Source organism: Sorex araneus, chromosome 5 (assembly GCF_027595985.1).
Source record: "Sorex araneus isolate mSorAra2 chromosome 5, mSorAra2.pri, whole genome shotgun sequence".
Taxonomy (NCBI): Eukaryota; Metazoa; Chordata; class Mammalia; order Eulipotyphla; family Soricidae; genus Sorex; species Sorex araneus.
In genome coordinates, this window is record NC_073306.1 from 16220025 (window position 1) to 16280995 (window position 60971).

General features: G+C 40.1%; 1 protein-coding gene across 1 annotated transcript; it reads left to right on the forward strand.

Moving 5' to 3' along the window:
- The first annotated feature begins 24162 nt into the window (after positions 1–24162).
- On the forward strand, positions 24163–44540 carry LOC101547409 (cytochrome P450 2J2-like). The gene is made up of 9 exons (XM_055140056.1): positions 24163–24360; positions 27679–27841; positions 28483–28632; positions 28969–29129; positions 29796–29972; positions 32033–32174; positions 35591–35778; positions 38186–38324; positions 44264–44540. The coding sequence occupies exons 1-9, from the start codon at positions 24163–24165 to the stop codon at positions 44440–44442; spliced, it is 1497 nt and encodes a 498-aa protein (XP_054996031.1). The 3' UTR covers positions 44443–44540.
- The last annotated feature ends 16431 nt before the right edge of the window (positions 44541–60971 follow it).

A 60971-nucleotide genomic window follows, 5' to 3' on the forward strand; every position in this document is an offset into this window, starting at 1 on the left:
AAAAACCTTATAATCATATCAATAGATACAGAGAAAGCATTTGACAAGATCCAGCACCCATTTATAATGAAATCTGCTGCCAAAATGGGTACAATAGGTACTTTCCTCAATATAGTCAGAGTCATCTACCACAAGCCTATGGCATGTATCATCCTCAATGGGGAAAAATTAAAAGCCTTCCCTCTAAGATCAAGAACGAGACAAAGATACCCACTCTCACCACTTCTGTTTAATATAGTACTGGAATTAATTGCAATATTGATTAGGCAAAAAAAAAGATGTTAAGGGCATTCAGTTAGGAAAGGAAGAAATCAAGCTCTCACTATTCGCATATGATATGAAACTATATTTAGAGAATCCTAAAACTTTTACCAAGAAACTCCTAAAAACAATAGACTTGTATAGCAAAGTTTCAGGCGAAAAATCAATACTCAAATGTCCATGGCCTTCTTATAAGCAAATAATAAGGGAGAAGAAAGTGACACGAGAAAAAGCAATTCCCTTCACAATTATGCCTCAGAAAATCAAGTACCTCAGAATCAGCTTAACTAAGGAGGTAAAGAACCTGTACAAAACAAAACAAACAAAAAAAAACTACAAAACGCTACTTCAAGAAATAAAAGAGGACATGAGGAAATGGAAACATATCACCTGTTCATGGACTGGGAGAATTAACATTGTCAAAATGGCAATTCTCTCCAAGGCATCATTAAATGCAATCCTTACAAGGATACCCATGACGTTCTTCAAAGAAATGGAACAAACACTCCTGAAATTCATATGGAACAATAAGCACCCACGAATAGCCAAAACAATTTCTTGGGAAAAATAAGAAGGGAGGCATCACCTACCCCAACCTCAAACTCTACTGCAAAGCTATAATGGTTAAAACAGCATGGTACTGGAATAAAAGAGCTACAGACCAATGGAACAGGGTTGAATACCTCGATACACACCCTCAATCATATGACCATCTAATCTTTGATAAGGGAGCAAAAAATGTGAAATGGAGCAAAGAAAGCCTCTTTAACAAATGGTGCGGGCACAACTGGACAGCTATATGCAAAAAATGGACTCAGACCTCCACCAAACACCATGCACAAAAGTCATATCAAAATGGATTAAAGGGGGCTGGAGTGATAGCACAGCGGGTAGGGCGTTTGCCTTGCACGCGGCCGACCCGGGTTCGATTCCCAGCATCCCATATGGTCCCCTGAGCACCGCCAGGGGTAATTCCTGAGTGCAGAGCCAGGAATGACCCCTGAGCATCGCTGGGTGTGACCCAAAAAGCAAAAAAAAAATGGATTAAAGACTTCAAAATCAGACCAGAATCCATCAGGTACATTGAAGACAAGGTCAGCAAAACCCTCCACTACATTGAAGCTAAAGATATCTTTAGAGGCGACACACCATTGGTCAAGCAAGTGGAAGCAGAGATAAACAAATGGGACTGCCTTAAACTGAGAAGCTTCTGCACCTCAAAAGATACAGTGACCAGAATACAAAGACAGTCTGCAGAATGGGAAAGAATTTTCACCCAATACCCATCTGATAACGGGTTGATATCAAGGATGTACAAGGCACTGGTTGAACTCTGCAAGAAGAAAACATCCAACCCCATCAGATAATGAGGGGTGGAAATGAACAGAAATTTTCTCAAAGAAGAAATGCGAATGGCTAAAAGACACATGAGAAAAGGCTCTACATCATTAATCATCAGGGAGGTTCATATTAAAAGAACAATGAGATATCATTTCACACCACAAAGACCTACCCACATCCAAAATAACAAAAGAAACCGGTGTTGGCATGAATGTGGGGAGAAAGGGACTCTCCTTCACTGCTGGTGGGAATGCCGACTGGTTCAGCCCTTTTGGAAAACAATATGGATGATTCTCAAAAAATTAGAAATTAAACTCTCATTTGACCCAGCAATACACTCCTGGGAATATATCCCAGAGAGGCAAAAAGGTATAGTAGAAATGACATCTGCATTTGTATCTTCATTGCAGCACTGTTTACAATAGTCAAATTCGGGAAAAAATTGGGGTGCCCAAAAACAGATCACTGGTGAAAGAAACTTTGATACATCTACACAATGGAATACTACGCAGCTATTAGGAAAAAATGAAGTCATGAAATTTACATATAAATGGATCAACATGGAAAGTATGTTAAGTGAAATGAGTCAGAAAGAGAGAGACAGACATAGAAAGATTGCACTCATCTGTGGAATATAAAGTAACAGAATGAGAGACTAACACCCAAAAGTAGTATAAATTGGACCAGGAGGTTTACCCCACATGTTGGAAACTGGCCTCACCTGCTGGGGAAAAGGCAGCTGAGATAGAGAAGGGAACACCAAGTAGAGGATGTTGGGAGAACCAATTCTGGTTGAAAGATGCGTGCCAAAAGTAGACTAGACACTGAACATGATGGCCACTCAATACCACTATTGCAAACTACAACCCCCAAAAGGAGAGAGAACAAAAGGGAATGCCCTGCCATAGAGGTAGGGTGAGATGGTGGGGGATCAGGTAGGGGTGGTGGGAGGGATAATGGGAACATTGGTGGAGGAGAATGGGCAGTGGTGGAGAGATGGGTAAACAATAACTGTGTGACTGAAATACAAACACTAAAGTTCATAAGTTTGTAACTGTACCTCATGGTGATTCACTAATAAAACATTGAAAATTTTTTTTAAAACTTACTTAAAATTTTTTTAATTATACAAAGACGGTAGGGCTAGATGGAGAAAGGGGCCTAGAGAAAGAAATGTTACGATATCAGGCCCCAAAGCTGAGACTTACAACACAGTTGTCCAGGAGAGAGCCATGTTGACATCCTCCCTTCATCAAGATCAAAGTGATTAGCTCTGCCTAGTAATCAAAATCATCCTAAAAGCTAGCTGTACCTACACTTACTAAACAGAACAGAGTCATTGTAAAATACAAACTAATATTTTTTCTTGACTTTTGGAGTTCATTCCAGCTACCATCTAACTTAGGTAAAAATTGTTTGCTGGGGCTGGAGCAATAGCACAGTGGGTAGGGCGTTTGCCTTGCACGAGGCAGACCCGGGTTCAATTCCTAACATCCCCATATGGTCCCCTGAGCACCGCAAGGAGTAATTCCTGAGGGCAGAGCAAGGAGTAATCTGTGCATCTCCGGGTGTGACAAAATTCCTCTGTGCATCGCCGGGTGTGACCCAAAAAGTAAAAAAAAAAAATTGCTCACTAACCACCTTAGAAACAGAAAAGACAGAGACGAATTACTCTCTGGCAGCATCCTGCTCAGAATAACTCTCCCTTGAAAGCTTTCTTGATTGCTTTAATTTTAAGTAAATGCTTTAAGTCACTGTTCCATCTCCTGCCTTCATTCTACAGGGGCTGGTGATAAGAGCTTGTCCACAGTGAAAGATCCATGATTTATGTTTGTAGTCCCTTATCTATGAGGCAAAAATTATTTCAGCAGAGTAAACTAACCTAGGCAAAGACTAGTCACTGCAAAAGTAATCGTTCCCCGTTTACTTGCATGGGGATAAACTACACCCTGTTCTTTCCCACAGTGATAAACTTTGAATATATGAGTCTTAAGTTAATTGGGTTCACAAATTAGAGTGTGGTATTTATTCTAAAAACCTGTATAAAGGCAGTGTTTGTGAAATAAAGATAGTGGGTTCTTAGAGATCAAGGGAGAAGAATCTTGTTGCAAGATTTGCCTTGGGACTGGTGAAACTGGCAGAAATGAAAGCACTGTGGGAAGAAATAGAAGAGTATCAGTAAGGGACACCTACAGGCAGGTGAACCAGGTGGAGGAGGTAGGCAAGATGAGGATCTGTTGCTTCCATAATTCGCAGCTTTGTAATTTAGAGTCCCATTATTTTGATCCAAGCCATCTTACTTGAATTCTGATTCTTTAATAGTGCTGTCTTCAGTGAGTTCCCAGTGGATGTCGCGCCTAAATTTTCCCTAATGTTAATTGATCCCCTATAGTAGTCTTCCTGTTTTCCTTATGGTAAATTACCACCAGCTTTAGATATGCACAGGACTATTAGCAAAATGCTTCATTGACTACCATCTATCATAAATTAGTTGTGGTCATATAGAAGTTTTGAAAAATAGCTACTTACCTTTAACTCCCATTCGAGAACTTCCTTTGTATGTAATTTAACATATTTTAAAAAATAATTTTAAAGCTTATTACATTACAATCCAAGTCTATAACGTGGCTATGAGTCTGTTCAATCAGACAACTTTAGGAACAGTTGCTATGCCATAGGGACTGGTGAGACAAGAAGACACGGGAAACTGGAAATCTCCACTGCTACAGTCATGAGTTAAAAGAGAGAGACCTCATCGATTCTAGTCTAGCCGCATATCCCTGGAATGTTCTGTGAGACAAAGGAAAGTTCAGTTCATCTGCCCATTGGTATGGTCCTGACAGTCTGGTACTTAGTCACGGTCTCCAAGGTGCTCAAGGGGCCTGGTAGAGTACTGCTGATGATCAGATTGGGGCTATGGAATGCTGTGGACCAAAACTCAGCATCTCACATATGTCACCCCTAAGCTTTGCCCTGTGGGTGAGCTCTGGCACTTAGGGTTATTGCTTTTTTTCTTTTGATGTATAGTAACAAACAAATTAATAATAATAATAATAATAATAATAATAATAATATGGGATGGAGCAATAGCACAGCAGATAGGGCATTTGCCTTGCATGCGGTCAACCCAGGTTCAATTCCCCCACCCCTCTAGGAGAGCCCAGCAAGCTACCAAGAGTCTCTCATCCATATGGCAGAGCCTGGCAAGCTACCCATGGTGTATTTGATATTCAAAAACAGTAACAACAAGTCTCACACTGGAGACATTACTGGTGCCCACTCGAGCAAATCAATGAGCAACAGGATGACAGTGACAGTGAGTAATAATGTAGAATCTACCCACTTTATAAAAATGCAAGTGTACAGTATTGTTGAATGTGGATGACTCCAGATTAGAGTGACTATCCAAGTGCTCACCACTCTTCATTCAAGATTTTTTTGGTATGGGGTAGGTGACATACCTGCCAGTGCTCAAGGGCTAATCCTGTGCGTCAGGACCAATCCATGCTCTCACCAACAAACCAGGAAGTGCTGTAAAGGGTTTTGTTCTTTTTTTTTCTCAATATGTAGTAGTTAATTTCAAATGTTACATAATAATCATTTATCCTATGTTTGGATTTTTTTTTTTTTGCTTTTTGGTTCACACCCTGCAATGCACAGAGGATACTCTACACTCAGGAATTACTCCTGGCAGTGCTCAGGGACAATATGGGATGCTGGGAATCAACCCTGGTCGGCCCCTTGCAAGGAAAACGCCCTACCTGCTGTGCTATTGCTCCAACTCCATGTTTGGATTTTTTGCACCTCTTCCTCTTTCATTGATGAGCAGAGATTTTTTTAAATTTTTATTTATTTATTTATTTTATTGAATCACCACGTGAAAAGTTACAAAGTTCTCAGGCTTATGTCTCAGTTATGCAATGTTCAAACACCCGTCCCTTCACCAGTGCCCATATTCCACCACCAAAAACCCCAGTATGCCTCCGACCCCCACCCCCCACCCCCGCCTGGGTTACTGATAAATGTCACTCTTCTCTTTACCTTGATTACATTCCATATTTCAACACAATACTCACTATTGTTGTTGGAGTTTCAACACAGACTCACTATTTTTGTTGGAATTTATCCCCCAAGAATACAGTCCCATTGACAAGGAAATATTTGATATTGAGTTTTCCACTGATGAGAATGAAGAGTTAAAAAGTCGCGCAGCTGCAGTAGCGGCCACGCAGTTTACAATTTCTGTATTTTAGTAATTAAATCCAGGGAGATTAAAGTTGGAAATTGAATCACTTCCCTCCCTGGAGCAGCATGGAGCAAGCAAAAGCTTAGTTCACAGTCTGGATACATGGTTGCAAGCACTCTCTGGAACCCCAAGTCTTATAACTGCCTCTGGTTCCTGCTCGTTCGGCATTCCCGCGGCTGTGCAGAGGCATGGCCACCCGGGTCGAATCTCGGCTGGAGCCCAAGCTCCAGCCCCGGCCCCGATGAGCAGAGATTTTTTAATAAGATACTTCTCATTAAATTTCTTGATAATTTGATAAAATAATCATTTCTCTGTAGCAGAAACTTTCAATGAGATATCTCTACTACTTAGTCTGTTTCTGTTTTCTGTGCTTCATTTTTGTTTTCTGTACTTTGGTAATCTATTAATAATATATTGGCAAGAGCAATTATATTGACCAAGAAAGACAAATCCAAACAAACCTTTGGCAGCTGACCTTTGATTCCAACTGTGGTTGCCAGAAATAGGAGAACAAAATGCAGAGGAAGTTCTGTGCATGGTAGATGTGAGATATTGGTATTTTGGTGTGTATGTATGGTGTAGTAAAACACAAATAGAGTATGACATTTTCCTAAGTGTATATATATGTACACATATATACAGTATTGTAAATGAACATTACCTTAATTTAAATAATAAGATTTTGTAAGCTTATGAAATAACGTTATGAATATTTTTTTTTTGCTTTATGCTCAGGGGACCATATGGGATGCTGGGAATCGAACCTGGGTCGGCTGCATGCAAGACAAACGCCCTATCAGCTGTGCTATCGCTCTATCCCCCTGCTATGAAAATTTTCATTTATGATTTCTTCTAGGAATATTATAGGTTCAATAATCTATTTTATATGTCATAATAATTTTGATTATATAATTATATTAAATTATATATTGTGTATGAAAGGTCTTCTTTAACACATTCACATGTGGATATTCAGTTTTCCTTGCAAGTTTGTTGAAGAGACTCTCCTGTCTTAATATTTAATTCTGGTACCTTTGCTGATATCATTTGCCATAATTAGTGGATTACTTCTGGGACCTCTTTTGTTCTCACAGTCTGTATACCTATGTTTATGCCAGTGCCACACTCTTTTGATTTCTGTAGCTTTTAAATGTATTTTAAAATCAGGAATCACTGGGAACATTGGTGGAGGAGAATGGGCGCTGGTGGAGGGATGTAAACAAAATGCAAACATGAGAGTTCATAAGTTTGTAACTGTACCTCACAGTAATTCACTAATAAAAATTTTTTTAAAAAAACAAATTATAGACACTTTGTTAACAGAAAAAAATCAGGAATCAGCTTTATTCTTCTTTCTCATGATTTCTATGTCTATTTGGAATACTTTGTGGATCAGCATAAATTTTAATAAATTTTTATTTGTTAAAATCAATGCATTGACATTCTGCTTACTTTGAGTAGAATGGGCATAGTAATAGTAGTTATTTGTGTGTTTACTAAAAATAAATTATGAAAGGGGCCTCGTGCCTCAGCGCTCTCTCTCTCCCAACACTTTCGGTAGTCTCCGGCCGCTTCCCCCACCCTGGGGAGGTCGATGGCGATGGGAAGTGAAGGAAGGAATGAGGGCCAGGCTGGTTGGTCTCAGTTGCAGTTTATTCCACTCCCATCTCCATTCTCCTCTGATTCTCCTCCTGCTTCTTCCTCCCCCATGCTACTTCCTTTTCCTTCTCAATCCCACTTCATTCTCCTTCTGCCTCTCCATTCTTCTCCTCTTGGCTCTGAATACCTCAGCCCCCTCTTTTTTTTTTTTTAACACATACTCTCATTTTCTTTTTTTTTATTCTCTGAAAAAATAGACACATTCATCTTTAGAAATAAACTTTTTCCTTGGACTAAATTTTATGAGAAATTTATCATGTGATTGCTTGTGTAAAAGGTAGTGAATAACATAATAGTGTCTGCAAGGAAAAAAATACTGTTCAAATGGACAATTCTGGTATTGATTCACTTTACTGGCTGAGAACATAACATTTAATTGTACTCAGTGAAGTCCTTTCTGCAGGAGATAAGAGGAAATGGCCAACGTATTCTACTTTCTGATGATTAAACTTGATAGTGAAGATAGCGCCTGGAGAGTAGAGGAAGGGATAGTAAACATGTCCATTATACTCACTCTAACACCATAAGCCTTACGAGAATCTTTGGCCTGTGTGGTGGCAGTTAACTCATGACTGAATTTTCTCAGATTTCTATATAACCTATGTTGACCCAATGTGAAAAACTTATAATTAAGAAATAAAAGTGGTTACAAAATTGAGAAAGCTTAAGAGAAAAACTACCATTTTTGCCAAGACCAAAGGTCAACCTGAATTCATCTTCAATTGTGGGAATAGTGTTGCCTAAAAGTGGTACCATCTCTTTCACTGAACGGAGTGTTTTTATCTTGTAAAGCTCAACCCCCTCTTACAGTCACAATCAATAGGGGTAAAGTTCTTTCCCTCAGAGGATGCCTCTTTTAGGACAGATTCTCTTTCAGCTGGACGACCCACCCAAGAGCAGAATCCCATGGGTGTGTTTCTCCTCTTTTTGTCCAACTAACATATAAGCATTCATAATATTAATTATTTTGTATGGACCCAATAAGAGATACATTAAGCTTATAGAATTGCTCTCCTGGGGTCATCTCTATCTCAGACTACAGTGCTCAGGCCAAATTAGTCTTTCCTATCCCTAGGAGGGTCCTAATCTCGTCCTTAATCTTGGATCACGACAGCATTTGTCCATGACCATGATCTCAGCATATAGTTGAGTATCGTGGCATTTTGGCCTGGCTCATTTAGATGCCAGGGTAGCTCACAGCTTGCCCTGGGTCTATTCAGTCCCTCGTCGGGACCCTGCTTTGGAGTGCTAAAGGCAACTGAGGCTTAAGTCAAGGAAGCAGATGTCCCAGAGTGCAGTGTTTGGAGACAATTTACTCCCAAGTTTCAAAAGCAAAATATTAACTGTTTTCCTGTGTCTATACAAAAAGGACATTGCTTTAAAGTAAATTATTCAAAAGACATAAGGAGAGGAGAAAGGCAATATTTTACTCATACATATAAAATCATTGACTTCTGAGGAATCTGCCTTATAAGTTAACAGAGTTTTATTAGGGGGAAAAAGCTGATCAACTGGTTGGTGAAGAGAGCACAGACAAGCGGTTACAGCCAAAAAAAAAGAATGGGAGTGACTCAGGAGCACTGTGATGGATGTAACCCCCCGCCCCAAAAAAGATCTCTGTAGCAAGGCAGAAAGGACAAACCAATGCTATCCTACAGTTATTGTCTAATAATTAATGTCATAAGTTTTTCTATTAATTTGTCTCTAATTTCATTTCTTTCAAACATAGTTATTTGTAATAAGGTCTTTTGTGTTTTTCAGTTTTTGTTCTGATATATTTTGTCTTTATATTGTGTAACTAGTTTTATTTTATTTTTTAAAAACAAAAGACTGGGGCTGGAGCGATAGCACAGCGGGTAGGGCGTTTGCCTTGCACGCGACAAACCCAGGTTCGAATCGCAGCATCCCTTATGGTCCCCTGAGCACCACCAGGAGTAATTCCTGAGTGCAGAGCCAGGAGTAACCCCTGTACACCGCCGGGTGTGACTTAAAAACCAAAGAAATAAAAAATAAAAAAAATAAAAATAAAAGACTATAAAACAAGTAAGATAAACAAAAAAATAAGAAACTATAAAACAAAGCTCCTTGAAGCCCGTGGCCGCATTTGTGGCTGTGCAAAGTCTTATAGTCTAGCCCACTGATGCACTCAGAGAGAAATAAATTACAGGAAATTGGAGGGGCCTATATCAGGGACTAGAGGAACCAATGTTTCAGATGATCAGACTTCCCAGAAGTACTGCAGTGCCCATGCTTTATACATGATTGAGAGAAACAGTTCTGGACCTCAGATTGGGCTTAGAATTCAAATATTGAATCCACTCCAAGTTTAACCTTTTTCACTTGTATGATAGCATAGCAGGTAAGCCATTTGCCTTGCACATGGCCTACCTGGGTTCAATTCCTTCGTCCCTGAATTAAATTTCTTACTGCTGAGTTTCCCTCTCGGAGAGCCCAGCAAGCTACCGAGGGTATCCCGCCTAAAGGCAGAGCCTGGGAAGCTCCCCGTGGCTCATTTGATATGCCAAAAACAGTAATAACAAGTCTCATAATGGAGATGTTACTAATGCCCACGAAAGCAAATTGGTGAACAACGAAATGACAGTGAGACAGTGCTTCAGTGCTATGTAGGTGGGATCTTAGGTATGTACTTAATAAATCTTTTCCCAGTGCTTTTGTATTTGTCCATTTTAATAACTTTTGAAAAATCTAGTTAGCACATATACATGATATACAAATTGAAATGAGCAAAAGACGATTCAGTGAAAACCCTCTGTCCTGTCTATAGACCAAAATAAAAGAATGGCTAAACTCAAAGTATTTGAAAATTTGTAGCAAAAATTTCATAGCAAAGTATGGCTACTTAGTTATGGATGCTGCACATGTTATTTCATGCAATTCCCTAATTCCTTGCTTTTACAAATATTTCCTGGGCATCTGTTATGTGCCAAAAAGTCAACTCTGAGATCTGACAATGGGTAAAATAAGAGGGAAATACCTGCTTTCATGAAGCATGTCTCACAAGGATCAAATTACTATCACTAAAAAGAAATCAACCACTGACAGTGATTAACTATATTAATGAAATCATGAAACTCATGTAGCAAAGTTAAATTCAGAGGTACCCAGACTTATCAAAAACAAAAGTCTGTGATTCCCTTAAGACTCTGTCCTAAAGTAGTATCACTGTATCACTGTCATCCCATTGTTCATCAATTTTCTCGAGGGGGCACCAGTAATGTCTCCATTCGTCCCTGTTGCATGCTAGTGTAGCCCGATGGTGTATTGGGGGCTCTTTCAGGGTCAGGGGAATGAGGATCATCATTGTTACTGTTTTTGCATATCAAGTATGCCATGGGTAGCTTGCCAGGCTCTGCTGTGTGGGTGGGATACTCTCAAGAGTTTGCTGGGCTCTCCAAGAGCGATAGAGGTTTTTGGAGTAGCCTCTAAACACCTTTACAGGTGTTCTCAGTCATAGATATATATATATACGCATATATATATATTTCCCTTATGATTTGTTGCCTACTATCTAAACCCCATCAAATATGGTGTGGTAATTATGGAAAATGAGTAGGGACTGTCTTATGATAGTAGTCCTAAAATAGTAGGTACAAATATTTTATATTGGTGAATGCCTGATAGTTTGTTTATCATTAAATTAAATATAGATTGATTTCTGAGAGAGGATCCTTTTTTAATGATGGTAAGGTTCAGAAAGGGTGAAACTAGAATCTGGAGTGGTATGAGCCAGAGTTCATACTTTTTCTTTATGTGACTGATTATGACTGTGTTATCTCACTCAATACAAGTAACTTCCTACTACACAGCCAATAGGTGATGTGGGAATACCTTTAGTGTTCAATGTACAACAGCTTTGTGTTCTGTATTGAAGTTTAAAGTTCCATGTATATTCCAAGTTACGTAGCTGGAGTTTTAGACTGACAATTACATTGCTCCCTAATAGCACCTTATTTATGAATCGATAGAAAATGAGCAAGCATTTCTTTTCTTCATATAAAGAAAATAATGATGAGAAAAGAGTAAAAATCAGTTACTATCAAAATAGGTTAGAGTTGTCACATTTACACTTTAAATCAAGTCCCTTAACACAACTAGACTGCAACTTACCTGCCCATTCAATATTAACTTGATACCTGCAACTTAAGGCTCTTACACTTAATATTCACTTTGATCATATACATATTGCTACATAACAACCCATCTGAGACCTGGTGGCTTAAAATCATAGATATGTTATTTGCCCCAATCTATAACTTAGTTACATAGTTCGCTAATCTAAATTTTGCTAGTTTCTCATGGACAGTTAGAGGAAGCACAAACAAGAAAATTTCTGTACTCCAGATTGAAATTTTTCAGACAAATATTTCCCCAAATTCATCCTTTTAAATCAAACTCCTACTTGCTGTCACATAGTATCCCTACTAAGTCACAGATTATAGTTAGGAGAGAGACTACCCAAAGGTTTGACAAGGGATAAATAGTTAGCTCTGTGACAGTGAAAAGTTTACTTACAGCACATACTGAATACTACAAGCCTGGTTCCCGAGACATGAGGTCTAGTACTGTCTGTCTCTCTCTATATATAAAATTCTAAAAGAAGGTTAGATAATTAGATGACTTGGTGCCAGTTTGACAAGTGTTCTCATTTTTGATGCATGAAGAGGAAAATATGAATGGAACACAGATGAAATCAGAGGTTCCCAAATTTCTTTGACCTACACTGTATTTTCAGGGTGAAAGTCCACCTTCTGTAAGAACTCTTCAGAAAATCTAACTTCTTTAAGTCAACAAAGAGAAAGTAACCCTCCCAGTCCCACTCTCACTCCCACTCCAGAGAACTCATGGCGCATCTAATTCCAGAAAGCTCCTCTGACATTAAACTAGTAGTTACTAGCCCCCGGGCTGGAGCGATAGCACAGCAGATAGGCTGTTTGCCTTGCAAGCGGCTGACTCAGTTTTGATTCTTCTGTCCCTCTCGGAGTGCCTGGCAATCTATCGAGAGTATCCCGCCAGCATGGCAGAGTCTGGCAAGCAACCCGTGGCGTATTCAGTATGTCCAAAACAGTAACAAGTCTGACAATGGATACGCTATGGTACCTGCTAGACCAAATCCATGAAGAACAGCATGACAGTGCTACTACAGCCACAGTGCTACTATCCCCCTGGAGTAGTATTTCAGAATTTCCATTGGGGGGCAGTGTTGCTCAGTTTTTTTGAAACTGAAGTGGACCCACTGGAGGGGAACAGTTACACCATGATACAATGATGTTCTAATTGGGGCATTTGCATTTTAAGCACTGTTGCATGTAGCCACCTCTCAACACAGCCAGGGAACAAGTATGGCAAACATACACTCAGGATTTTGCAAGAATATTTATTCACACAGGAAACATGAAGGACAAAAACAGTGCACAGAGGGTCAGAGAGATAGAACAGAGCTTAAAATAATGCACTGCATGCAGCCAAATCTGATTTCATCCCTGTACCACAAATGGTTCTCTAGGTACCACCAAGGGCAAATACTTACTATAGAGTCAGTAATAGCCCTTGAGTACTACCTGGTGTGGCCCGAAAAAAAATCAAACAAACAAACAAAAAATTAACTCTAGACAGAACCACCCATGACAGGGCAGTGAAGGGGAATTCCAATGAGAAAAACCAGGCAGCGTGTCAAAATGCTAGCAAGGGATTTGGGATTAGGGAACTTTAAACATCATTTGCTTCTTCCATTGTCTATATTTTACGGGATTTATTTCCGCACCTTTTCTTGTTGTTGTGGCTTTTTTTCAGTAAATATGCACTATTTAGGGAGAAAGACTGTTATTGCAACCATAAAAAGGAGAAATGGTGCCATTTATCAGAGCAGGGTACAGATGCAGTGAGGGTGGCAGGGAGCAGTGGAAACCTGGATCTGGTATCAGAATCCTAGTGAGGAGAGGAGGGGCCTGCCCTGTGGGGCTGCGGCAGTGATGGGAGCTGAGTCCTGTGTGATGAAGATACATCCCGAAGTAAACATAACTTGTTAGTGGGAGAACAAAAAATAGAGACCTGGAGAAAATACACTGAAATCCCCGGTGCTGAACTGGAATTAGAGGTTAACCTGGGTTGTAGATGCTAACTGATAGGTAGTAGATGATAGAGACACGGCCACATAGATTAAATAAATACAAGTGTACATGGTTAGGTAGAAATGTAGAAAAACACTTTCAGGAAAAATGTAAGCAGAAGAGATAGTGCAGGAGTTGAGGTGCTAGGCTTGCCTGAGGCAGCACTGGTTTGGTCCATGACACCACATCATCCCTGGAGCACGGCCAGGAATGGTCTCCAAGCATAGAGTCAGAAGTATTTCTCAAACTGAGATGGCAGTGGACAAAAATACTCCTCCATAAATTTAAATGACCACTTAATAAGGTCCTGCAATAACACTCCTGCACATTCATAAGAAAACTATAAAAACACTCATCTGCAAGGTGTTTTTGCATCTTTTCTCTTCTTTCTCTCTATCTCGACCTCCCTTTTTCTCTTTTTCTCTCTCTCTCTTTAAAAGACAATGACAGTGATTCCTTCCACAGCCCAGTCGTTAAAAATGTCTAATGAGACATCTTTAACTTGTTTCACAGGATGGACACACCACCAGGGAGTTCTGAAGATCAAAAGACAATCACCCAGGGTTTGGTTGCTTTTACACTCTTGCTTGATGCTTTCAATCCTTTCAGCTAAAGAGCACTTTCCAGGTGGCCCCTTCTTTGGACTCGCTTCTTCTCTTTCTCCCTGTGCCTCACAACCTGCGCCCATAGGCATCAGAATTGGGATTATAGCATTCCGCATTCTGCCTTTGGTCAACCCAGGTGCTTGTCAGAGTCCCTGACACAAAGCCTAGAGCAGGTCCTTCCTCTGGCAGGACTCACAGGAAGTGGTGGGAGACCTGACTGAACCTCACTTGCCCTTTGCTTTTGTCTTGCTGGAAAGCGGGCGTGCCCTGGAGAACAGTTGGCTAGGACTGAGTTGTTTGTTTTCTTCACTTCGCTCATGCAGAAGTTTACCTTCAGGGCCCCAGACAACGAGCAGCTGAGCCAGAAGTTCAGGATGGGCCTCTCTATTGCCCCTGTCCTTTTCCTGCTTGCTGCTTCTCTCTTCTTCTCCGCCCCGTCTGATCAGCTCTGGTCTTCTACTTCTCTTCCTCACTTTCTTTAGAGTAACTTGAGTTTATATACAGTAGGTAGCCCTCCCACTTATTTGTTTCTGCAATGTGATTGGTTTTGGTCTATGAGGTCATCAGATCAGAAAGACCAATCAGATGACATATGCAAATGAGGATGCGGAGTGATTGTGAGGACATGGATCAACTAACATATGTTTTTATAAAGATTTATAATAAGATCCCTTATATCTTTATGCAAATATGGTCTGTAGGATGAAGTATCAGATTAATATATAACCCTTTAAATGTTTTGGGGACAATCCACTTGAGGTCTTGATCATCTGACACCACCTTCCTCAATCTGGCACCCTTGCCCTCAATTTCTCTGAAACAGAGAGACCAATATATCTGAAGCTAGGCAGAACTTGCCTGACAGACCAAAAAAATAGGATTCTGAGGGGCTGGAGCGATAGCCCAGTGAGTAGGGCATTTGCCTTGCACGCGGTCAACCCGGGTTCGATTCCCAGCATCCCATATGGTCCATTGAGCACGGCCACGGGTCATTCCTCAGTGCAGAGCCAGGAGTGACCCCTGAGCATCGTTGAGTGTGACCCAAAAAGCAAAAAAAAAAAAGTATTCTGGAAGAAATGGTTGGGGTTCAAAATTTTCTGCCTGTGGAAAGAATAGGAAATGAGAATTTCACCTGTGAGTACTTGCTTTATAATTTGCTGGAAAATTGTGTCTGTAGAAAATATCCAAAATGGTATGCTCAGAATAAAATTAATCAAACCAAGCTTCAAACTTTCAACATTCAAAATATGATCTATTTTGTTTTTTAAAAACCTCAGTAAAATCACCCAAAATCAGTGACTGAGAAATGGTCACATATTGCACATTACATGCTCAGTCTCTTTAGCTTAAAGTAAGAAATTGGATTGGAAGCATCTGTGAGGTCCATTGCTAATCTTCTGGATATTCTCCATCATTCCATATGGTCAAGAGTGTGAGTTCACTGATAGGTATGCAATGCATGCATTCAGTGGCCAAGAGCCACTTCCTTAGCCTTCCCAGAGGAGGAACAAAGAGACAGGAGAACACAGACTGATGGTCAAAATGGCCCATTTAATGCAGAGCTTTTAGCAGGCTTACAGAACATCCGAGGGGGCTCAAGGTATAAGACTGCAAATAAGTGTGATTGATCATTTACAGAGATAAATCATTTCAACAGAGACAATTCTCTTAAGGGGATTAATTCAAGGAGGCACTCTCTCCTAGGGACATCTATATTGCTTTTCTCTATTGCTTTAATTACATTAACCATTACATACTTTAATTACATTAACCATTTTATATATATAATAATCAGGAAGTTAATAAACCTTTTTAATGATTAGTTATTACAATGAGGCTCTCAAGATGGTAAGGGACTTGTAATAGTGATTTTGTTATGGTAGTGGTTTAACATTTTCATACCGGGAACTGGCTATAGTATCTAATTGGTGATTAAAAACCAACATCTTGTGTCAGGGAGATAACTTAAAGGACATGCTTTACATATGGAGGTCTGGGTTCAATCTCAAAATTGTGTGTTCCCTGAACACTACTGGATCAATTTCCAAAAAGTAACCCTTAAGAACTGCCATATGTAGAATGAAATACAAGAACAAAATAAGCAAAAAATTCACCTACAGCATTTTAGGAAGATTGTTCTATGACTATCAGAGGCATTTATGAGAAATAATCTCGGGATTCACTTATGTTCATGAAACCAAATTTAGTGTTTCTCACCTGACTTAAAATGGTATTTTCCACTCAAGAAGTTTTCAGGTTTGAACTTGGTCACTGTTGATGTCTTACAGTGAGAAAACTTCATCAGTAGATTTTTATTTTAAAAATATTTACATACATTTTAACCGAACCTTTTCCGTATTTTATATTGGTTCGAAATGAACATTAAACACACATCACCAACCCTCACCTTATCTATCTGCTTCCATGTATTCAATCCACTCATTTTCCTCATCTCTTATTGATTATTTCCATCTGTAAAATCTTGTCATGTGTGGTATTATATAATGTGTGTAACAAGTACATTTGTGTAGCAAGTACATATATGTGCATAAGTGTCAGTTGCAGCAACTTTGGGCTCATCAGGGTGGGGAGAAGGGCTGGTTCAACCCCCCATCTCCTGAGGCCACGTATGTCTCCTCACTGTAGTCTAATACCTGGCTCTTTAATAGTCTCTAAAATGGCAGCCACCACACTGACACATGGGGGAAGAGGTGGAAGGGTCTAACACCTTTCCCCACACGAGATGGCACGTCACATCACTGTAGTTTAATGCACAGTCCAGATGCATTTCTGCCAAAAGCTGCTGGGTTCTGAGATTGGTTTCTGTGCCTCTGGGATCATGGCCATTCAGAAGCCAGAGGAGCCATTCATGGGCAGCAACTCAGGGCCTCGTCAGGGCAGGGAGAAAAGGCCAATTTTTCATTCTGCCTGAAAGCACAGCAGACCCCGGTCATAGCAGACACCCACCAGCATAGAAATAACCAAGCTCTACAGCTAAATTTCATCAAATGGCCAAACCAACAAGTCTTTCCAGTTTCATAGCTTCTGGAGCATGCAGCCTCAAAAAGCAACCACGCAACATCTCCAAATGTCAAAGTATTCTCAGTCCAGTAGGACCGCTGCAAATCAGATGGGAAACTTGCACTCCATGAAGCTCAGGAGTGAAAAACACACAGAGAAGGTTGAACTAACACCAGCCATCTCAGTAAATCCTCAGACACTGACTTTCGTACCACCTTTGTGAGATAGAAATATTATGGCAAATTTTCTTTTATTGAGCTTTTGATGATGGGTCTCATTTCCCTGACCCTGAAAGAGCCTCCAATGCATCACCATTAGAAAGTATGAGTAAAGAGAGGCTTCTAAAGTTTCAGGGCTAGATGGAGATGTTACTAAGATCACTCAAGAAATTCAATGATCAATGGGATGATGATAATGATGATAAACTTTTTTAATAATTCAACTTGTTTCTGTGATGTAACAAGAAATATGAAATGAATTTGTTTGTTCCTGCTAAGGGAGCAGGCTTGAATGGTAGATGGGAAACAGGATTATCTATGGAAGGAAGGCCACAATAATGGTGGGGTTGGCTTTGAAACATTGAATACCTGACACAACTGTATCACAAACAACTTGATAAATCATGGTGTTTAAGAGAAAAGTCTTTAAAAATCATTTTTTTCAAGGACCTGGTAGATGAAATAAAATATATACCCTGAATTCCATACAGTTGATAATAACAGTTCCCTTCAGAAAGCATTCGGCTTATTTTAAAGGGGCCTGAGGGGATCGTGCTGCTCCTCTCCTGTTGGATATCATTGGTTTGTCCTTTCCCTCTTGCCACTAGGAGCTTAGGTTTATCAGTCACACCCATCAAAGTGCTCCTGAGTCACTCCCATTCCTTTGTTTATCTGTAACCATTTCTACCAGTTTATCTGCTCTTCCCTTAATCTGACTCTGCTAATTTGTAAGGTCAGAACTTCCCAGGACACTGAATATTATAACATTGCCTTTCTCTCCTCTTTATGCCTTTTGAATAATTTACTTTAAAGCTATGTCTTTTTTGTATAGACACAAGAAGACAATATTTTTATAACTTGGGACTTAATTGGCCTCGAATATTATTCCCTCCCGGGCATCTGCTCTTTCCACTTAAGCCTCAGTTGCCCTCAGTTCCTAGCACCCCAAAAGCAGGGTCCCGACGAGGGACAGGAAGGATCCAGGGCAAGCGGTGAATTATGTGCTACCCTGGCATCGAGATGGGCCTGGCCAAAGTGCCTAATTCTTAACTATAAGAGCTTGATCATAGACAAATGTTGTCATGATCCAAAAGTAATGAGACTAGGACCCTGCTGGGATAGGAAAGACTGTTCTGGCCTGAGCACTGTAGTCTGAGATTGAGATGGCCCCAGGAGAGCAATTCTATAAGCTTTAATGCATCTCTTATTGTGTCCATACAAAATGATTAATATTATGAATTCTTATATGTTTGCTGGCTGAGGAGAAGAGAAACACATTCATGGGACTCCGCCCTTGGGTGGATCCTCCTGCTGAAAGAGAATTAAGTCCTAGGAGAAGCATCCCCTGAGGGAAAGGAACCTTACCCTATTGCTGACCACACCTATGTGTATGACCCAACCCCCTCATGCTGTGGGGATTTAACTAGGCTGTAAGAGTGGGTTGGGGGCCAGATCCATGTGGGCCAGATCCACAGATCGAGAGAGAGACCGAGAGCCGGGAGAGAGTCAGAGGGAGAGAGAATGAACTAAACCGTTCGAGCAACCAGTTTGGCCTTCTTCCTTCCATCGCCTGCCTCACAGCCCGCGCCCTTTCTTTTCTTTTTTGTGTTTTACACAACTGGCATCCCTGTGCGTGCACGAACCTCCAACCAGTGTGCAACTAAAGGTAAGAATAGCGTTCGGTAGAACTCAACTCTAGAAAAATTTGGTTGGAGAACAGAGCTTTGTGGTGCAGTGAATTAAAATACTAGCCACACTGCCCCAGTTAAGATGGGACAAAAACAGTGCCGCAAGAAGCCCGCTCAAAATCTTTCGCGCCAAACTGAACGTGGCAAGTTTTTTATTGAATTAATTAAGCATTTTGCAAAGAGAACTGGTCATCATGTTTCTCGGGACCAACTCCGGTCCTGCCTAAAAATTGTCTATAAATTTCATCCCTGGTTTTCAGATAAGGGTACTTTAGAGCCTAAGGTTTGGGAAAAGATTAAGGATAATGTCTTCAGGAAATTTAAAGGAGGGGATAAAATCCCCAAACAATTCTGGGTAACTTAGGAAATTATTAATTCCATTCTCAAGGCTTTGGAAGGTACCTCCAAGGAGGAGGAAGTTAGATATGCTATGGGAGGCTTTCCTCAGGAGTTAAACAGAGAGGAGTTTAAATTGGAGGATGAAGTAAAGAAAGTTTCTACTATGGAGAGAGCCTTACCCTCAGCTCCTCCCATACCCAAGCCTAGAAAGAAGCCTGTAGCTCAATTCATGGCTGCTCCCGTACCCAAACCCCAAAAGCAGCTCAAGGCGTTTCCAGTGAAGACACGTTCTCAGAGCAAAACTCGCTCTGCCACTAATGAATTAACGTTCTCTACTGATGTTAAGCCAGAGAGACCACCACCTCCCTTGTATGACCCCACTTCTAGTGAATCAGAGGAAAGTGATGGGTATGATGAGCCAGCTACCACTTCCTCAGATCCTGAGTCTGAGAGCGGCATGGTAGAGGAGGCTTCTCACAGGAGGAGCCGCCCTTCAACCAAGCGGCCTCAGGTCACTCGGGACACGCTCCTGATAGAAGCTTACAGCTGAGACCTCTCGACCGTAAATGGTCAATTCCGCCCAGACCACATGAGCTCCATCCATCTCTTTTTTCCCATCCAGCTGGAGGAAAATCAGTGTCCATCTTATGAAGGGTTAGGAATGGATTCACTCAGTAATTTCAAAAAGGCCTGTGCCTTGTACGGACCTACATCTCCGTACTGTAAGGAGTATCTTACAGGCTGGAGCAAAAAGGCTCATTGGGTACCTCAAGATTTTCACGTGGTTGCTAAGACGTGCTTAAGCCCTTCTCAGTACATGCAGTGGAGGATGTGGTTCAGTGATGAGGCCAAGGCAAAACTACAGAGCCAACTGTATAACTGATGAATTTCACTTCATTTTCTCTTTACCTTGATTACATTCCATATTGCAAAACAAAACTCACTATTGTTGTTGGAGTTTCCCCCCAAGAAAGACAGCCCTACTAAGGAAGCATTTGATAATTGGTTTTCCATTAAAAGATTGTATGTTTTCAGTCTTTAGAAAAGGTCACGCGGCCGCGTTAGTGGCCGCGCAGTTCGGATGTGTTCCAGTCCCGCAACCCGGAGCTGTTTTAGTTGCTGCTCAGTGTCTCCAGGGCTCCATCTGGAGAAGGTGTACCAGCTGTAACTCCTCCGTCTGGATCCCCGGTGTTGTTGGCCCGGATTTGGGTCCAGAGCATTGCTTCGGCCGCGTTGCTCACCAGACTGCCTGGCCTCTTCTCTGTTGAATGTGGCTAGATGGCCTGCCTTCTCTAGTATTAATAGCACTGCAATGCTCTGCACTGCCATCCTGCTCTTCATCGATTTGCTCGAGTGGGCACCACTAAGAAACGTCTCCATTGTGAGACTTGCTGTTACTATTTTTGGCATATTAAATACGCCACAGGTAGCATGCCAGGCTCTGCCATGTGGGTGAGATACTCTCCGTAGCTTGCCGGGCTCTCCGAGAGAGATTAAGGAATCGAACCCGGGTCAGCCGCGTGCAAGGCAAATGCCCTACCAGCTGTGCTATCGCTCTAGTCCCTGATATTAATGGAATTTATGTAATTCTATTTCTTCTGTCTTAACACATTAATTATGTTTTCTTTTTTCTCAGTGGCTTAATTTACAATTAACTTTGCTGCTTCATTCCTATTGAAAGTATAACAGCTTTCTCTAACTTTCCCCTTCTCTCATAACATCCCAGAATTCATATTACTTACTTTTTTCATTCTTTTTTCATAATTTATGAATTTTTTCTTACAATAACGGTTTCTCATGGACGTAATCCCAACACCATACCCGTCTCCCTTCCCCAAGGCTGCTAGTTTTTTGTTGGTTTTTTAATAACTCATTACCTGTTACTTGCAAAGGAAAATAAGAGACTCCAAGGAGATAGAACTCCAGTGCATGCAGCCCTTGTGGGTTCCCAGTCATCGCATGAAACAGCCACAGTCATCCTTCACCCGACTCCCCAGCGCTGAGTCCAGAACTGTAGGACCACAGGCCCTGAACAACTCCAACCCCTCAGGCCACGACACCTTAATATTGCTCAATGAGCCCGGAGGGAGCCTTGCTTGGAGGCCTTCTACCCCAGAAAGTCACAGAATAAAATGTTTGTTTCCGTTTTCCTTTTTGCTTCTCTAATGTTAGTTCTGTCTTTATTTAGATATGAATTCCTGATATGCATTTTTTACCTTTCTGATGGATTTCTCTTAACATTTCCATAAGGCAGATCTGCTGAGCAACTATTTCTTCAATTATTTCTCGAAAACTTGGTCCTTCTTAGCTTCTATTTAAAGCTTAGTATTACAGGATTTGCTTTTGTAAAAGTGTGTTGCAAGTATTAACATAATAGTAAATAAATTTTTATAATATAAAAACAAAACCACATATCCAATATCAAAAATACATCTTCCAGAACTGATAGTTTTCTTCTTTTTTACACACATGTTCTAGAACTGATTCTTTTCTTCTTTTCTTTTTATGTCTTGTTTTACATTTCTCAAATTAAAAGAAAAATTATTTTGGTCATCATCGTTTACAAACTGTGATTACCAGTATTATATTCATGATCTATTCCAGCACCACACCCAGGCATCAGATTTCCCCCCAGAATGGCCCCCAAGGCCCCTCCCCCACCCCACCTCACCTCCTGGTAAACTTCCCATTGAAGTCAAGTTGTCAGTTTATGCTAGCTTTGGGAATTGGTTATTCTCCAATTAGGTCTTTGTATCCTGATGACCTGGATTTTATCCCTGGCACCATATCAGGTAGCTTTTGCATTACCATGGGTCACACTCCACGCCCCCAGCACAGAGACTGAAATAATCACTGAGCACCCCAGGTTTGGCCCAGCCTCCCACTCTCAAATATCCTAATTCTCAGAAGAAAATTTCAAATTAACAAATTAGTATTTCTGGTTGGAAATATGCTTTACTTTTCATCTTTAATTCTGTTTAATATTTTAACATACAATTTTTTTAGAAAACTTAATTACTTTTTTAACATATACACAGTGTTACAGATCCAGATACGCATGTCTCCCATAACAGGTTTCAATTTAAGTTGAAAAAAATCACTTGCTTGTTGTGATGAGAATTACATTTGTATAAAATGCTAATGGTTTATAGATTTATTCAGAAATGTGGCATATAGGCAGAGGAAAGGAGTAGTCTAGTAATTTCTCTCCTAATGTAAAAGATATCACATTTTGTTGCTTAAAATATTTTTTGTGTGATTTGATAAAAAAACAAATGCATATCTATTGCACGTTCTCTCTCTCTCTCTCTCTCTCTCTCTCTCTCTCTCTCTCTCTCTCTCTCTCTCTCTCTCTCTTTCTCTCTCTCATCTTGTTTTACTTACTTCCTTTCTGTTCTCAAAGTAGCTCCACAATTTAGGGGAAAGTGTTAGTGAATCACAGATGATACAAGAGAATGACACTAAACATCAGTACCAAGACTCACCAATTCACTTAACTTTGTGGTGTTTTTTTTTTACTTTTTATTAGAGAGTCGCTGTGATGCACAGTTACTAACTTATGAACTTTCGTGTTTGCATTTCACTCATACAGTGATTGTTTACCCATCCCTCCACCAGTGCCCATTCCCCTCCACCAATGATCCCAGTATCCCTCTCACCACCCTCACCCCATCCCCCACGCCCCACCCTGCCTCTATGGTGTTTTCCTTTAGAGCCAAACTACCTGAACCTGAGGTATGTGCACAATATATGCTAGACCCTGCAAAATACTTTTCATAAATTTTCTTATATTAGAACTTAAATGCCTCTGCTGTTTGCATTTTGATTTTGTGGAACAAGAGCTTCAAGTTTTGGTTTGTTTAGAAGATTTTAAAGCAGTGTGGTGTGTGGGGTGTGTGTGTGTGTGTGTGTGTGTGTGTGTGTGTGTGTGTGTGTGTGTGTGCGGGTTTTCAGACCTATGCAATGTTTCCATTTTTCATCTATGGTCAGACAGACGGGGCACATGGAGGAGCAGAACCCTGCGGGGTTGGTAGGGACTGGGGTAAGTTTGGGACTCAGAGTTATAGAGAAGAATCTCAGCAAACCCATGAGGAGGAAGTAGCTCCCTTCAGTGTTAAATAAGCCCGTTTTAGAACCAAGTTTTCTGCTAGAAGCTTTGAAACATCAGAGAGAGTTTTGCACTGCAAGGATTCCTGTACTGCCCATGTATCTTGTCTTTCATCTCACTTGGAGGGACCAATAGGAACGCAGGAGTCAGGGGGGTCAAAATAGAGCAACCCCTCTTCCTGCTCGTCCAGGCCTCTGCGTTCTAGTAAAACCAGGAAGAAACAGGGAAGTCCCCTAATCCAGAAAAAGTCTTGCCCAGGCTTGGGCGAGTTTTCCTAGGAGTCCCTGTGGCAGGGGGGTTGTGGCTGCCAGTGGACGCAACGAGGACCCGAGCGAGGTTCTGGGACTGAGCAGCCAGCACACCCAGCACTGCTTAGGGACAGGACGCTCTAGGCAGCGCACCCGGAACCCGCACAGACCAGAGGGCACACCCACAGAGGGCGGAAAGGGGCGGGACAGGGAGGGGCAGCAGGGTGGCTGTGACAGCTTGACTGCTCAGCCCTCAGACAGAGAGCAGAGCCACTGGACATCGCAGGCGCGCGCCCGGCCATGGTTTCCCTGGAGACCGCGCTCTGGACCGTGCTCCACGGGCGCACCCTCCTGCTGGGCGCTGTGGCCTTCCTGTTCTTTGCATATTTCTTCAGAAAGCGGCGCCCAAAGAACTGCCCACCGGGGCCCTCAAGCCTGGCCATCCTGGTAAACTACTTCCAGGTAGACTTCGGGCAGGTGCTCTTGCAGATTCAGCAGGTAGGAGCCACTAGAGGGGAAAGGGGACAAGTTGCATCCTGACCTTGACCTGCAGGGTCTCAGGGCTGTAGGATGAAGCAGGTGACCAGTGGGGGCCCACTCCTGGCCGGCAGGGTCTCTGGAGTTGTGGAATAGCCCTAAACGTTACTGACCCCTTAGAAGAGCTCTAAAAGCGTGCTAGACTTGTTTCACTCTACTTGCCTTCGGGATATGTTTTTTGGCTTTTGCTTTTATTGGATTGATTAAACTTCGGGGATTTTTGTTGTTTTTGTTCTGTTTTGATTATAGTTTGGGAGCCACACCTTGCAGTACTCAGGGCTTACCGCTGGCTTTCTTGATCAAGGCTTACTCCTGACAGTGCTCAGGAAACCAACTATATGAGGTACCAGGAATTGAAGCAGATGGCATGTGTAGGGCCAGTGCCCCACCCTCTGCACTATAGCTTCCGTCCAGTTGCACTATTTTGGCATTGGCGTATTGTTGTTGATTTACTTAATCATGGAAATTGGATCTACAGGTTGTTTTGTTTTTACCAATTTGAGAAGTTTTGGGGCATTACTGTTTGAAAGATTTTTCTCTATATTCCCTTTCTTTAATCTCCTTCCCTGCACCCTGATGTTTGAAATACCGTGCCTTTGGTTTCTCACACGTGGTTCCTAAGGCTCCAAATCCATGTTTTACTTTTTTTTCAACATGTTTTACTCTTGCTTAGATTAGAAACTTTCCATTGATCAGTTTTTATATTCTTTCTTTCTTTACAACACTTCTATTAAGCTCTTGTTGAGTTCTCATTTAAGTTGTATTTTTACCTTAACACCACTCCTCTTCTTCCTTTCTCTTACCTCTTCTATAACCTCAGTTCTCTCTCTCTCTCTCTTTCTCTCTCTCTATCTCTCAAACTGACCCTTATTTTTTTTTACAGAGGTACAAATCCAAGTCCCTTGGGTACCTATGCACATCTATTTAGAAAGATTTCCCGTCTTATGAGAGTGTTGTGATTGTTCATCAAGACATATTTCAATCACTATTTTAGCATCATTATAGTCTCAACATTTCTGGTGCCAACTCACTGAAGTTGGAATTTTCCTTATTTTTGGTGCAGCAAGTAACTTTGATAATAGAGTGGACCTTTTTTATGTTATATATCAGACACCAGGTTAATCTTTCCTTTCAGCTGACAATCAACCAGCAAGTTCAAAATGCTCAAAGGTCAATGTAGGCAGTAAAGTCTCCTGTCTGGCCTCCTCTCCCTCTTCTAGCTCAGGCTGGAGAGAAGGAAAATGGGGCCAAATGGCAGGGACAGCTCTGGATATTGTAGCCTCTTTTGTACAGCCACACACCTAACCATATATCTTTTATGGTTTTAAGGAGTGCACTCTTACTTCCTCTGTGCCTGCCTTTCTTTGGGTGCCAGTCCCAGTTCTCAGGGGTTTCACTTGGCTTCATTTCAGGGATCACTCCTGATGGCCATATGCAGTGCCAGGGATCAAACCAGGGGCACCTGCCTATGAGGCATTCATCATAAACCCACTACTCTCTCTCTCTCTCTCTCTCTCTCTCTGTTTGTGTGTCCCTCTTCACTTTCTGACCCCATCATTATTTTTAGAATGTCACTGTATCACTGTCTCAATGTCATCCCACTGCTCACCAATTTGCTCAAGCGGGCACCAGTAACGTCTCCGTTGTGAGACTTGTTGTTACTGGTTTTGGCATATCGAATACGCCACGGGTAGCTTGCCAGGCTCTGCTATGTGGGCGAGATACTCGATCTTGTCTGGCATAGGAAATCTGATTTGTTCTCTTGTTTTACCACTAACATAGAAATGACTAGAATGGAATAGGCAAGTGATGAAACCAAGACTGGAATCACATACCTGGCTCAAAAATTTTCATCAGAGATGTTCGATTTTACTTTACATAAAATCTCTCCCTATTCAAATTGGCTCTCCCTATTCAAATTAAGAGAAACTTTGTCCAGGAATTAGGGCCCCTGGTTTTCTTTTAGCTTTCTAGCATCGAATAACATATTATCACATATACATAATAAACTATGTTATGTAACTGAATAAAACACATATAATAGTAAAAATGTTAATAATAATAACCTCACAATATGTAATAATAAATAAAAGTATTATCAATTTGGGGGCTGGAGTAATAGCACAGCAGGTAGGGCATTTGCCTTGCACGCAGGCGACCCGGGTTCGATTTCCAGCATCCCATATGGTCCCCTGACACCGCCAGGAGTAATTTCTGAGTGAAGAGCCAGGAGTGACCCCTGTGCATTGCCAGGTGTGACCCAAAAAGTAAAAAAAAAAAGTATTATCAATTGTCTGAAGGCTCCATTAGACAATAGACTTCTTTGTTATTGTCGTTTTGGGGGTGAGAGGGGTCACACTCATGGTGCTCAGGGTTTGCTCTGGCTTAGTGCTCATGGATCTTTATCAGAGGTGCTCAGGGGATCATATGGAGTTCCAGGGATCAAAGTCAGGTCAGCCCAATGTAAGACAAGTGCTTTACCTGCTGTAGTATAGCTTTTTCCCCTATATAGAGATGTTTTTAAAATGCAGTTTCATTAGTGAGTTTTATTCTCTTTGCATCTTTTCTCCTAACACACTTTCTCTCCAACCCACACCCATCTCCACACTCAGCAATGTCTCTCATTCTTCACAGGCCTCTTGTAGAGATATGGTTCTTGCCCTTCTGTGGTGGCCTGGGGAATCCAAGACTGAAAAGGAATGAAGCATCTTGTAAGACCCCACTACTGACCCACAGAGCCAAGAGTCAAACACACTTCAGACTTAGATTTTTCATTCTAGTGCTCTTTCCCAAAATATAATTGATTCCTTATCATCTAACACATGTGGAGCCAAGAGGAGCATTTCTTGCAATTAAACAGATTGCTTACTGAGAAGATCTTTCTTGCTACACCACACTTACATGAAACATAACTCAGCTTTCCAAGTTGAGGACCTGTAATGAATTTTTTCATTCACCTTCTCTAGGATTGGAGGTTGGAAGCGCCGTTTACTGATGAGGGCTATAGCTTCCTATGTCATTCTAGGGAAACAGGGCTTACTCAATTCTTTGACTACATGAAGGGATGTTTTATAAAGAATATTCATGCTCTGTGGCAGAATAAATCTGGGTCAAGATGCAAAGGGGATAAAAGAGAAGATGAAGAAGCTTTGTCCTCAGATAACGGTTTAACTACACACCAGCACACACAAGACTCCCTTCTCTACAAGCCCCCTTCATACAGCTACACACATGTATGCATGTGCATATTCAACTCTGACTACTGAACTGCTTTTTCAGCTGGTGAAGAAATATGGGAATGTTATTGGCATGGAGTTTGGTGGTATGTACTCAGTAATTATAACTGGATTGCCCTTGATCAAAGAAGCCCTTGTTGAACAGGGTCAGCTCTTCATGAATCGCCCCGTAATCCCTCTCCGAGATCATATCTTTAAGAAAAATGGTAAGTGTCTGGACCAAAGTTAGAAGTGCTTGCTTTATATTCTGATGCTCTGTCTAATAGACACTCTGTGAATATAATTTTCTCAAACTCTCAGAAATGGAGGTCATTACAAACTCCTGTCAAGAAAGTGTATCAAAAGCCTCCTCTCAGAAGATATAGAAGGGTTAGACATAATTTGAGAGATACATAGTGAAGAAACTATGTGTCCTTATATGGACTCATTCAGATTGTTTTCATAAGAAAGTAACTACCTCTCTTCAGAGGATGGTACCAGTAATTGGGTTTTCAAGTTTTCTACCACAGAAAATAAATATTGATCTGTTTTCTTCTGTCCTTTCACAAAAATTTCCTGCCATTCCTTGCAAATGCCATTGTCAAATTAATTCCTAATTTCCTCCCATCCTTAATCATTAAGACTGTGACCCACAGGGTATCTTGTACTTTCTAGTCTATATTAAAACAGTTTTTCATGAACCCTTGAAGTAAATACATAGTGAATAAAATTCTAAATAAAAAATGTGACTCTTTCTCTGTACCAGAACATAGAGTTTTTAGGTGCTTCCCAACCTTTATTTGAAATAATTTAGCCATCAAATAACATGCTTACTTTTGTATCTGTCCTTTCGTTTTTCTTTTTCAAGGACTGCTCATGTCCAGTGGCCAGACATGGAAGGAGCAAAGAAGGTTTACCCTGACAACACTAAGGAACTTCGGTTTAGGAAAGAAGAGTTTAGAGGAACGTATTCAAGAGGAGGCATACTACCTTATCCAACTGATAAAAGAGGAGAATGGTGAGTGCTTCATAGAGCAGGTCCAAGAGGTGGCACTCACTGAGCCACTAAGTAGGTGCTTATAAACTGCCTAAGTGCTTTCCCTGCACCCAGTGCTGTGGGCTTATATCTTGTCCTGATAGTGCTCTCAAATTAAGCACAAGTAGAAAAACATTATCCATATTATTCACTTAAACTCTGTTTTACTTCTTAGACATTGACTGAGTGGCTGTTGTAGATCATACTCTATGGCATACATTATCCAGAGTCTCATGCATGATTCTTTACTCTGAATGTTCTAAGACATGTGGACTTTTCGTTAGAAAATAAACACTCCACCACTTCTTTAACCTCTAGGAAAGCCATTTGACCCTCATTTCAAAATCAACAATGCAGTTTCCAATATCATTTGTTCTATCACCTTTGGGGAACGCTTTGAGTACCAGGATGAAAAGTTCCAGGGACTTCTAAGGATGTTGGATGAAGTTGTATGGCTGGAAGCTTCAACATGGTGTCAGGTAAAGACGTACTCATTCTATGTCTTGATTAAGTAGGATATCGAAGATTACAAACATGTATAAAGTGTACTTTCTTATGAGCTACACATTAAAAAAATGCTTCTGGTGTTTGGATCCACCCAGTAATAGTGGGGTCTAATGTAAGTTTTTTACTCAGTGTGAGCATGCAGTAGACATGATCAAACCCAGACATCTTGAAGGAAAAGCAGTACCCTCACCCAGTGAGCTATCTCCCAGGCCTTAAGAGCAATTATTTTAAATTGACTTCAATACAAATTCATTTGGAATTCAAATAGATTTTTCAATTGAAGAAACTCTACAAGCAATAAGAAAATGGGTTTGCTGGTGTATTTTACCAAATTTAAAAAAACACTTACATATATATATACACATATATACATATATATACATATATATATATCCCTCAGGCTCTTGCAAAAAGATAACAATACTTCCAAACAGTGTATTTGAAGCCAACATTACCATAGGTAGAATGCTGAAGTGTTCTTCAAGTAGCATGCAAAGAGTGGGAGAGAGATAAGAAGAGCCAATCATTACTCTTATTTAAACATAAGTAGGTAAAAGAAAAAAGATATTTCTATTGTCTTAAAGTGTGGAAATATTATACTACATTGTGTTATTTATTGTTTTCTTTTTCTCAAATAGTTATATGGTATGTTTCCAACATTAATGAATTTATTACCTGGACCCCATAGAACGCTTTTTAATGACTGGCAAAATTTGAAATTGTTTGTTGCTGAGATGATTAAAAACCACAAGAGAGATTGGAATCCTGATGAACCAAGAGACTTTATTGATGCTTATCTCAAGGAAATAGAAATGGTGAGGTAACGATGTTGTTCATAAAGAGCAAGTGGGGTAAACTAGTTTTCTATTTATGTGGCAACAAATTACCATAGACTCAGTGGTTTAAGATACTAATTTGTTTTCTTACAACTCTGGGCTGAAGTGATAAGCACAGCGGGTAGGGCATAGCCTTGCACACTGCCGACCCGGATTCGATTCCTCCGTCCTCTCAGAGAGCCAGGCAAGCTACCAAGAGTGTCCCACCTGCACGGCAAAACCTGGCAAGCTACCCGTGGCGTATTCCATATGCCAAAACCAGTAACAACAAGTCTCACAATGGAGACATTACCGGTGTCTGCTTGAGCAAACTGATGAACAATGCTACAGTGCTACAACTCTGGATAAATGTCTGAAATCAATTTCACTGGGCTAAAATTAGGGTGTTGTAGGACTGGACTTTACTTATGGAGGGAAATTGTTGACTCATTTATTATTTTCTACATCTGGGCTCATCTAAAGAAGGTTACACACTAGGGAAAATAGCGATAATCCTTAAACCACTGATTTATTATTATTCATGCTACCTATGTCCACTTTCAGCTCCCAGTGAAAAACAAAATTACTGAGTCAAATACCACAGTTTAACTTCAAAATATTTCATATTTCTCCTTTATAGAAACTTAAGGGGAAAGCCAAGTTGGATATCCATTCTGAAATTGAAGAATCTCTCTGGTTAATATATATATATATGTATATATATACACATATATATACATATATATACAACATTGTCCTGAAACTATAAAATTAACTGTTCTCTGAAAGTTTCCTAAATACTTGAATTTTTCCCATATTTCCTCTTATTTAACTTTCCTAATACCACATTAATAGAAGCATTAATTTCTTATCAGAGGAGTGAGATTTTGCTCACTGTCTTGTGTGGAAGTATGGGACCACATAAAAGAAGTATGGTAAATTGAAGCTTCCAGTAGAAAGCTAAAAAAAAGAGCTGACGGGGTTGGCTTACAGAATCAAAGAATCTATTTAGAAAAAATCTTCAAATGAAAATACAAAAATAATAAGACATAAGAGAAATTCAGTTCATATATCATGGAACAAGATGTGAATATGTTCGAGCGGGCACCAGTAAAGTCTCTCATTGAGAGACTTATTGTTACTGTTTTTGGCATATCCAATACACACGGGTATCTTGCCAGACTCTGTCGTGCGGGCTCAGTACTCTCATTAGCTTGCAGGGCTCTCTGAGAGGGGCAGAAAATCGAACTCAGGTTGGTCACGTGAAAGGCAAACGCCCAACCGCTGTGCTATCGCTCCAGCCCGTGAATATGTTATTTCATTGAATTTGTTTTAAAACGTTGCATCTCGTGTGATTTATAAATGCCATCCTTGAGGGGTGTTTGCGTGTATGCTTATGTTTTATAAAACAGGACAGTGAAGAACAAAGAGTTTATGTGACAATTATTGGAAGTCAAGTCTATCACCTGCAATAACAACTTCTCCTATACTAGTTTCTATGACTAAAGAAACAGCATAAAAATAGTGTTTGGAAAGACCAAAAAGAGTGTAGGGGTTGGAATGCTTCCATTGCTTGTGAACATCCACTTTTCAAACCCTATTACCAGGGACTGGAGCAAAATAGTACAGCAGGTAGGGCATTTGCCTTGCATGCAGCCGACCCTAATTCCACCCTGAGCATCACATACGGTCCCTGGAGCACTGCCAGAAATAATTCCTGAGCACAGGATTGCTCGATGTGACCCCTAAACAGCAACCAAAGAATAAAAAACTCGTTCACAAATTGTCCTCTCCCAAGCATTGCCATGAATACAGAGCCATGAGAAGTTGTCTTGATTTCCATCCACCCAAGATAACAAGTTTCCTGCTCCTGTAATGGGATGATGCTGAAGAGAGCCTTATTAACCTTCTTCTTTCCCCATTGGTTTTTCTAGAAAGACCCAGGGGGAAGGTATTTCTCCAGAGGCTGTTTCTTTCCATGTTCACTCCCAGGCTGAAACCCCAGGAGTTGTTATAACCTAGATCCCTATAAATACACCGTAAATCATTGTGCTTTCTAGCATAAAGGTGAAACCTCTTCCAGTTTCGATGAAGAAAATCTCATCTTCACCACCCTGGACCTTTTCTTTGCTGGCACTGAGACAACTTCAACTACACTGCGCTGGGCTCTGCTCTACATGGCCCTCTACCCAGACATCCAAGGTGAGCAGGGCTGAAAGGGCACCTGGGCCACGACAGCAACATACCTCCTGGGACAGAAGAGAGCCTGGAGGAAAGGAAAGATAGCTTATTAGGTCAGGAGACCATTCATGCAGACTTGAGAACAACCACATTCTTTAATTTTAAGTCAGGATTTATTCCCCACATGAGACAGGTAAATCCAAGAATTGCCTTCCTCAGAAAATTCCAAGTTCAGTAGGAGAGTTAGAGTTGTCACTGTGGAGCTAGATTAACAGTGCATAGGGTGTTCTTTGCTCACAGCTGATCTAGGTTTGATCCCCAGTATCCCATATGGTCTCCTACCATCAGGAGTAGTTCCCGAGGAACATCTGACCACAGTTGGGTGTGCCCCTCCCCAAACACCCCCCACAAACCAAACCCAAACAGAAAGAAAAGAAGGAAAGGAAGGAAGGAAGGGAGGAAGGAAGGAAAGAAAGAAAGAAAGAAAGAAAGAAAGAAAGAAAGAAAGAAAGAAAGAAAGAAAGAAAGAAAGAAAGAAAGAAAGAAAGAAAGAAAGAAAGAAAGAAAGAAAGAAAGAAAGAAAGAAAGAAATAGAGAGAGAGAGAGAGAGAGAGAGAGAGAGAGGGAGGAAGGGAGGGAGGGAGGGAGGGAGGGAGGGAGGGAGGGAGGAAGGAAGGAAGGAAGGAAGGAAGGAAGGAAGGAAGGAAGGAAGGAAGGAAGGAAGGAAGGAAGGAAGGAAGGAAGGAAGGAAGGAAGGAAGGAAGGGAAAAAAGAAAAGAAAAGAAACAGAATTGGCATTCTAAGAAGCTCCAGGAAACAGTTCTGTTCTCACAAGAATTGTGTCCTAGCCTTACCTCCTTTTATCTAATGACTTTCCATTGTCTTGCAGAGAAGTTATCATGTAGACAAATCTCTTAGTCTAGTTCACACATCCTTTGAAGTGCCTTATCCTGATTATCTGACCTCTGCTCAACCCCACTGCATGGTGACCTACCAGAGTCACATGTCATTTTCTCTCACCAAGAACCATCATGCTTGTTTGTTCCTTTATCTGTATGGATTATTCTCATTTCCCTATTAGCTCTGCTTGCGTATAATTTCTTCTGAAATGTGTCTTCAATTATAATTTCTTCTGAAATGTTTCCTCACTCCTCTAGGAAAGACTGACTTTGTCTTCTTCTGGATCTTCCCTAATACATCACTGTTGTCGTGCTCTTCACACAAATTATACCTTTCCAATCAAGTGCAGCCCATTCAAATATGTGTCAGTTAACAATGATTTGTCCATCTCCAGGTTCCAGAGAAATCTGAGCACTTGAGAGATGGGATTTGTTGGGAGGTTTAGTTGAAGCCAGTTAACTTGGGTTTACTCTGTTACTAATAAGAGTAGTTTATTGATGGAATATAAGATCAATTTAGTGAATCAATGCCAAATTTATTTCCCTAAATTTAAGTTAGAATTGATTGAGTATTTAACTTGTACTAAGGATGAGCTTCTACATGAGGTGTACTTAGCTGAGGGGGAAAGGAGGGATTGATATGGGGAGAGGCCAACAGAATGTCATGGAGGGATGTTGGTACTTTTTGTTTGTTTGTATTTGGAAGCCACATCTGGTGGTCTACTCCTGGTGCTATTCAGAGAATCATGCAATTTCAGGTTTCAAATCTCGGCCTCCTATAAGCAAAGCGTGTACGCCAGCATTTGACCATCTTCTAAATCTGGGTGGGTACTTATGTGGTGGTTTTGGTGCAGGAACTTATAATTTAAAGAGGTGTGTAAGTGAAGAGGGTGAATTTGAAGATGTGTGAAATTGTATGTGTCTTTACTGAAGTATGGTCATTAAACTAACACTTCATTTTTTTAATTTGCTCAGGAAATTGTGACATAAAGTGTGTTTAAAACTGAATAATTTAATTTAACTTTAAAATTCACAAAATTTGGGTATGAAAGGGACTTCTATCATGGAATGCCAGAATAAAAATAGCCTTAAAATGCAAATTTCACAGAAATACTATTCATAATATCTAAGAGGTGGAGGCTGTCCAAGTGCTATTGATGACTTAATGATAAACAGAGCATGGAATATTCATACTATGGAATACTAGTTAGCTTAAAAAGAATGGAAGTTTCTGACATATGCTACAACATGGCAATGGAGGGCATTAAACTATATTAGATAACTCAGTTATAATATTTCAAATACTGTGTAATTGGACTAGAGTGATAGCACATTTAACTTGCATGTGGCTGTCCTGGGTTTGATTCCTCCCTCCCTCTCAGAGAGCCCAGCAAGCTACCGAGAGTATACCACCCGCACGGCAGAGCCTGGCAAGCTACCCATGGCGTATTCAATATGCCAAAAACAGTAACAACAAGTCTCACAATGGAGACGTTACTGGTGCCCGCTCAAGCAAATCAAGGAACAACCAGATGACAGTGCTACAGTGTAATCCACTTGGATGACTTGCATGGCAGTCAAATTCATAGGAAACAGAAAAAAAAATTATGGTAATCAAAAGTTAGAACAGCATCATGGGGAGTGGGATTCAGTTGTGCACATTTATTAAATGTTCTGGAGACTAGAGGCATAATGATGAAAATATATTTAACACAATTTAACTATAAGTTAAAAGTTTAAATTATAAATTAAAAACACCATTAAAATATGTTACAATTTTATATATTTTGTGCTACTTATATTTTTACCACTAATAAATTTAAATGGACATGGGGTTTTTTGTTTATATTTTAATAGGAATGTATATCACTCTTAAGGTAAAAGTCACCTAGGCCATCTCTACAGAGCCTTTTTCCTTCCAACTTTTACTTGTCTTTAGAATGATATTTGAGTCAGCACTTTCAAATGGCTCAACGTTGGGGATGTCTTTTCAACAGAAGGAATGGAGTAAGGGATGAAAATACATCTCCTTCTTAATGGGTGTGATCTAAGTAGTAAATGTCCCTTCTAAGTATATTCTAAAAAGCCATGACTTACTTCCAAGTCACTTGGAAATCTGGGAAATGTAGCTGGAAAAGTATGTGTTCAGTGAAATAAAATCTTGTTAGCATAGAAAAAAGAAGACTTCAAGTCACAAATAGCACTTTTATTGTATGGTTGCTCATATAAATCAGCATTTAAGAATACAAAATCATTCTTACAGAAAGGTATATTCATCTGCACTCACGAGAAGAAATAGGTTTCCAGAGTTAATATAATTTGAAGCAAGAATGTTGTAGAACAGAGTTTGTCAGGAGCATTTCCTTACACCTGGGTCCACTTTCTACTCTTAGATTCCTACTGCAAAATTTAGAGTTTATGTGGAAGACTTAAATTTTAGCCATTTTGATTGATTCTAGTGATCCTGGCTCCTAATATGAGTAGAATCAAGAGAACTTACGGAGTGGCAAAATAATAGAAACATCTCTTCCTTTCCAGAAAAAGTACATGCAGAGATCGACAGAGTGATTGGCCAGACGCAGCAGCCAAGCATGGCCCTTCGAGAGTCCATGCCCTACACCCATGCAGTGGTCCACGAGGTGCAAAGAATGGGAAACATCATCCCATTGAATGTGCCCAGGGCAGTGGTAGCAGACACCACCCTGAATGGGTACCACATTCCCAAGGTAACTAGAGGTTTCCAGTCTCACTTGTCAAGCTCACCTTTCAAAAGCTAAGAATCTGAATGATAGAGTCTTATTCTAAGGTGTTCACTCTTCAAAAAAGATACATATTTTACACAAGATCTGATATCAAAGGGGATTTCTTTTACACATGTGATCTTAGAACATGAATCATCTTCCTGTTAATGACTATTATGAATGGGAAGGAGATTCCTAAGAGAAATTGAAGACTGGCTTTGGCACTTTTTTTGCATGAAACTGATGAGGGTTTGATCCCTGCCAGCACCTTTGATCCCTTCAGTCCCACCATGAGTGCTTCCTCAATGCAGAGTAAGCCCAAAGTAAGCCCAAGAAACTCCTGGATGTGAACCAAAATGAATCCAAAAAACAAAAGGATAATTGAGCCCTTCTCTACCAATTTAATATTAATGTAGAAGTTGTTAGATTAATAGGTAATATTAGTTGAAAGGGCTGGAGAGATAGCACAGCGGATAGGGCATTTGCCTTGCATGTGGACTACTTAGGTTCGATTCCTCCGTCCCTCTCGGAGAGCCTAGCAAGCTACCAAGAGTATCTCACTTGCAGGACAGAGCCTGACAAACTACCTGTGGTGGATTCGATATGCCAAAAACAGTGACAAGAAGGCTCACAATGGAGACGTTAATGGTGCCTGCTCAAGCAAATTGATGAGCAACAGGACGAGAGTGAGAGTGATAGTAGAATTTATTGTCACTGCCATCCCGTTGCTCATCGATTTGCTCGAGCGAGCTCCAGTAATGTCTCCATTATCAGACTTGTTGTTACTGTTTTTGGCATATTGAGTACACCACGGGTAACTTGCCAGGCTCTGCCATGGGGGCAAGATACACTCGGTAGCTTGCTGGGATCCAGTATAATTGATAAGCAAAATATTCCAAAGTATTTTTTCCACCTATTCCAGAGAGTCCATAGGGTGCCTTAAAAGGATTAACCCACAGAGGAATCAGTCCAAGAGTGTGAAATACTAATTATTAGATAGGTAAAGAAAGAAACCAATAGTAACACAGCAATTATTATGCACATTAGAGTATACAAGTTCTTTACAAATGTCTGAATCAGTCCACAGAATAATAATTATTCCAATTTTATAATTGAAAAGTCAAAGCTGAATGATAATAAATTTGTAGGATTCCTTCAGTATACAAGCGAGAAGAGTTCTGACTCTGCTCTGTGCTATATTCTGGCATATAAACATATAAACTCCTCTAAAAACAGGAGTTGCATTTTTTGACTTTAAAGCATCTTCCTGTACTCTATCTCACTTGGCCTGTGTTAACTTCCCGTCCCTCAATAAAGGAAATTCTGCTCCCCCTCCACCTATAATCTGGGCAGATGGCTGTCCTTTGCCCCCTAACCGCCTCTCAGCACACTGCATAATCATAGTATTTCTGTAGTTCCTGTTTATCTGGGTCTGAGTGTCCTTACCTGGGAGTGATCTCTGTCTAGAGATATGGTGAAAACAACCACTGGACAAGCTACCAGTGATCACAACCTTGGATACTGTCTCTACAGTGTCAGGCCAGCTGTTGAAACCATTATTGTATACACTAATAAAAAAAGTTTTAAGATACTTTCGAAAAACAAATTTACATATAAATTGTATATAAATATACAAAATATATATAAATATGAAGGACAAGAGTGGCCGGAGACATTCAGGAAGATGTAATACATATGCACCATCCCATCCTATACAAAGGAGCAAGGTACAGGGGTCAGGGCCATTGAGGGAATGTAGATAGTCCACAGAACATGAGACAGCAAAGACTTAATTAAACACTTGTTTGCTTTTGAATATCAATTAATTCCACTCCAATGATCCAGTCCATCTTAACCAGTTTCCTCTGATAAAAAATCACATTTTAAAGTTTTATTGATGTATGACTGGTTTACAATATTATAAATTTTGAGTCGTATAGTTTCCATCTGAATATTTGGCTAATCCTCACCACATCAGTTCTGCCATTACATATTGGAATTCATTTCCTCTACTGATTCTTTTCACTTTTCCTCCCTTTTAAGTTGCATATCCACTATATAATCCATGTTCTATTTTAGTGTTTTTTGTTAGTTCATTGGCATTGGCTTTTCAATATGCCCGTGAGTAGAACCATCTAGTAATTGCATTTCACTTTCTGGCTTTTCTCATGCAGTGCATCACTTCAAATTCCATGTACTTTGCCCTAAGTGACAGAAGTTCTTCCCTCTTTATCACTAAGATTCCCTGAAGCATATAGGCCACAGTGTCTTTGCACAGTCCTCCTGATGTAGGCCTTTAGGTTATTTTCATGCTCTGCCTGTTGTGGACTGATATGAACATATTGGCTGTTATATCCTGTCCAACGTACCTGACTCTCTGTGCTTTCTCCAGGGGACCTCAGTCTTAACCAATCTGACAGCTCTTCACAGAGACCCTGCAAAGTGGGCCACCCCTGACACATTCAATCCGGAACATTTTCTGGAGAACGGACAGTTTAAGAAGAGGGAAGACTTCCTGCCTTTCTCCATAGGTGAGTTGTAATTCATCATAGAAGGATCATCCAGAGTTCACCTCACAGCCCTTCTCTGTTCTCCCCCTGGGACCCTTTGGTTTAGTCGGAGTGTGTCCAGAGATCTCAGCCCAGCCAGACTCTTCATGGCTTTAGGCTGCCTGACTTCCTAGGCCCTCACTTGCCTCTGATGCAGATTCCAGTCCCACTCAGTTCAGTGCTCCTAAACCCTGGGAATAGAACTTCAGACCTCATCTTTTGCACATGTTGAAAACTGGATACTTGCCATCTTTAGAGCATTTGGAAAATGTCTAATTCACATAGAACCAGATGAAGAGGGATCAAGAACCGGAGTCATTGCTTCTCGTTATGAGCGTTCAGGAATTATATAGGAGTTTTCTCTATATGTCTTCTCCACAAGAATTTATTTCGTCTTTTTGCATTTCATTCCTTTCACAATTCCAGTTAATACATATATATGACTCACAACATAAAATGAACAAAAGACAATTTCTCACTCTTACATGTGACAGCCCACGTGTTTATGGAAGAATGGCTTTACTTACATTAGAAAACAAATAACAGAAATTTGTAGTACATATCAGCCTTTAATTTAGATACTTTGTATAGGTTATTTAAGTATCACCCAGTTCCTTCCCTCTAGATATTTTCTGTCATTTGTTATGCACCAGGCAGTCAGTTCTGAGGATTTTTGAATGAATGATGCAGAAAAGCCAAAAACAGTATTCTTATCAAACATGTCTAATTTTTCACCAGTTTCAAATTCCTATCACTAGAGATAAGAAATTTAAAAGTAATTAAGGATGACATCTAAAGTCATAATATATGTAGCAGAGTTAAAATTAGTATTAACCAGATTTATCAAAATAAGATCACTGATTTTTGCTTGATTAAAAAATTTTCCTTTTAAAAAAAAGAAACAGAGGTTAGAGGGTTTTCTAAGTATAATATCATATCATCAGCGAATAGTGAGAGCTTGATTTCTTCCTTTCCTACCTGAATGCCCCTTAATATCTTTTTCTTGCCTAATAGCTATTGCAAGTACTTCAAGTACTATATTGAACAGAAGTGGAAAGTGGGCATCCTTGTCTCGTCCCTGTTCTCAGAGGGAAGGGTCTTAGTTTTTCTCCATTGAGGATGATGCTTGCAGTAGGCTTGTGGTAGATGACTTTGACTATATTGAGGAAGGTCCCTTCTATACTCATTTTGGCGAGAGTTTTCATCATAAACAGGTGCTGGATCTTGTCAAATGCTTTCTCTGCATCTATTGATATGATTATCTGATTTTTATCTTTTCTTTTGTTGATATGATGGATTATGTTGATTGATTACTGAATGTTAAACCATCCTTGCAAACCCTAAAACCTCTACCAAGAAACTCCTAGAAACAATAGACTCAAATAGTAAAGTTGCAGGCTATAAAATCAATACCCAAAAGTCCATGGCTTTCTTATATGCAAATAATGAGAGAGAAGAAAGCAACATGATAAAAGCAATCCCGTTCACAATTGTGCCTCAAAAAATCAAGTACCTCGGAATCAGCTTAACTAAGGAGGTAAAGGACTTGTATAATGAAAACTACAAAACGCTACTTCAGGAAATAAAAGAAGACATGAGGAAATGGAAAGACATCCCCTGCTCATGGATTGGAAGAATTAATATTGAAAAAATGGCAATTCTCCCCAAAGCACTGTACGAATTCAATGCAATCCCTATAGGGATACCCTTGTCATTCTTCAAAGAAATGAAGCAAGTGCTCCTGAAATTCATATGGAACAATAAGCCCCCACGAATAGCTAAAGCAATTCTTGGGAAAAAGAAAATGGGAGAAATCAACCTCCCCAACTTCCAACTCTACTATAAAGTGGTAGTCATTAAAACAGCTTGGTACTGGAACAAAGGCAGAGCGGCAGACCAATGGAACAGGGTTGAATACTCTGACACACACCCCCCCAAATATATGACAATCTAATCTTTGATAAGGGAGCAAGAAATGTGAAGTAGAGCAAGGAAAGCATGTTTAACAAATTGTGCTGGCAAAATTGGACAGCTACATGCAAAAAAATGGGCTTAGACCTCCACCTATCACCATGTACAAAAGTCAGATCAAAATGGATTAAAAACCTCAACATCAGAACAGAATCCCTAAGGTACATTGAATACAAGGTCGGCAAAACCCTCCACGACACTGAAGACACTGGTATCTTCAAAGCTGACATGCCACTGGCCAAGCAAGTGAAAACAGAGATAAATAAATGGGACTATCTCAAACTAAGAAGCTTCTGCACCTCAAGAGAAACAATGACCAAAGTACAAAGACTATCTACAGAATGGGAAAGGATATTTACGCAGTACCCATCCGATAAAGGGTTGATATCAAGGATATACAATGCACTCATTGAACTCCACAAGAAGAAAACTGCCAACCCGATCAAAAAATGGGGTGATGAAATGAACAGAAACTTTCCCAAAGAAGATATCTGAATGGCTCAGAGGCACATGAGAAAATGTTCAACATCCCTAATCATCAGGGAGATGCAGATCAAAACAACAATGAGACATCATCTCACACCACAGAGACTGGCCCACATCCCAAAAAACAAAAGCAACCGGTGTTGGCGTGGATGTGGGGAGAAAGGGACTCTCCTTCACTGCTGATGGGAATGCCGACTGGTTCACCCCTTTTGGAAAACAATATGGATGATTCTCAAAATATTAGAAATTGACCTTCCATTTGATCCAGTAATACCACTCCTGGGAATATATCGTGGAGAGGCAAAAAGGTATAGTAGAGATGGCATCTGCATTTCTATGTTCATTGCAGCACTGTTTACAATAGCCAGAATCTGGAAAAAAACAGAGTGCCCCAAAACAGATGACTGGTTAAAGAAACTCTCGTACATCTACACAATGGAATACTACGTACCGGTCAGAAAACATGAAGTCATGAAATTTGCATATAAATGAATCAACATGGAAAGTATCATGTTGAATGAAATGATCAGAAAGAAAGAGACAGACATAGAAAGATTGCACTCATATATAGAATATAATATAACTGAGAAGTACAAGTTTGCAGTGATGCAATTTCTGGCATATATTTCTCTGGACTTAGTTACTAAAATACTAAAATACAGAAACCCAAATATGTGAGGCTGCTAGTGCGGTCACACTACGTCATATCTCTTCATTCTCAGCAATAGAAAACAAATTATCAAATGATTCCTTTTCAGTAGGTCAGACTTTAGGAGGGAGAAACTCTAAACAATAATAGTGAGTTTTGTTAAATATTGAATGTAATCAAAGTGAAAGTAAAGTGAAATTTATCAGTTACACAGGCTGGGTGGGTGGCTAGGGGTTTGGGGGGGCTAGGAGTGTGGAGGGCTAGGAGTGTGGAGGGCGGCGTGGAGCTATACTGTGATTCTTGGTGGTGGGATATGTGCAGTGGTGAAGGGATGGTTGTTCGATCATTGTATAACTGAGACTTAAACCTGAAAACTTTGTAACATTCCACATGGTGACTCAATAAAAAAAATAAATACATAAAGCAGTGATTAAGGCAAAAAAGTAAATAAAGAAATTAAAAAAGAAACACCTACAAAGATCTGATATTATACAATACATGCTAGTTTGCCTGTCATTAAATGAACTATGAAAAATTTTCTGTTACAGGAACATGTTTTATATAACAATGCATAACTCAGAGAGGAACTAGAATTTGAATCACAGGTGCCATACTTTCCCATTATGTTATAGGATTCCCATTACACTGGTTATTATTAAAATATCTTTGATTGTATTCATATGGTTCATTGTCACATTGAACAAGTGATTTCTGAATATGATGGTTGATATGAGACCTAGGAATTCCTTTAGTCTCTGAATATAAGAGCTTTAAGGGTTATTTTTTTTTCTTTTTTAATGAATCCCCAGGACATACTGACTTACAAACTTTCGTGCTTATGTTTCAGTTATACAATGACTGAGTACTCATTCCTCCACCAGTGCCCATTCTCCACCACCAATGTTCCCAGTACCCCTCCCAACACCCCACCTCATTGCCCCCCATCTCCACCCTACCTCTGTGGCGGGCACATTCCCTTTTACTCCCTCTCTCCTTTCAGGTGTTATGGTTTGCAATACAAGTACTAAGAGGCCATCCTGTTTGTTCCATAGTCTACTTTCAGCACGCATCTCCCATCCCAAGCAAACCCTCCAAGCATCATTTACTTAGAGGTCCCTTCTCTATCTCAGTTGCCTTTTCTTTCAGCATCTGAGGTCGGCTACCAAGTTGTAGAACAATCCTCCTGGCCTTTATCTCTAGTATCCTTGGGTTTTAGTCTCCCAGTGTGTTACTTTATATTCCACAAATGAGTGCAGTCATTCTGTTACTGTCCCTCTCTCTCTGACTCATTTCATTTAGCATGATACTCCACTGATCTGAAAGTTTTATGACTTCATCTTTTCTAACAGCTGCATAATATTTCATAGTGTAGATATAGCAAAGTTTCTCTCTTTTTTAAATTTTATTGATTCACCGTGAGATAGTTACAAGCTTTCATGTTTGGGTTACAATCTCACAATGATCAAACACCCATCCCGCCACCAGTGCACATTCCCCACCACCAATATCTTGAGTATACCCTTCTATCCCAATCTCCCCTGCCTCCATGGCAGACAATATTCCCCATACTCTCTCTCTACTTTTGGGCATTATGACTTGCTACACAGACACTGAGAGGTCATCATGTTTGGTCCATTATCTACTTTCGGCATGCATTTCCCATCCCAGCTGGTTCTTCCAGCCATCATTTTCTTAGTGATCCCTTCGCTATTTCATCTGCCTTCTCCCCTCCGCTCATGAAGCAGTCTTCCAGCTATGGGGCAATCCCCTTGGCCCTTGTATCTACTGTCCTTGGGTGTCAGCCTCATGTGATATTATTCTATACTCCACAAATGTGTGTGCAGTATACCAAAGTTTCTTTAACCAGTCGTCTGTTCTCAGACACTCGGGTTTTTTTTTTTTTCCAGATTCTGGCTATTGTAAATAGTGCTGCAATAAACATACAAGTGCAGATGTCATTTATACTACGTTATTTAAAGAGCTTTAATTTTTGTGTTGCAGCTCAAAGTTTCAGTTGTATATTTCTACTTCTATTACTGGTGCTTTGCCAATGACAATTATATTGCTCCATTTGAATCACAGACTTCATTTGCAAACATATTACCTCATTACCTAATAGCAACTTGTTATACTTAGACAGAAAATGGGGTAGCATCTCTTCTCTTCATCTAAGAAAACTAAGAATGAGTAAAAGTTATTTTTTATGCAAAATCTTGTGACCAAGGAACTGACAGAATAGGTCATAGGACTCAATTTTCATACTTCCACTCTAGTATTCTTTCTAGCATAACTACAATACATATCACCTTCTCACACAACATTAATATTTAACCTCATTTCTTAAGACCCTCACACTTAATAATCATTTACTTTAAATAATATACATCAATTAACATATTGGTATATAACAAACTATCTATGATGTTCATTATCTTAAAACAAAAAATGCAGAGTCTGGAAGATATTCTATGGATTAAGGTGCCTGCTTAGTATGTCTAGGTAATTGTAAAGATTAGAACGATATTTTGTAATTTGCTTGTCAGCTTTCGAGTTGTTGATGATTGGAATCTTTCAGCTTAAAATCTGAAAAGTCAAAGCTCCTTCTCTGGTCTCACACTTAATCCTTCCCCCTGCCCATAGGCATCAGAGTTGAGACTCTGTACTTCCACCTTCTATCTTTGGTCAACCCAGGTGGTTGTGGGAGTAGACGAGACCCTGACACAAAGCCTAGAGCAGGTCCTTCCTCTGGCAGGACTCACAGGAAGTGGTGGGAGACCTGACTGAACCTCACCTGCCTTTTGCTTTTGTCTTGCAGGAAAGCGGGCATGCCCTGGAGAACAGTTGGCTAGGACTGAGTTGTTTGTTTTCTTCACTTCGCTCATGCAGAAGTTTACCTTCAGGGCCCCAGAAAATGAGCAGCTGAGCCAGAAGTTCAGGATGGGCCTCACCCTTGCCCCTGTCAAATACCGAATCTGTGCTCTCCCCAGGGTCTAGAGGCCCTGGGAAGGGGTGACCGCTGAAAGCCCATATCTGCTCAAAAGCTAGAGCCACAATGAATGTGGTCCCTGAAGGAAGATGGGGAAAGTGGACTCAGAGAAACCCCACACCTCCAATCCCAGGTCTTCTAGAACCCTGATTAGGGCAGCCATGAATGATTTATCTTTTTTCACAGGAGATGAAAGAAGACATGGTTCTCTAATGAAGAATTAAAGAAGGGCCGGCTTGGGGTGGGGATGAGGCTGAAAGTAGACTATGGACTGAACATGATGGCCACTTAATACCTCTGTTTCAAACCACCACACCCAAAATGAGAGAGAGAGCAAAAGGGAATGCCCTGCCACAGAGGTGGGTTGGGATGTAGAGGACAGGGTGGGGGTGGTGGGAGGGATGCTGGGATCATTGGTGGTGGAAAATGGGCACTGATGGAGGGATGAGTACTCGATTATTGTATGACTGAAATGCAAGCACCAAAGTTTATAAGTCTGTAACTGTACCTCACAGTGATTCACTAATAAAACTTTTTTTAAAAAAAGAATGTTAAAATGTTGTATATGCTATAGTAAACAATTTTCTGATATAACTATGCTGCTGCTCTTGTTTGATAGACCTAAGATCTATTTCATCCAGTTGAATTAGTCACCTCTGCATAGAAAATTTTCCTGATGTGTAGTGGGCCACATACAGTGATGCTAATGGGCTATTCCATGTATAGTGCTGTGTAGCACTCCTAGTGGTGACAGGGGAATCATGTGACTCTTGGAATTCACCTTCAACAATACATTTACTCTAGCTATTTGAACTATAGAACTGGTTATGTATATATATTTATATTTTATATACACAAAAATAAAAATGCTATGATACAAATAGGAAATGAAGGAAAATGACTTCATGTTTTTGCTATCAGAGTAACTCTTCATTTTCAGATTTAAGGGAACCTAGAACTTAGTATTTTAATATGCTATTACTATATATTTTCTATTTGGGGTTAACTAGGAAAAGCTTAAAAGTGATAAAAAACAAAACAAAACCTTCATTTCACTACAATTATGTTGAAGAGTTAGAATATATTACAGACTTCTTAAATTGCATTCAGGTATCAGAAACTCTATTTCTCATTAGATTGTGGGCTACTATAAAGCATATTATTTCTGGTAAGGAAGTAGATAAGGAAATTCAAATATATATTTCTGATAAAAAAGAATGTTTTAAAAATTGCTTATTTTCCCTCCTACAATCCATGTGGAGGGAATCAGGGGACATTGGTGGTGGGCAATGTTCACTGGTGAAGGAAACTTGTATGACTGAAACCAACAAAGAACAACTTTGTGTATCTCACTGTGATTCAATTAAATCATTTTTCAAAATTGAAAAAACAAGAATTGATGTAAAGATCAGAGCATGTCATAGATCCTATTGAGTTTGAGAAACCATAAAGCAATCTAAAAACTTACAATTGGAACCTATGGCTTCCTTCCTTGCACACATTTTCACTGTGGTCTCAGGAGATGACTCAGGTTTCTCAGGGAATAGAGGGTTGAGAGGAGTTGGGAGTCAGATCCTGCCAAGGATGTCCCAGTCAATATTGACCTTGAAGGTCCTCACACTGTAGCCCTGGGTGCTACCTTTCTTGTTCCTGCCTCAACAAGGCCTTCAACAAAGTCAGCAGTTTTATTTACTACTTAGAGTCCAGTTTCCATGAAGAAGTCAGTTCTGTTTCACTAAGGGGACACAATGAGGACCACGTAGTTGGTGACCATAATTAATCCAACATGGGAAGCTAGTGGAACTCTTTTGTCTTTAAGAATAATCCATTCCCTTAAATATTCTGTTAACTCTATAAAGCTATTTCATAGTGATCTGACCATGTAATGGATATGATATTTTTTTACAAATTAAATTTAAGGTTTCAAAATTGAAATATCAGCACTGTAAATTCAGCTGGACCTAGTATAATAGTTCTATAGCAGAAAAATCAGAAACGTCAGAATCCTGATAAGTTTTTCTCTGTAATCAATAGTGCAACAAAAATAGAAGAGCTTCTAGTTCTGAGAATGTATAGCTGTTTCGAGGCAGACTCCAATACAAATTTGCATGCACTCACATGCACACATGCATACACACACACACATGCACACACACACACACACACACACACACACACACACACACTCCTGACAAAGGAAACAAGCCATAGATATATTTTCACCTAAAGTTATCTTACCTAAGTAATTTAAATAACCATGGGAAAAACTGGGTCCTCCAGGTGTTTTCCTAGAAGTGGTATTGCTTGTTCATATGAAAGCTCAATTTCTAGTATTTTGAGAAATGTCCATATTGTTTTTCTAAGATTCTGGACCAGTTGGCATTCCCACCCAAGTGTAACCATAGTAACAAGTTATAAAAGCATCAAAAAGCTAACAGGGAAATGTAGGGGGAAGCAGGATGCTACCAAAACTCCTTCCCGTATTCCCAAAATTCACTGGGTTATATCATAAGAAATTATAGGTGTATGTGTGTGTTTATATATTTTTCAGTCTTCACAAAGAAAAGTAAACCACTTTATGTATTTTACTAATTGTCAAATTACAGGTTTTATTTTAAAAATAACTTTCCATGCAAACAAATTTTCATGTGTGCCTAATTTTTAAATTGTATTTTAGGTAATGAGTACAGTAATGATACGTTTATGGTGTTTATACAAGTGTACAACTTCACTACCAACAAATGCCCAAAATCTTTCACCATTGTCTTTTTGTAATATATGGTCCTTCTATTTTAATTTAAATCTTAGTGAGGAAAGGATATCTTTTTTGTGTGGGATATTTTTTTACAATTTCATTAGTCATCTGATTGTAACAAGCAATTCAAAATAAATTATTTGGAGCCGCTGAGGGGGTAGTTTGGGGGGTGGTTGGAAAAATGGGGACAATGGTGACGGGAAGGTCACACTGGTGTTTAGATTGGTGGCACAATATTGAGTACTTGTAACAAATGTATTATGAACAACTTTGTGAACCACAGACTTTAAATAAAGTTAAAATGTATGTAAAAAATCAATTTAATTTCAAAAATGTAGAAATGTGAGTTTTTCAATAAGGAATTTTATGGACTGAGGCTTTAAGTAGATTAAGAGAAAGTGTCAAAAGATAAAACAAAATTAAAGAAAATTAGTACATTGAAAAGGTTTGTGAGGAGGTTAATGAAGAGAGGAAGTTTTTACTTTTATTTTATTTTATTTTGCTTTTGGGGTCACACCCAGCAATGCACAGGAGTTACTCCTGACTCTGCACTGAGGAATTACTCCTGGCGGTGCTAGGGGGACCATACAGGATGCTGGGTTTTGAACCCAGTTCAGCAATGAGCAATAACAATGCCCTACCCGGTGTGCTATTGCTCCAGTACCCAGAGAAAGGAATTTTTTAAAAGAAACTATATACGGAAAGTTAAATCAGATCAAATGAATAATTATTAAAAAATTCTTTGAGGTTTAATTTTAAATCATTGATGTGTTAAGCCAACTTTGATTTCTCTAATTTCCTAAGTGGAGAGTTATGATCAGTGTATGATATGACCTAAAATTCCCAGTGGTGTCAATTACCGCTTGTCCTTCCACTGACCCAGATACCCTCCTTCCTTCTACCATGGAGATTTACCTGGCTTCAAGCAACCAATGAGATTAGAATATGTCAGTCAAGCTGACTTCTGGCACCAGGCGCTACAATATCTTAAAAGAAACATTGCTTTATGATAGAAGATCCTCTATTGAACTGGGGATTTTAAAAATCTGGGTACATATTGGTGTTATTAATGACAGAAATAGAAGCCTAGTCATTGACCTTGGGAAAATCAGCCCAGTTGGCAACATTGTTAGCTTTAACCCAAGTCCAAAAATGGGTAAAATAAGATCCATCTACACATTTTCCAAATATGTGTTGATGGTATAGTGTGGGAAAATTTAGGAGTTTTACCTGAATCTCTCCATGTTATATAAAAAGCAAATATCTAAACTGCTTGTATCACTTGTATCACTTGTCATCCCATTGATCTTTGATATACTCTAGCGGGTGCCAGTAACGTCTCCATTTGTCCCTGTCATGTGCTGGTGTAGCCCAATGGTATCTGCTCTCTCCAGGAACATGAAGAGCCTCAAATTGTTCGTTCAGATTTTGATGAAGAAGTCTGATCATCTTGTAGGCGGGCAGCCATGCAGTCTTTTGACATCCCGTGGAATCCAGATTTATTGAGCCAATTTTATTCACCATGAGTTTTATCATAATTCACTACAAGGTGCATCGGATTTTCAGACCAGATGGCATAAGGAGATGATTTGAAAGATCACATGACTGAGACAAATGTCTCCACTATAGCAGTCTGTTCTGAAATGGCCCTTGTTCTCTCAGTCACCCCCATTAAGGTCTTGTCCTGTTATACACGCACACACACACACACACACACACACACACACATAGCACAGCAGGTAGGGCATTTGCCTTGCATGTGGCTGATCCAGGTTCAATTCCTCTGCCGCTCTCAGAGATCCTGGCCAACTACGGTGAGTATCCTACCCACACAGCAGAGCCTGGCAAGCTACCCGTGGCATATTCCATATGCCCAAAACAGTAACAAGTCTTACAATGGAGATGTTACTGGTGCCCGCTGGAGCCAATTGATGAGCAATGGGAAGACAGTGACAGTGACATGATTTCCGCCACTTTGGGAGAAATAAACTCTAAAAGGTGCTTGATATTGATCTGAAGAAAACAGTCTTAGAAAGAGTAACTAGAGCTTGTGAGATCTGGGCCCAGAACAATGTACCAGGTTCCTAATATCCCACCATCCCTGAGACCCCACATAGATATAGCCTGTGTCTAAGGTAATATGGGTAATATTATTAATTGTACTCAATTTTTACTCTTGCAAAATTTTAATATACTTTTAATGAGTCACCTGTGTCCCCTAAACACCTTAGTAAATTGGTTCCTTAAACACCAGGTAGTGGTCAAAATGCAGTCACAAATAGAAATTCCTTCTATTGTCTACAGAGGATGCCTGGATAGACCCCTGTAGAGGCGACTTGACCTGCCACATGGCATCTTCCAGGAAGTAGTGCACAGGAAGTAGCCAGAAGAATCACCATGCTTTTTCCCAACAGGTGCTGGAACATTCACTGACGGGGAAAATAAGAAAGAGGGTGTGCTTATGCACCAATTTAGAGATACAGAGTGGCAAAATGAATTCAGAAACTAAACCCAACATTCTGCTGCCTACAAGAGACATATCTGAATAGTCAGAGCAAACACATACTCAAATTGTTTTCCAAGGATGGAAAACAATCTTACAAGCAAACAATTCCCTCAAAAAAGCCGAGATGGCCATACTAGTATCCGACAACAAAGATTTTAGGGTGAAAAAGATTTGAAGGGACAGGAAAGGCCATTTTTACTAATAAAAAGATATGTACATCAGGAAGAAATCACACACCTAAACATATATGCACCTAATGAGGGACCAGCTAAATACTTAAAACAACTGCTAACAGATTTTAAGAAGGACATTGCTAGCAACACAATAGTAGTTGGAAACTTCAACAATGCCCTATCATCTCTAGATAGATCAACAAGATTTAAACTCAGCAAGGAAACACTGGCCTTGAAGGAAGAAATAGAAGAGAGAGGGCTAATAGATCTATACAGGGCTTTGCATCCCAAAAAGAAAGAATTCACATTTTTCTCCAGTGTACACAAAACATTTTCCAAAATAGACCACATGCTGGGTCACAAAACATACCTCAATAGAGTCAGCAAGATAGAAATTGTGTCAACTATCTTTTCATAACACAAAGAACTGAAGATAGCAGGTAATCACACACAGACATGGAGAACCAAATCAAACACCTGGAAATTAAACAACTCAATGTTGAACAACGAGTGGGTCAGGAAGGAAATCAAGGAAGAAATCAAAAAATACCTGGAAACAAATGAGAATGAAGACACGAGTTACCAGAACCTATGGGATGCAGCTAAAGCCGTGTTAAGGGAAAACTTATAGCTCTGCAAGCATTCCTCAGGAAGGAAGGAATAAAGGGCCTACATAGATAACTTGACTTCAAGCTCAAGATCTTAGAAAAGGATCAACAAAAGGATCCAAAACTAGGCAGTAGGAAAGAAATAACAAAACTTAGATTGATAGACCACTAGCAAGGCACACAAAGAAAGAGAGACAGAACCCTAATAAACCGAATAAGAAATGAAAAGGGGGCATCTCAGAAGCTTCTCAGTTTAAGGCAGTCCCATTTGTTTATCTTTGTTTCCACTTGCTTGGCCAATGGTGTCTCACCTTTAAAGATATCTTTAGCTTCAATGTAGTGGAGGGTTTTGCCGACCTTGTCTTCAATGTACCTGATGAATTCTGGTCTGATGTTGAAGTCTTTAATCCATTTTGATATGACTTTTGTGCATGGTGTTTGGTGGAGGTCTGAGCCCATTTTTTGCACATAGCTGTCCAGGTGTGCCAGCACCATTTGTTAAAGAGGTTTTCTTTGCTCCATTTCACATTTCTTGCTCCCTTATCAAAGATTAGATGGCCATATGTTTGAGGGTGTATATCGGGATATTCAACCCTGTTCCATTGGTCTGTGGCTCTTTTATTCCAGTACCATGCTGTTTTAACCATTATCACTTTTTAGTACAGTTTGAGGTTGGGGTAGGTGATGCCTCCCTTCTTATTTTTCACAAGAAATTATTTGGGCTATTCGTGGGTGCTTATTGTTCCATATGAATTTCTGGAGTGTTTGCTCCATTTCACTGTTTACAATAGCCGAATTCTGGAAAAAATTGGGGTGACCAAAAACAGATCACTGGTTAAAGAAACTTTGGTACATCTACACAATGGAATACTACGCAGCTGGTAGAAAAAGATGAAGTCATGAAATTTGCATATAAATGGATCAACATTGAAAGTATGTTAAGTGAAATGAGTCAGAAAGAGAGAGATACGCATAGAAAGATTGCACTCATCTGTGGAATATAAAGTAACAGAATGGGAGACTAACACCCAAAAGTAGTAAAAATAAGGACCAGGAGGTTTGCCCCACATGTTTGGAACTGGCCTCACCTGCAGGGGGAAAAGGCAGCTGAGATAGAGAAGGGAACACCAAGTAGAGCATGTTGGGAGGACCAATTCTTGTTGAAAGATGCGTGCTGAAAGTAGACTAGACACTGAACATGATGGCCACTCGATACCTCTGTTGCAAACTACAACACCCAAAAGAAGAGAGGACAAAAGGGGAATGCCCTGCCATAGAGGTAGGGTGGGGTGGTGGGGGATCAGGTAGGGGTGGTGGGAGGGATACTGGGAACATTGGTGGAGGAGAATGGGCACTCGTGGATGGATGGGTAAACGATCATTGTGTGACTGAAATGCTAACACGAAAGTTAATAAGTTTGTAACTGTATCTCATGGTGATTCACTAATAAAACATTTTTAAAAATTTTAATAAATGATTTAAAATTTTAAAAATTATAAAAAGAGGGTAGGGCTAGATGGAGAAAGGGGCCTAGAGAATGAAATGTTACAATATCAGGCCCCAAAGCTGAGACATACAACACAGTTGTCCAGGAGAGAGCGATGTTGACATCCTCCCTTCATCAAGATCAAAGTGATTAGCTCTGCCTAGTAATCAGAATCATCCTAAAAACTAGCTGTACCTACACTTACTAAACAGAACAGAGTCATTGTAAAATACAAACTAATATTTTTTCTTGACTTTTGGAGTTCATTCCAGCTACCATCTAACTTAGGTAAAAATTGTTTGCTGGGGCTGGAGCAATTGCACAGTGGGTAGGGCGTTTGTCTTGCACGAGGCAGACCCGGGTTCGATTCCTAACATCCCCATATGGTCCCCCGAGCACCGCCAGGAGTAATTCCTGAGTGCAGAGCAAGGAGTAATCTGTGCATCGCCGGGTGTGACCCAAAAGTAAAAAAAATAATAATGCTTGCTAACCACCATAGTCAGAAACAGAAAAGACAGAGACAAATTACTCTCTGGCAGCATCCTGCTCAGAATAACTCTTCCTTGAAAGCTTTCTTGATTGCTTTAATTTTAAGTAAATGCTTTAAGTCACTGTTCCATCTCCTGCCTTCATTCTACAGGGGCTGGTGATAAGAGCTTGTCCACAGTGAAATATCCATGATTTATGTTTGTAGTTCCATATCTATAAGGCAAAAATTATTTCAGCAGAGAAAACTAACCTAGGCAAAGACTAGTCACTGCAAAAGTAATCGTTCCCCGTTTACTTGCATGGGGATAAACTACACCCTGTCCTTTACCACCGTGATAAACTTTGAATATATGAGTCTTAAGTTAATTGGGTTCACAAATTAGAGTGTGGTATTTATTCTAAAAGCCTGCATAAAGGCAGTGTTAGTGAAATAAAGATAGTGCGTTCTTAGAGATCAAGGGAGAAGAATCTTGTTGCAAGATTTGCCTTGGGACTGGTGAAACTGGCAGAAATGAAAGCACTGTGGGAAGAAATAGAAGAGTATCAGTAAGGGACACATACAGTCAGGTGAACCAGGTGGAGGAGGTAGGCAAGATGAGGATCCGTTGCTTCCATAATTTGCAGCTTTGTAATTTAGAGTCCCATTATTTTGATCCAAGCCATCTTACTTGAATTCTGATTCTTTAATAGTGCTGTCTTTAGTTAGTTCCCAGTGGATGTCGCGCCTAAATTTCCCTTAATGTTAATTGATCCCCTATAGTAGTCTTCCTGTTTTCCTTATAGTAAATTACCACCAGCTTTAGATATGCACAGGACTATTAGCAAAATGCTTCATTGACTACCTACCATCTATCATAAATTAGTTGTGGTCATATAGAAGTTTTGAAAAATAGCTACTTACCTTTAACTCCCATTCGAGAACTTCCTTTGTATGTAAATTGACATATTTTTAAAAATAATTTTAAAGCTTATTATATTACAATCCAAGTCTATAACGTGGCTATGGGTCTGTTCAATCAGACAACTTTAGGAACAGTTGCTACGCTATAGGGACTGGTGAGACAAGAAGACATGGGAAACTGGAAATCTCCACTGCTACAGTCATGAGTTAAAAGAGAGAGACCTCTCGATTCTAGTCTAGCCGCATATCTCTGGAATGTTCTGTGAGACAAAGGAAAGTTCAGTTCATCTGCCCATTGGTATGGTCCTGACAGTCTGGTACTTAGTCACGGTCTCCAAGGTGCTCAAGGGGCCTGGTAGAGTACTGCTGATGCTCAGATTGGGGCTATGGAATGCTGTGGACCAAAACTCAGCATCTCACACATGTCAACCCTAAGCTTTGCCCTGTGGGTCAGCTCTGGCACTTAGGGTTATTGCTTTTTTGCTTTTGATGTATAGTAACAAACAAATTAATAGTAATAATAATAATAATAATAATATAGGATGGAGCAATAGCACAGCAGTTGGGCATTTGCCTTGCATGCGGTCAACCCAGGTTCAATTCTTCCGCCCCTCTAGGAGAGCCCAGCAAGCTACCAAGAGTCTCTCACCCATATGGCAGAGCCTAGCAAGCTACCCATGGTGTATTTGATATGCCAAAAACAGTAACAACAAGTCTCACAGTGGAGACATTACTGGTGCCCACTCGAGCAAATCAATGAGCAACAGGATGACAGTGACAGTGAGTAATAATATAGAATCTACCCACTTTATAAAAATGCAAGTGTACAGTATTGTTGAATGTGGATGACTCCAGATTAGAGTGACTATCCAAGTGCTCACCACTCTTCAATCAAGATTTTTTTGGTATGGGGTAGGTGTCATACCTGCCAGTGCTCAAGGGCTAATCCTGTGCTTCAGGACCAATCCATGCTCTCACCAACAAACCAGGAAATGCTGTAAAGGATTTTGTTCTTTTTTTTTCTCAATATGTAGGAGTTAGTTTCAAATGTTACATAATAATCATTTATCCTATGTTTGGATTTTTTTTTGCTTTATGGATCACACCCTGCAATGCACAGAGGATACTCCCGACTCTACACTCAGGAATTACTCCTGGCAGTGCTCAGGGACCATATGGGATGCTGGGAATCAACCCTGGTCGGCCTCTTGCAAGGAAAACACCCTACCTGCTGTGCTATCGCTCCAACTCTTGTTTGGATTTTTTGCACCTCTTCGTCTTTCATTGATGAGCAGAGATTCTTTAATAAGATATTTCTCATTAAATTTCTTGAATATTTGATAAATTAATCATTTCTCTGTGAGCAGAAACTTTCAATGAGATATCTCTACTACTTAGTCTGTTTCTGTTTTCTGTGCTTCATTTTTGTTTTCTCTACTTTGGTAATCTATTGATAATATATTGGCAAGAGCAATTATATTGACCAAGCAAGGCAAATCTAAACAAAACTTTGGCAGCTGACCGTTGATTCCAACTGTGGTTGCCAGAAATAGGTGATCAAAATGCAGAGGAAGTTCTGTGCATGGTAGATGTGAGATATTTGTATTTTGGTGTGTATGTATGATGTAGTAAAACACAAATAGAGTATGACATTTTCCTAAGTATATATATATATGTATACATATATACAGTCTTGTAAATGAACATTACCTTAATTTAAGTAATAAGATTTTGTAAGCTTATAAAATAATGTTATCATTTTTTTTTTTTGCTTTTTGGGTCACACCTGGCGATGCACAGGGGTTACTCCTGGTTCTGCACTCAGGAGTTACTCCTGGCGGTGCTCAGGGGACCATATGGGATGCTGGAAATCGAACCCGGGTCGGCCGTGTGCAAGGCAAACGCCCTATCTGCTGTGCCATCGCTCTAGCCCCCTGTTATGAAATTTTTCATTTATGATTTCTTCTAGGAATATTATAGGTTCAATAATCAATTTTATATGTCATAATAATTTTGATTACATAATCATATTATTGTGTAAGAAAAGGTCTAGTTTAACACAGTCACCTGTGGATATTCAGTTTTCCTTGCAAATTTGTTGAAGAGACTCACCTTTCTTATTATTTAATTCCGGTACCTTTGCTGATATCATTTGCCATAATTAGTCGACTATTTCTGGGACCTCTTTTGTTCTCACAGTCTGTATACCTATGTTTATGCCAGTGCCACATTCTTTTGATTTCTGTAGCTTTTAAATGTATTTTATAATCAGGAATCACTGGGAACATTGGTGGAGAATGGGCACTGGTGAAGGGATGTAAACAAAATGCAAACATGAAAGTTCATAAGTTTGTAACTGTACCTCACAGTAATTCACTAGTAAAATTTTTTTTAAAAAGCAAATTATAGGCTCAGACTTTGGCCGAGTTTCGACCCGGGTGGCCATGCCTTTGCACAGCAGGTGGATGTAGAACGAGCAGGAACCAGAGACAGCTTTAGGATTTGGGGTTCCAGCAAGTGCTTGCAACCATGTATGGAGACTGTGAACTAAGCTTTTGCCCCACACCGGCTAAAGGAGGAAATATCCTTCCTCTTGGTTTCTCTCCCCTCCGGGAGAAGGCGTGGTGTCTGACATTTTATGGGTCCTTTGAGCAGGTATCAACTTTATGGTGCGGGGGGAAAAAAAAAAATGTGCTTTGAACTTGAAACAGCCGCGGGATACCGGGGCAGTCTCAACCCAGGCCGGAGCTCGGGCTCCGGCCGAGTTTTGACCTGGGTGGCCATGCCTTTGCACAACCGGTGGATGTGGAATGAGCAGGAACCAGAGACAGCTTTAGGATTTGGGGTTCCAGCAAGTGCTTGCAACCATGTATGGAGACTGTGAACTAAGATTTTGCTACATGCTGTTCCAGGAAGGGAAATGATTCATTTTCCAACTTAAATCTCCGTGGACTTAATTACTGTAATACAGAAATTGTAAGCGGCCGCGTGACTTTTTATCTCTTCATTCTCATTAGTGGAAAACTTATTATCAAATATTTCATTGTCAATAGAGCTGTATTCTTGGGGGATAAATTCCAACAAAAACAGTGAGTTGTTTTGAAACTTCAACAACAATAGTGAATTGTAAAAAACTAAGGCTCGCCAAGGGGCGAGTGCACTTGCGGGCTCTCCGGGCAGCTCTGTCTCACCGACCACGTTCGGTGCCCTGGAACCGCAGTGTGTGGACTGGATCGGGATGACCAGTGGTCAAGGACAGGCGAAGGAAGAACGAGGACCAAGCTGGTTGCTGATTAGTTACCGTTTATTCAATCTTCCATCTTTCTCCTCTCCCCCACTCCCAGCTCTGGCCTCTCTCTGGATCCACTGCTGCCTCTCTCTGGCTTCTCTGTCTCCTCCCCTTCTCTCTCCCACCTTGCCTTCTAGGCTACACACAGCCAGGTAGCAAAATCAACATAAGAAAGCCCTTCCTGAGGGCAGGGCATTCCAAAGCCCTTCCTGACTGCCAGTAGGCAAAATATCTCTTAAGGGTTTTTTTTCTCCTCTCCCCATTCCAAACACTCATTAACATCTTAATACTAGTTATTTTTGCATGGACATAGCAAGAGATACATTGAGGTTTGCAAGGCAACATCTTGCCACAGGCTCAGACCACAGCACTCAGGCCAGATTAATCATTCCTCACCCTAGCAGGGTCCAAATCTAGTTATCACTGTTTGGATCATGACAACATTTGTCCATGATCAAGCCTTAACTTATAGTTAAGCATTAGGCACTTTGGCCAGGCCCATCTCGATGCCAGGGTAGCACACAACTCACCACTTGCCCTGGGTCCTTCTGGTCCCACGTCGTCTGGACCCTGCTTTGGGGATGCTAGGAAGTAAGAACAGCTGAGGCTTAGGTCAAGAGAACAGATGCCCTGGAGGAAGATATCATGTAGAGTCAAATGATTCCCAGGTTACAAAAGCATAACATTTGTTAAGTCTTCCTGTGTCCATACAAAAAGGACTTGCTCTGAATAAACTATGCAAAGGACATAAGGAGAAGAGAAAAACATTATTTACAAGTCAACAGAACACTAAGATAGAAGCTACAAATAAACAAAGAGGAATAGGAGCACTGTAACGGGAGTAACCCAATAAACCTAAACTACCTGAGGCTATGTTATCCTACAAATTGTGTGTTGAAATCTGGAATGTAATCAAGGTAAAGAGAAAAGGAAGTGAAATTATTAGTCATGGGGGGGGTGAGGGGGGGATGTATACTGTTTTTTGTTTTTGTTTTTGTTTTGTTTTTGTTTTTATTGGTGGTGGAATATGGGCACTGGTGAAGGGATGGGTGTTTGAGCATTGTATAACTAAGATATAAGCCTGAGAACTTTGTAACTTTCCACTTGGTGATTCAATAAAATTAATTTAAAAAAACAAACAAATTATAGACACTTTGTTAACAGAAAAAAATCAGGAATCAGCTTTATTCTTCTTTCTCATGATTTCTATGTCTATTTGGAATACTTTGTGGATCAGCATAAATTTTAATAAATTTTTATTTGTTAAAATCAATGCATTGACATTTTCCTTACTTTGAGTAGAATGGGCATAGTAATAGTAGTTATTTATGTGTTTACTAAAAATAAATTATGAAAGGGGCCTCGTGCCTCAGCGCTTTCTCTCTCCCACCACTTTAGGTAGTCTCCGCCGCTTCCCCCACCCTGGGGAGGTCGATGGCTATGAGCAGGCAAAGGAAGGAATGAGGGCCAGGCTGATTGGTCTCAGTTGCAGTTTTTTCCATTCCCATATCCATTCTCCTCCTGCTTCTTCCTACCCATGCTACTTCGTTCTCCTTCTGCCTCTGTTATTCTTCTCCTCCTGGCTCTGAATACCCCAGCCCCTTCTTACAGTCTAATTAAATACCAAAGCATGAGGGGTTGGGGCTTACACATTAATGTGGTCACAATCAATAGGGGTAAAGTTCTTTCTCTCAGGGGATGCTTCTTCTAGGACAGATTCTCTTTCAGCAGGACGACCCACCCAAGAGCGGAATCCCATGGGTGTGTTTCTCCTCTCCTCGTCCAACTAACATAAAAGCATTCATAATATTAATTATTTTGTATGGACCCAATAAGAGATACATTAAGCTTATAGAATTGCTCTCCTGGGGTCATCTCTATCTCAGACTACAGTGCTCAGGCAAAATTAGACTTTCCTATCCCTAGGAGGGTCCTAATCTCGTCCTTACTTTTGGATCACGACAGCATTTGTCCATGACCATGATCTCAGCATATAGTTGAGTATCGTGGCATTTTGGCCTGGCTCATTTCAATGCCAGGGTAGCTCACAGCTTGCCTTGGGTCTATTCAGTCCCTCGTCGGGACCCTGCTTTGGAGTGCTAAAGGCAACTGAGGCTTAAGTCAAGGAAGCAGATGCCCCAGAGTGCAGTGCTTGGAGATAAATTACTCCCAAGTTTCAAAAGCAAAATATTAACTGTTTTCCTGTGTCTATACAAAAAGGACATTGCTTTAAAGTAAATTATTCAAAAGACATAAGGAGGGGAGAAAGGCAATATTTCACTCATACATATAAATTCATAGACTTCTGAGGAATCTGACCTTATAAGTTAACAGAGTTTTATTAGGGGAAAAAAGCTGATCAACTGGTTGGTGAAGAGAGGACAGAGAAGCGGTTACAGATAAAAAAAAGGAATGGGAGTGACTCAGGAGCACTGTGATGGATGCAACCCAAAAAACCTAAGCTCTCTGTAGCAAGGGAGAAAGGACAAACCAATGTTATCCTACAGTTATTGTCTAATAATTAATGTCATATGTTTTTCTATTTATTTGTTTCTAATTTCATTTCTTTCAAACATAAATAGTTATTTGTAATAAGGTCTTTTGTGTTTTTCAGTTTTTGTTCCTATATATTTTGTCTTTCTATTGTGAAACTAGTTTTATTTTATTTTTTAAAAACAAAAGACTGGGGCTGGAGCGATAGCACAGCGGGTAGGGCGTTTGCCTTGCAAGCAGCAGACCCAGGTTCGAATATCAGTATCCTATGTGGTCCGCTGAGCACCACCAGGAGTAATTCCTGAGTGCATGAGCCAGGAGTAACCCCTGTGCTTCACTGGGTGTGAACCAAACCCCCCCCCAAAAAAATAACAAAATAAAAACAAAAGACTATAAAACAAATAAGATAAACAAAAAAATAAGAGAGTATAAAACAAAGCTCCTTGAAGCCCGTGGCTGCATTTGTGACCATGCAAACTCTTATAGTCTAGCCCACTGATGCACTCAGAGAGAAAGAAATTACAGGAAATTGGAGGGGCCTATATCAGGGACTAGAGGGACCAGTGTTTCAGATGACCAGACTTCCCAGAAGTACTGCAGTGCCCATGCTTTATACATGATTGAGAGAAACAGTTCTGGACCTCAGATTGAGCTTAGAATTCAAATATTGAATCCACTCCTGGTTCAACCTTTTTCACTTGTATGATAGCACAGCAGGTAACCTACCTGGGTTCAATTCCTCCGTCCCTCTTGGAAAGTCCGGCAAGCTACCAAGAGTGCCCCTCCTGCACAGCAGAGCCTGGCAAGCTACCCGTGGCATATTTGACATGCCCAAAAACAGTAACAACAAGTCTCACAATGGAGACATTACTGGTGCCCACTCGAGCAAATCTATGAGCAATGGGAAGACAGTGAGTGATACAGTGATTTCGTAAACTGTGGGCATGGCATTCACTTGGGATTGATGACACAAACAAAAATACGTTGGGGTTGATTTCAGGTATAGGAATGCCCAAACACTGATTGTTTTTTCATCTTTTGTCTTTGTTAAGACTCACTATCACTGAGGTAAAATGATTTATCATGCTGTTATGATTTATGCCTTAGGTATGCAACATTATTCTACTACACCTACTACTAAGTTGCTAATATCCCTTTACTACAGTTCATATGTCTGTTATTCCATTTCCACCCAACAACTCCTCCCCTCAGTGGGTAACTTTAATTCTGTTAGAGCACTAAGGATTTGTTTTCACTACCCATGTTATCTCCTTGCTTTTTTTCTTTATATACTATATATGTCTGACATAATCAGGTGTTGGTCTTTCCCAATCTGTCTTAAGATACATAATATGACACTATCTAGTTCTATCCATCTTTCTTATGGCTAACTTGTATTTCATTGTACACACACACAATAATTTCCTTACCTACTCATCCGGTGTTGGGCCGGCATGTTGTTTGTATCATGGCTACTATAAACAGTACTGTAAGGAACTTCAATGAACTTCAATGCGCATATAGCTTTTGAATTATTCTTCTATGCTTTGGCGCTAGATTCCAAGGTTTGAAATCACTGGATCATATAATTTTATTTTCAATTTTTAGGAGAGACGACACCCCGCAGATTCAGGGCTTTATGCTGAAGGAACACTCGTGGTGGTGCTTAGAGGACCTTAGTGCCTATGAATTCTCTCCAGGTTCCATTTTCAATTTTGTAAAGGTCCTTTTACTGTTCTCCACAGAGAATGACCAGTTGATACTCTTACAAAGAATAAATAAGTGTAACATTTCCATCACCCCCACCAGTACTAATTGTTTTCAGATTTCTGAATAT

What these genes read in the sequence shown, in the direction of transcription:
- LOC101547409 (XM_055140056.1), top strand. Translation starts at nt 24,163, where the DNA reads ATGGTTTCCCTGGAGACCGCGCTCTGGACCGTGCTCCACGGGCGCACC. An exon ending in ACTGATAAAAGAGGAGAATG is followed by an intron (nt 28,633 to 28,968) that starts GTGAGTGCTTCA and finishes TTTAACCTCTAG; the next exon opens with GAAAGCCATTTGACCCTCAT. An exon ending in CTTCCTGCCTTTCTCCATAG is followed by an intron (nt 38,325 to 44,263) that starts GTGAGTTGTAAT and finishes TTTGTCTTGCAG; the next exon opens with GAAAGCGGGCATGCCCTGGA.